Source organism: Alnus glutinosa, chromosome 2 (assembly GCF_958979055.1).
Source record: "Alnus glutinosa chromosome 2, dhAlnGlut1.1, whole genome shotgun sequence".
In the NCBI taxonomy this organism is placed as follows: domain Eukaryota; kingdom Viridiplantae; phylum Streptophyta; class Magnoliopsida; order Fagales; family Betulaceae; genus Alnus; species Alnus glutinosa.
Window position 1 is genome coordinate 12,602,651 of NC_084887.1, and position 72,089 is coordinate 12,674,739.

General features: G+C 39.0%; 2 protein-coding genes and 4 long non-coding RNA genes across 6 annotated transcripts; 3 read left to right on the forward strand and 3 right to left on the reverse strand.

Annotated features, from left to right (window-relative positions):
* The first annotated feature begins 1,354 nt into the window (after nt 1–1,354).
* On the forward strand, nt 1,355–2,880 carry LOC133859417 (uncharacterized). The gene is made up of 3 exons (XR_009898747.1): nt 1,355–1,449; nt 2,120–2,153; nt 2,717–2,880. It is a non-coding gene; the product is annotated as an uncharacterized LOC133859417 (long non-coding RNA).
* A 4,790-nt stretch (nt 2,881–7,670) lies between these two features.
* LOC133859414 (uncharacterized) lies at nt 7,671–9,196 on the forward strand. The gene is made up of 3 exons (XR_009898746.1): nt 7,671–7,765; nt 8,436–8,469; nt 9,033–9,196. It is a non-coding gene; the product is annotated as an uncharacterized LOC133859414 (long non-coding RNA).
* A 19,509-nt stretch (nt 9,197–28,705) lies between these two features.
* On the reverse strand, nt 28,706–30,797 carry LOC133861642 (uncharacterized). Its single transcript, XR_009899049.1, has 3 exons — nt 30,400–30,797; nt 29,595–29,625; nt 28,706–29,026 (listed from the first exon to the last, which is right to left on the reverse strand). It is a non-coding gene; the product is annotated as an uncharacterized LOC133861642 (long non-coding RNA).
* A 4,136-nt stretch (nt 30,798–34,933) lies between these two features.
* On the reverse strand, nt 34,934–37,046 carry LOC133861671 (uncharacterized). The gene is made up of 3 exons (XR_009899061.1): nt 36,688–37,046; nt 35,848–35,878; nt 34,934–35,279 (listed from the first exon to the last, which is right to left on the reverse strand). It is a non-coding gene; the product is annotated as an uncharacterized LOC133861671 (long non-coding RNA).
* Nucleotides 37,047–51,409: 14,363 nt separating this feature from the next.
* Nucleotides 51,410–51,772, reverse strand: LOC133860291 (uncharacterized). The gene has a single exon (XM_062295928.1). It carries the CDS (start codon nt 51,770–51,772, stop codon nt 51,410–51,412), a length of 363 nt encoding a protein of 120 aa, XP_062151912.1.
* An 8,319-nt stretch (nt 51,773–60,091) lies between these two features.
* LOC133861719 (CBS domain-containing protein CBSX1, chloroplastic) lies at nt 60,092–64,783 on the forward strand. Its single transcript, XM_062297514.1, has 8 exons — nt 60,092–60,474; nt 60,754–60,841; nt 60,927–60,991; nt 61,486–61,534; nt 62,555–62,607; nt 64,095–64,210; nt 64,341–64,398; nt 64,477–64,783. Exons 1-8 carry the CDS (start codon nt 60,271–60,273, stop codon nt 64,549–64,551), a joined length of 708 nt encoding a protein of 235 aa, XP_062153498.1. The 5' UTR covers nt 60,092–60,270; the 3' UTR covers nt 64,552–64,783.
* The last annotated feature ends 7,306 nt before the right edge of the window (nt 64,784–72,089 follow it).

Sequence of the window (72,089 nt, forward strand, 5' to 3'; positions counted from 1 at the left end):
TATAACTTGAAGATTCTGAATAAGACCGATAATCTTGTTTAAATAGGAATCGTTACATAAAGTGTTTTTGTCAACCAGAATGTTGCCAATATAAAATACTAACAAACTCTTCCTTTGGCCATTATGGGACAATAAAACACTTGACCAATTTGGAAATATATTCCCGGTCCAAAACAAAAAATACTCCCTCTTTTTGTCACAAAAGGACTGTAGCGCCCCAGATTTTAAGACATAATTTATAATGGTTTAAATTAATTTTAAAACACTTTTAATAAGACAAAAGAATAACTATGATTATTTATGAAAATAAATAATGTATTTCTGTTTTTAGAAACGTTTATAGTTGCAATTTGATAAAAACTCAAAACAGACCTTAAACTTTGGAATAACGGAAACAGGGTCAAACGAACTCCATTTTGGTCGATTCAAAAACTGAGACACTCGTTTTGAAGTCCTCTAGGTCCCCTCCAAATTTCATGATGTTTGGACATCGTTAAGGCCATGAAAACATCCGTCAAAAATACGACCCCTGTTCTGGACGGAAATTCACATTATTCATTAATGGGCTATCTTTGGACTTAACCCAACCCATTCCAATTGCTATCCACAAACCCAACCCATCTATCACATGTTATCTTCCTATGATCATGATGATTACATGAGTCATCACCCAACTCAACATGTGAAAGACCTATTTTTATACCTTAAAGAAATGCCATTAATTAATGTGTGTTAGATGATTAAATATGTTAGTAGAGGATATAATGATTCAACACCTAGTACAACATTCCACTACATTTATTCCCTCCCCCTCTTATGATGAAAGAATAAAGGATGTCTAGAATAGAATCTAGAGTAATCATAAAATGAAAGTAGTCTAAACAATATCTTGGTTTAACTTGTCAAAGTAAACCAGAAACTTTGATTGACCAAAACTAAGTCGTAACGAACTCGGATTGAGTTGAACCAAAAATAGAAAGTGTTCGTCTTGACGTCATGTATCTACCCTCAAAATTTCACAGCGATCGGAGTAGATTTGACCATTGAAACGTTGCTTGGAGTAAGCTGGCCTCTATATGGACGAAAATTCATATATAGCATTACTTAATACTTCTTTTGATTGGACAACTCATCACCCACTTCCTCTAATGTGTGCACTCATCACCTCAAGTGTTGCCCACATCCCACATCTAGAATGCACCACCTTAGTAATGATGAAACCCATGTGCCTTGGAGATAAGGCTAAGATGCACCAATTCCCATCCATTGGATCACAATGTGTCTACTTGATCCTAACCATTCATTCTCTTATAAATAGAACCAAGGTGGAAGATGCAATGCCCATTAAGCTTCACTCACACACACACCTAAGGCCAAGAGAGAGAATTGTAGGATTTGTGTAGTCTTGTGTTGTTCAAGGCTTGAAGTGTATGCTAGGAAGTATTTTGGGTAAGCTTCTAATCATTAGTTTCATTAATTTGATGATATAGGTTATGATTTCATTACTTGTTATTTGAATTGTTTAAAGACCCAATAAGCTTAAGAGATAAAAAGAAAGTAATATAAACTACTTTTATATTTCATTGTCCTCATGACTTCATGAGTTGATCGTATTTATATTTCCTTTTTACATTTCATTGTCCTCATGACTTCATGAGTTGATCGTATTTATATTTACTTTTATATTTCATTGTCCTCATGACTTTCATGAGTTGATCGTATTTATATTTACTTTTATATTTCATTGTCCTCATGACTTTCATGAGTTGATCGTATTTATATTTCCTTTTATATTTCATTGTCCTCATGACTTCCATGAGTTGATCGTATTTATATTTCCTTTTCATTTCATTGTCCTCATGATTCTCATGAGTTGATCGTATTTATTCCTTATTGTCCTTATGATATATTTTAATCCTTCAAGTTCATATTTGGTAGCATTGGTTATATAGCCTCGTCACCAAATCATGAACCAAGGTTTTAAGATTTATTATGAGTGATCGTCTCAAACGTAATGAAGTGATGAATAATAAATATAAAAAGATGAGGGTCTATAAACAATGATTTGTTTGATAGATGATTGATAAATATATTATTGCATGGATGGATTTATATGCAGAAAAGAAGTTTAAAGGAACTACACGAAGAAGAGTGTAAGTATTTCTATACTTACTGAGAACGAAGCTGGTGGATTTTTCCATGATATCGTGTTTATTGTTTTATTTAATTTATTCATTGCATGTGGCCGATCATGCATAGCATGTTGTGTCTAAAATAATATAACGGCTGATGAGATAGCCATCAACAAGCTGATGTAGTAGCTAGGGGAAAGTATGGCTAGTCAGTGGATCCAAGAGGGGTTCATAGTGACCCAAGGATATCCGAAGACCTAATATATAACTAATGCTGGGACCGGTAGGATTCCAGTAAAAACAGGTAAAACTTTAAGTGGGAGGCAACGGACGTGAACGGGTTCAGATAACCTAGAACGAGAGGTCTGAAGAAAGATGATCATAAAATACCAAACTAAATGGTCACTACGATGCATATTCATACAACCCATACATTTGCATTACACGCGTGACTATAAAGTCACATTTGCATGCTAAGGAATTTATTAAGTAAATCAGTATTCACCGTATTATTGGAAACAGTGGACTCACTTTGTTTGTTTTGTGTTTTTGTTTCTATATATATATATATTCTGTTAATGCAGGTTAATAGACAAAGATTTGAGCTCAAGAAATTCTATAGCTAAGGAAGCATAGTTTACATTTTATTTTTATGTTGACAAAATTACTAATAATTTATGTGTATTGTTTTGTGTCTTTATGGACACCTGTTTTCCTTGTATTTGTTATAAGTATTTTCTAATGAAGTCTAGAGGTATTTATTTTTAGAAGCTCTGATGTGTTATTTAATCCAAGCTTATTGGATAATTATATATTCCGCTGCGAGAGTTATCTCTGATGTAGTAACGTCACGTGGAAACCGGAGGTTTCTGCTTACGAATTTGCTGGTTCAAATTCGGGGCGTTACAGAATGGTATCAGAGCAGTTGTTCTGCGGCCTAGTGAACATTCAGTGTCATACTGTAACTTGGGTAAGTTACAGAATGGTATCAGAGCAGTTGGCTCTGAGGACTATCGGACTTGACCATAGAAGTCTAAGTGTTAACACAAGAGCTATAGGAAAATGAACTTTTTATAAACTCCTTAAAAGCTTTTGTATGAAGTTAAGCAACGTAAGAGAATAGTAACTATCATTAATGGTTAGGATTTTTATGCTTGTGTGAATGTATGCATTATATGGTTCCTATGTTTTCATTGCTATGCAACTTAGGAAACATATTGATATGATCTATTAAAAATTGCATGCCAAATAAAGAATGTACTATGAATATGCGTAGGAATAATATTATTAACCACTGCGTACAGTTAGGACTTGTGTAGTATGATGACTTATTCCTCTATAGATATTGGACGATGTATGTTTGTATATGCTACCTATCCTTGATAAAATAGTACACAACACTACCTTCGATAAATCGATCATACCTTTAAATTTATTTACTTAGTTTTTGTGTATGATCTCTAAGTTATCACTAGCTTGATAACACTAAGTGTGAATACTTTAAAGCTATCGATAAATGTTTGAATTATTATTTGTCTAGTGTAGAGTCGAATAGATATGCCTTATTTGAGGTTAACAATTTGGATGTTTTATGTACAGAAGGATTTTACCATGATCATGATCTCAGCATCATGATGATAAGATTCTTAGTTATGGCATTAGGCAGCAGAGTGTCTATGATATACATGAGATTTGAGGTATGGAAGTATAATTGATCTTATGATTAGGCTGGATGATACTTAGTATTATTGTGAGACATAATCTTGAAATGCTCTTTGGAGATATAACTTGCATAATCTTGATACTTGATATCTTTACAGATTTATGAATATTAAGTTAATAGGTTGATATAACACTTTATTGATGTACTTAGAATTGATAGTTGTCCTATGATCATGATAAGGTTAACCTTGGAATCAAAAGAACATATATTGAGATTTTGAGGTACACCTGATTAACCTTAGAGAATAAGGAAAAAATAAATCCTACGGATTAATGATTCATGACTAGTTGTGTAATGAATATTTATAATATCTTTTGAAGATAGGTGCATAAATTATGGATTACTAATTTATATATATATGAGGAAATTAGTTGATCAAATGATTTGATGATTTTTGGAGAGATTATTTTCCCTATGCATCTAACAAACTTTGGAGAATATATTTGAGGTCTTTCTAGAGCTTAAGTTAAATAAAATTTTGATTATGTAATTCTTAGATATCCTTGCTTGGCAGATAAGTTTATAATTAGCAGATCTGAGTATTGATTGACTGCATAACTAAAATGGAGTAATATTAGGGTTTTAATCTATTGAAATTTGAAGATGATAGTAATTATGCAGAAATAGAAAGAAGAACATAGTACCATAAGGATTATACCCGAGTTTAAGATCATAGTTCAAAGAATTACAGACATATTAGACGATAAGGACAGTATGTAGAGAATAATTATTGTCTTACAAGATGAACCACTTTGGATTTAAAGAAAAAGCATAGACTTGCAAATCGGACCTTTTTGCATCATTCCCGGAGAGTTCATACCTGCAGGTATTTCATAGTACTGCAGTTAGTTATTTATTTTTGTTAGTAAAGAATTTCTAGATCAAATAGAATACCTGGCTAAGCCTCTGGGCGGAAAACCCTAAGGTTTTGGACTGCAAGCAAGAGATCCCTATGTTGTTCTCGGAGTCGGTTGGTGTTCTGCTCCAAATCAGCATACCTCTTTCCCAAGTCTTTCTCATACGAATCTACCACCTTCTTCAGCTTTTTATTTTCTTGCTGAAGAACCCGATTCCTTCGCCTAAAGTCCATATACATTCGCTGCAAAGTCGAAATTTGAGCTTTCAGCGTTTGAACTTCATTTCCCCGGACTTGGAGACGCCGAGCCATATTTGAAACCGAAGAGGCGCCCTGAATATTGAAAGCCAAAGAATCATTGATGGCTTGAGCATCAGTCCTATCCGCCAACAACTTTTCGTCTCGAGGAGTTATGATGCCTTCAGCCACGGATGCAGCTACTGCATCATTCAGCATCACAGAGTCATTAGTCAGAAGAGGACCTCTCTGAGATAGGAACAAAGGACGCCAAATTTCTGGTACTACAGGCGCATCATTTAGATCAAAATTATTTTGAGAGGATGAGGAAGCCATTTTTAGAAACTAAGGAAATGATGATACTCCTCAAAGAACCTGAAGGAGAAAAGATAGAAATGAAGGGGTTATTGGAAAAGATCTGAAGAAAAGAGGACTTAATCAGTGAACGAGACGCAATCTAATCAAACGTCATTCTGAGCGTAGCTGCCACTACCACTAGCAGACAGCTCTCGAATCACGAGCTCTCTCATTTATCAACTTTCACCTTTTTCACCTTCTCGAATTCCGAATTCACCCAATGGCTTTTCCGGATTTCTCGCCGCACTTTTCGCACCTTGCAGAGCTGGAAGAGCATCTCGAGATAGAGCTGGATAAGCATTCCGAGAAAAGGAGAGAGCGTTTCACGACCCACTGTCGGCACCACTTGCACCGTCCCCTCTCGAATCTCCTCTATAAATTCACTCATCTTCTCCCTTGCAAAGCACACCTTTGAGCTCTCAACCCTTCACACTTTGAAAGCCAAAATTTTCCTTCTGGTTTAAGCCTATCATCACTTCTTGAGAAGAAAGATGTAGTATCACCACCTCAAACCTAAATCAAGAAAAATGCAGCATCACAACCAGATTCACAAACAACGAAGCAAGATTATTTTTGATCATGTCATCCAGAAGCAAGATTATCCTTGATCATGCTTCTGAGATGAAGTATCTTTCTCTTCCTTCGCATCACCATAAACTTTTCTGGCATCTACTCTCAATCCGGTGATGGCGATCTATGACAGAAGAGAGAGAGCACTACGATATGAGTACCGCACTCATATCCTTTCCTGATTGCTTGCCTAGACTTCTTTGCTTTCTTCACCTTCCCCACCTTCCTCTCCTTCGAGGCTTCCATGTTCTTATTTGGCAAGCTTTCCACCAAGATTATCAGAAAGCATCAACGCAAAAGGGAAATGTTATACAGGAAATTTTTCCTATAATGAGATAAATAAATGCAACCGCTGTAGTAATTTCCATACTAGTTCGATTAGTAAAATAAATGCATTCTCTTCTGCAATCTACACATTAGTTTGATCTGTTATACTTCTTGTTATAATGAGCTTAAAATTCTATATATGATAATTTGTCATACGGTGTTGTATGCTTGTTTATTTTTCATGTTTAATAATTAGATACTTCACATAAAATCTGTATCACTAGACTTAAGATTTAGGAATCTAAATCTTCCCTTAATGTAAACTTTATGCGAAGAATAGTTTACGAATTTCGGGGACGAAATTCTGTTAAGGGGGGAGGAATGTAGCGCCCCAGATTTTAAGACATAATTTATAATGGTTTAAATTAATTTTAAAACACTTTTAATAAGACAAAAGAATAACTATGATTATTTATGAAAATAAATAATGTATTTCTGTTTTTAGAAACGTTTATAGTTGCAATTTGATAAAAACTCAAAACAGACCTTAAACTTTGGAATAACGGAAACAGGGTCAAACGAACTCCATTTTGGTCGATTCAAAAACTGAGACACTCGTTTTGAAGTCCTCTAGGTCCCCTCCAAATTTCATGATGTTTGGACATCGTTAAGGCCATGAAAACATCCGTCAAAAATACGACCCCTGTTCTGGACGGAAATTCACATTATTCATTAATGGGCTATCTTTGGACTTAACCCAACCCATTCCAATTGCTATCCACAAACCCAACCCATCTATCACATGTTATCTTCCTATGATCATGATGATTACATGAGTCATCACCCAACTCAACATGTGAAAGACCTATTTTTATACCTTAAAGAAATGCCATTAATTAATGTGTGTTAGATGATTAAATATGTTAGTAGAGGATATAATGATTCAACACCTAGTACAACATTCCACTACATTTATTCCCTCCCCCTCTTATGATGAAAGAATAAAGGATGTCTAGAATAGAATCTAGAGTAATCATAAAATGAAAGTAGTCTAAACAATATCTTGGTTTAACTTGTCAAAGTAAACCAGAAACTTTGATTGACCAAAACTAAGTCGTAACGAACTCGGATTGAGTTGAACCAAAAATAGAAAGTGTTCGTCTTGACGTCATGTATCTACCCTCAAAATTTCACAGCGATCGGAGTAGATTTGACCATTGAAACGTTGCTTGGAGTAAGCTGGCCTCTATATGGACGAAAATTCATATATAGCATTACTTAATACTTCTTTTGATTGGACAACTCATCACCCACTTCCTCTAATGTGTGCACTCATCACCTCAAGTGTTGCCCACATCCCACATCTAGAATGCACCACCTTAGTAATGATGAAACCCATGTGCCTTGGAGATAAGGCTAAGATGCACCAATTCCCATCCATTGGATCACAATGTGTCTACTTGATCCTAACCATTCATTCTCTTATAAATAGAACCAAGGTGGAAGATGCAATGCCCATTAAGCTTCACTCACACACACACCTAAGGCCAAGAGAGAGAATTGTAGGATTTGTGTAGTCTTGTGTTGTTCAAGGCTTGAAGTGTATGCTAGGAAGTATTTTGGGTAAGCTTCTAATCATTAGTTTCATTAATTTGATGATATAGGTTATGATTTCATTACTTGTTATTTGAATTGTTTAAAGACCCAATAAGCTTAAGAGATAAAAAGAAAGTAATATAAACTACTTTTATATTTCATTGTCCTCATGACTTCATGAGTTGATCGTATTTATATTTCCTTTTTACATTTCATTGTCCTCATGACTTCATGAGTTGATCGTATTTATATTTACTTTTATATTTCATTGTCCTCATGACTTTCATGAGTTGATCGTATTTATATTTACTTTTATATTTCATTGTCCTCATGACTTTCATGAGTTGATCGTATTTATATTTCCTTTTATATTTCATTGTCCTCATGACTTCCATGAGTTGATCGTATTTATATTTCCTTTTCATTTCATTGTCCTCATGATTCTCATGAGTTGATCGTATTTATTCCTTATTGTCCTTATGATATATTTTAATCCTTCAAGTTCATATTTGGTAGCATTGGTTATATAGCCTCGTCACCAAATCATGAACCAAGGTTTTAAGATTTATTATGAGTGATCGTCTCAAACGTAATGAAGTGATGAATAATAAATATAAAAAGATGAGGGTCTATAAACAATGATTTGTTTGATAGATGATTGATAAATATATTATTGCATGGATGGATTTATATGCAGAAAAGAAGTTTAAAGGAACTACACGAAGAAGAGTGTAAGTATTTCTATACTTACTGAGAACGAAGCTGGTGGATTTTTCCATGATATCGTGTTTATTGTTTTATTTAATTTATTCATTGCATGTGGCCGATCATGCATAGCATGTTGTGTCTAAAATAATATAACGGCTGATGAGATAGCCATCAACAAGCTGATGTAGTAGCTAGGGGAAAGTATGGCTAGTCAGTGGATCCAAGAGGGGTTCATAGTGACCCAAGGATATCCGAAGACCTAATATATAACTAATGCTGGGACCGGTAGGATTCCAGTAAAAACAGGTAAAACTTTAAGTGGGAGGCAACGGACGTGAACGGGTTCAGATAACCTAGAACGAGAGGTCTGAAGAAAGATGATCATAAAATACCAAACTAAATGGTCACTACGATGCATATTCATACAACCCATACATTTGCATTACACGCGTGACTATAAAGTCACATTTGCATGCTAAGGAATTTATTAAGTAAATCAGTATTCACCGTATTATTGGAAACAGTGGACTCACTTTGTTTGTTTTGTGTTTTTGTTTCTATATATATATATATTCTGTTAATGCAGGTTAATAGACAAAGATTTGAGCTCAAGAAATTCTATAGCTAAGGAAGCATAGTTTACATTTTATTTTTATGTTGACAAAATTACTAATAATTTATGTGTATTGTTTTGTGTCTTTATGGACACCTGTTTTCCTTGTATTTGTTATAAGTATTTTCTAATGAAGTCTAGAGGTATTTATTTTTAGAAGCTCTGATGTGTTATTTAATCCAAGCTTATTGGATAATTATATATTCCGCTGCGAGAGTTATCTCTGATGTAGTAACGTCACGTGGAAACCGGAGGTTTCTGCTTACGAATTTGCTGGTTCAAATTCGGGGCGTTACAAGGACAAAGGGTAAACAGAGTATAAGAGAAAAACCACTCTGGGTAGCCAAACCCAGGAAATTCACTATCCAAAGATAAAGCAAGTTACAAAGCACTCGTACTCACAAAACCTATTACAGTAGTCATACCTTTAACTATAACACGAAGCCCATCGTGAACGCTTCCCAACCAAGTCTCCTACTTGAAGGGGTCTTTGATGAATTTCTTTACCTTAGGGCTGACCCCTAAGATAGACTTCACACGAACAATGGTAGCACACACCGGCAATGGCTAGAGAGCTAGCGGATCTTCAATTCTCCCTAAACACCCTCCCTAAGTATAATGGAATTCTATATTGAATTCTTACAAATAACAAACTTAGAGCCATCTATTTATAGCCTTCAGAAAACCTAATTCTAGACAAATTCGGACTCTGGCTGTGGAGGGTTCGGACAGAAGATAGCCTTGTCCGGACGGTCTTCTGCGACTGCCTTTCCAGAATAGTGCGATTCTTCCCAAAACAGGACCACGTCCGGACAGCTTGGCCGAGCGTCCAAACAGTCTTCACTGTCACTCCTTTCCGCATTCGTAAAGGAAACCCAGAATATTTTGGAACTCTAGGTAGTGTTCAGACGTGTTGCCAAGTCGTCCAGACATCTTGCAAAAACTTCTCAAATAGTGTCAACTGAAATCCAACTCCGTGTAGAAATTGGAGAAGCTTGACCTAATGTTTGAACGGTGTTACCCTGACGTCTGGACATCTTCAACGCTAAAGCTTCTAGACACTGAGGGGCGTCCGGATGCCTCCAAAGGCCCGTCCGGACAGTTGTACAGGAACCGGCTAGCTGACTTGGAATTTGCATGGAATCTTCATGAACATCTTCTAGAAACTTGTGACAAGGCAAATGGCTTGAAATAAACACTATCCATATAACTTGAAGATTCTGAATAAGACCAATAATCCTGTTAAAATAGCAACCGTTACATAAAGTGTTTTTGTCAACTAGTATGTTGCCAACATAAAATACTAACAGTTTTGATTATGTTCAAATAATATCAATGATGTTAGGAAATGATGCATGAATGAAGGGTGTTGAATTGATTTAAAGTGTTTGAATGCGTGCTACGGTCGGGATTTAAATTATGCGAAGTATAATGATAAAATTGCATGTTGATTGGTTTTATTGTATTCGAAGAAATCATGATTTGCAAGGAATAGGGGTATAGAGTTTGAATTGCAAAGCATAAAGCATGAACATAATAACGAAAGAGAGGGTATGCCTCATAATAACAAAAGAGAAGGTAAGCCTCATAATAACGAAAGAGACGGTAAGCCTTACCAAGAACAATAAGACTATCATGAGCATGCATATCATTGCTTAAATTGTGTGATGTTTTCATGATATAGAATTTGTAGTTTTTATGCTAGACATATTAGTATGCCTAAGAGTTTTAATGGCAAAGAGCTTATGTATATTTCTATCGTCTGGTTGCATGATTTAAGAACATTGAGCTTGGATGTACAAGGGTATTGTAATTGTTCGGGTATGAGTAATACAGTGTCCTGGGAGTAGGTTGTTGGATTGTCATAGACATGAAGTTGTAATGCCTTAGGATTCGGTGTTACCTGTATTTGGGGAATGATAGTATGCTCATACTAAAGAGCAAAATTACATATTTAAAGCTTACTGTGCTTAGATGTGACGCTATTGGTTGGGGTGTCAGAGTGTTTTAGGAGTAAGTAGATAGATTGTCATTGGCACATTAGTAGGACATGCATGGATATTAGAGTTTTACTCTAGTAATCGCATGAACATTGAGCCAAAGACATGAAATTGTAATGCCCTGAGGCATGATGATATCACAGTTAGTAATGTTAGATCTCTGTGCATTTGAGCTACCATCATAAAAGTATTATGGTAGATAGGTGTATTCATAGTTGCTTCCCAGCCATGGGAACTTCTACGTATGGGTCCAACTACATAGTATGTTTTAAATGTTTTCTAATAGTCAGTGTTTGCTATATCAACTATTGGAGGTTTTTCAAACAAAGGTTTATAAAATTGGTAGATGTTATAATGCTTGCAAGACTATAAAGGAAAAGTTGGTTCATTGCCAAAACTCAATTAGTTTAATATCACTGAGGTCTTGATATGTTTTATACTGAGATGGTGGGGTCATAATTCCAACCGTGCGGATGCGGCAACCCCCGCAACTGTGCAGACATTGATGCTTTGGTTGCAGGTTTAGCAGATATAGATGAAGACTGGCATACTTAGCGTATGGGTTGCTATGATTGGAGCATATCGTGACGGTCATAAATAACGGACTCATGGCTAGTCCGCATTTTGGATATTTGGTTTATTAGCTCGTGCCTTACGTGGTATATGTATTTTGTGAGCCTGTACTTTGGGTGTGCAAATTAGGGTTTGATGCTTTGTAAGACTCAACTAAATATACTAGTAAATGGCTCTTGTTGTTGATAACTGTTATGTATTAGATGTTTTTCCTCTTATGACATGTGTTCTGCTAGACATTGTGAATTATATTCCACTGTTAGATGTAACTCTGATTATCTGGTGCATGATATGAGACATGTGCCATATGTTGGTTGAGTGACATGTAGTCATGCCATTGTAAATATCTGTTAGCATTTTTTTTTTTTTAAAAAAAAAAAGGGGTCGTCACAGCAAATGGTATCAGAGCAGTTAGGTTTAGGGTTGGTTAGGAAAGCAGAAAAGCGGAAACCTAGGGTTGTGTCGGAGTTTAGGAATAACAAAAGAGTCATAGGAAATATTAAAAGCTTCAAACAAAGGGGGAGTTTGTTAGTTTGTGATTGGCTACATTCTAATTGGACAAAATCACTTCTATGTAAAGATGCTTTTCAACAGGGATTCCGCTATTCAGAAGTGCTCCAGAAGATTCTGCACTGTTTACAAGTAAGAGATTTCGGTTCCCTGCCAGCCGTCCAAACGACTTGTCATCCTGTTCGGACACTCATCTGTTCATTGTTCCCAGCCATCCAGACGACGTATCATACCGTCTGGATGTCCTTCAGACTAAAGCATCATCCGTCCAGACGAAGTGGTTTTCTGTCTGGACACTCCTCTGTATCAAGAAGCTTTTGTTCAAGCTTGCATCCGTCCGGACGACTCTCAGTGATCGATCAAGCGTCAGATTTTCTTTCCAAAAGTTAATATGGGAAGATTGCTGCAACCGTCCAAACGACGTGGATTCCCGTCCGGACGCGCTACTCCTTAAGGCAAGTTCGCAATTCAAACTCAACTATCCGGACGCCAGCCTACCATGGTCCGGACGCGCATATGACAGATATGAAAATTGTGTGCAGCAGATCACCTATCTGGACGTCCATCCCCATAGTTCGGATGCACGAAGCCTTAGTAAGGAAATTACTTGCAGTGGACGTGCGACCGTCCGAACGACAGTGCCTCACCTTTCGGGACGCAGCTCTCAAACGGGAAAGATTTTTACCGAAAATCTCTGAATTTTGGTCGAACAGTTGTCCATCTGGATGGCGCCCAACTTTATCAAGCCAGACGATCATTTGAGTCCTTAGCCTCTAAATAGAGGCCCCTGTGCTTGAGAACAGCAAGAATTTGGTATTGAATTCCACTAGAGCTTAAAGAGATATTTTGTGAGGTTATTGAGCTGATTTGTTCTCTCTAGAGCCGTTGTTGCACTTAAACTGAAGTCTATCTTAGGGGTTGGCCCTAAGGTAAAGGATTCCATTGAAGACCCCTTCACGTAGGAGAAATAGTTGGGAGGCGTTCGTGTTGGGTTATGAAAATTGAAATTGACTTCTAAAATAAATAGCAAGTGTGTGCACAAAGTGTCAACAAAAATAAGCACAGCGGAAAGTAAATGACACGGAGATTTTTGTTGATGAAGTAGAAACTCAATCAAGAGAAAAACCACTCCGGTGCAGCCAAACCCAAGAATTCCACTATTCAGAAGACAAAGTTAGATACAAGATAGTAACACTCACATATACCCGATGCAGTGGTCGTACTTTGCTCTCTGACGTGTAACCCAACACGAACGCTTCCCAACCAGGTCTCCTACCTGAAGGGGTCTTCAATGGAATCCTTTACCTTATGGCCAATCCTTAAGATAGACTTCAGATGTAGCGCAACAACAATACACTTGCAATGGCATCAGAGGAAAAATCACATCTCCGAGCGGTTGTGGAATTCAATACCGAATTCTTGCAGTTCTCAATGCCTAGGGGCCTCTATTTATAGGCTGGGGGCTCAAATGAACGTCAGGAAAAATATAGCTGGGCGCCAATCGGACGGTGGTCATGGCCGTCTGGACGGACAATTGTGCGATAGGATTTTCCAAAAATTTCACTAAGAAATCTTTCCTGTTTAAGAGCCACGTTCGGACGGGATGGCACATCGTCCGGACGGTCGCACATCCATTGCAAGTAATTTCCTTATAAGGCTTCGCTCGTCCGGACCATGGGGGATGAGCGACCGGACGGCTGAACTTCAACACGCAATTTCCATATCTATCATGCGCGCGTCCGGACCATGAGAGGCAGTTGTCCAGACGGTTGAAGTCAAATCGGCAATTTTCATATTAGCTGCACGTGCGTCCGGACCAAGGCTGACTAACGTCCGGATGGTGATATTTGAATTATGATTCTTGCCTTACGGAGACACGCATCCGGACGGGATACTTCATCGTCCGTACGGTTGATCGATCTTTCCTTTATCGGAACTTGGAAAGAATCTGAGACTGGTCGAGTATCGAGAGGCATCCGAACGTGCTGTTGAGACATCCGGACGGATGCAAGCTGGATAGAAACTTCTCGACATAGTGGAGGGTCAGGACGGAAATGTACGTCATCTAGAAGGATGATGCTTGGTCTGACTGGCGTCCGAACGGTATGGCACATCGTCCGGACGGCTGACAAGGAACCAAAATATTCGATCTTTCACGCAGTGCAAAGTCTTCTAAGAGAGCTCTGAATAGTAGAATCCCTGTTTAAATCATCTTTGTACACACAAGTGATTTTGTCCAGAATGAGGCCAAAATACTAACAGGTTACACGTTAGAGAGCAAGGTACGACCACTGCATCAGGGGTATGTGAGTGTTACTATCTTGTATCTAGTCTTGTCTTCTGAATAGTGGATATCCTGGGTTTGGCTGCCCCGGAGTGGTTTTTCTCATCTCGAGTTTCCACTTCTTCAACAAAAATTCTTGTGTTATTTATTTTCCGCATTATTTTGTTAACACATTATGCACACACACACTTGCCCTTATTTTAGAAGTCAATTTCATTTTTCAAATCCGAACTTTATACTTTTTAATCTAGTGATTGTAATTCATTTCCAGTTTGTTTCTTTACTGTTTTTCTTAGATTACATGTTTAGATTAGTTTTAATTATGCATAACTAAATCCATTCTTAGGGTTTTGATCAATTCTTTTCCAAAAACAATGGTTTGATCTTGATGTTCTTAGGTTTTTCTTGATATGTATGATGATTGCATGGTCTTGAAATTGCAAAATCCTTGCTTTTACGATTGTAAAACGTTTTTGTTATTACTTTTCAATCTATATTGATTCATGAAAAAGAGTCCTTCTTGTCTATGAGAGTTCTTTGATTTCTTGAGTTAAACCAACGTTTCTGATTTCTGTGATTGAGGAAACGATGGCTATGCAATGGTACCGTTTGACATGAGTCGTGTTTTACTTTTTAGGAGATCTTATAGGGCATGCCAAGGGTCATGATTCGTTCACAAATAGATGTTAGGTGAATGGGTTATGCGTAAAATGCCTTATCATTATTTCTTAATTAAAGTACTTCATGCTTTGTGTATACTTATTATGATGTTTTATAGGGCATGCTAGGGAACACTAATCACTACACACCTTTCGTAGTCTAAATGTTTTTCCATTGTAGTGTAACTTTTATGTGGTAGTGATTGGTGTGTAACTAAGATGCCTTATTATTACATCTTAACCGAAGTAATCTTTATGTCGATGTCGTCGTGTGGTTGACACCCATCACGCACTCATATCATGCATGTTAGGAAGATCCATGTTAGACTTTCAGCTTTCCATAGGTATGTGGATTTGATGCGATCATTACCTTAAGATTTTATTTCTCTGAGTCTCTTCATTTTTTTGTTCTTAGCTTGTGTTAACTTAGTTTTTAAAATCAAAACCAAAAATCTTTTTCAAGGAAAAATTGGATAACATCTTAAGTATTCCATTACGCAAAGCAACCCCCAAATCCTTGTGGTTCGATAACCCTTACATGTAGTACAATTAATTCATACTATTGCAAGTGGTTCAATTATAAATTTTAAAATCCACGTAGTCGTTCAAAGCCGATTTAGTTTTCAAAACCAAAATCACTATTTTTAATCATCAGTGAAAATGCTACCACTTTACACAGTGAAAGTTCAATCTAACGTGCAATAGATCCTAATTAGTACTAGTTCGATCAATCATGATAGGATCATAGGATAGATAGTCTGATCGATCCAAGTGTATTACTCCAATCAATCAAACATCCGATCAATCCTTGTGCATTAGTTTGGTCGATCGTGATAGAGTTTGGTCAATCAATCTTGACATAGTGAAAGTTCGATCTAACATGCGGTTGATCCTAAATAGTACTAGTCCGATCGATCATGATAGGATTGATAGAAGAAGAAAATTAAATGACTTCTAATTAACCATGTGTGTGTGCACAATGTGTAACTAAATGATGCAAAAGTGGAATTTAAAAGACACAAGTATTTTGTTAACGAAGTGGAAACTCAATGAAGAGAAAAACCACTCTAGGGCAGCCAAACCCAGAATATCCACTATTCAAAAGACAAAGCCAGTTACAAAATAGTAGCACTCATGTACCCCTGACACAGTGGTCCTACCTTGAACTCTGACACAAAACCCAATGTGAACGCCTCCCAACCAAGTCACCTATTTGCATGGGTCTTCAATGGAATCCTTTAGCTTAGGGCTCCTCCCTAAGATAGACATCAATTGTAGCACAGCAACAACACACAACTGCAACGGCTTGAGAGCGAGCGGATCAGCAAAACAATTCCTAAAATATACTCTCTAAGCTCCAAAGAATTCAATACCAAATTTTGTAAATTGTACATGCCTAGGGGCCTTTATTTATAGGCTATAGAAAACCTAAATTCAGTCTGAATCGATTTTCTCTAGGCGGCATCCAGACGGTAGCTAAGAGCATCCAGACGGCCAACTGTGTAATTGGCTTTCCAAATTCGTTGATATTCATTCCTGAATAGGGCCACGTCTGGACGGTGTTGCCCTAGCGTCCGGACTGTTGCATTTCTGCTACACACACTTTCCATAATAAGGATTGAGCATCCGGACAATGTAGACTAACGTCTGAACGGTTGAGAATCTTCTACACGTTTTACCTTATCAAGGATAGCCTCAAGACGGAATAACCACACTGTCCAGATGGTTGCAGCTGTCTTCCCATATCTGTGTATGGAAAGGAAATCCTTTTACTTGTCGAACACTGAATAGCGTCCAGACGTGTTGCTGAGACGTCTGAACGGGTGCAACCTAGAACAGATCGAAGCTTCTGGGCATGGATGGGAGTTCGAATGAAAAGATCTCGTCGTCTAGACGAATGTTGCTTGACTGATGAACGTCTAGATGGAATACCATGTCGTTCCGAACAGATGCAAGGGACTTGAACTTCAGTGTCTTGAATTCTACACAGAGCCTTCTTGAAGCACTTAACCGAAGTATAGACTCTGAATATAACAATATCCCTGATTAAAAAGCAACATTACACATAAGTGATTTTGTCCAACAGAATGTAGCCAATCACAAACTAACAAACTCCCATTTTGGCCATTTTGGGACAAAAATCACTTGACCAGTTTAAAAATACAATTCCAGTCCAAATCAAAAGATACTCCCCTTTTTGTCTCAAAATGTCAAATGGTAAAACAGAGTAAGAGAAAAACCAGCAAATAAACTTACTCCCCCTTAATGTCTCAGCAGGAAAAGGGTAAACAAAATAAATAAATCCCAGAGTTATAAAGTATTACAAGAAATAAATCAATAAAAGCAAAATGTCTCAAAATAAACAACAAAAGCACCAAAAAAACTCAATCCTCCTTAGCCAGGGTAGGATGATCCTCGTCATCACAAGCTGAATGATGGTGCTAGAGACACTCCTGGATTTCCAGTTGGCACTGTTCCACACGAAGGTTAATAGAATGAACCACCCGCTACATCGAGCTCATACCTCCGTGCAATAACTCTAGAGAGGCTAGAATCTGGGTCAACACCGCATCAAATTAAGGAGGTGAAGAAGCAGTCTATGAAGAAGATGCTACAGCAAGCATCTCAACATTGATAGGAGGAGGATGAGGAGCTTCGTCTTGACTTTCATGCCTTAGCTAGGCATTAGACTCCATCAAGGTCTGATTGCCGAGGGGATCATGTATCTTCATCTTGGGCTGTCCAGAGATGTCTAAGCCAGATTTCAAAATAATATGCGTAATCAAGCAGCCGAAAGGAAGACCTGTAGTGTTCTCATCTCCAGCCTCCAGCATAATGTTGAGGATATTCTTGGACAGATAGAAGGGCAACCTCATGATAATGGCATATAAGAACTGAGCCTTCTTCTGAATCAAATCACTCATACGAAGACTTAGACAAAGATTATACAGGACAATCTTCACGAGCTGGCGGTGCGGGGGTGAAAGGCACCGATTCTGATAGTAGTAGCTCACTCCTCGCCTTGTCGATCAGCATGAAAAAACTCCCTAAGATCATCCAAAAAGGGAGCCACCAAGACCTCATTAAAAGGGCTGGCTGAAATCTGAAGCACTAGTACCACGATGATTTGGCTGATGACCTGAGGATTAACCAGAATCACGTACCCCTCAATAATAGACTGAAGGACAATGCCTCTGTCCTCATCTTGCACAACCTCCAATGAGTATAGAACTCTTTGACCAATTTGGTGAGTACGATGTAGGCGCAATTGTAGAGGTAGCCCCAGTTATACGTCTGAATAATCTCACCGATAACGTCCAAGGGAGCTACCATAACATCAGCCTTTACAAGATTCCTCTCCAAAATAACTGGCATGTTTGCTATTCTTGCTATAGAATTAGCTATGCCTTCCTCTGTCCTCCGGTGAACTCTACGCTATGACTGGGGGCAGGGACAGCTCATAAGTTTGAAGAGATCCCACCAACTCTTCAATCTTCATCTCTTCTAAGTCTTTGCTTTCTTCAATGCTAGTCACCTTGATTCTAAAATGCTCAGGCAAAGATCTTAGAATTTTTTGGATGAGTTTTACATCCAAGACGAACTTCCCAAGACTCACCATCGAGTTTCTTAGGTCGCTCATCTTAGAGTAAAACTCTCTAAATGTCTCATCATCAAGCATCTTAATCTCTTCAAATCTAGAAATCTTAGAGTAAAATTTGAAGTTTGCTATGCTTCTTGAGCTGTTCCACAGATTCAAATTTTAGTAAATTCAGTTGGTGAAAGTGCTTGGCATAGAGCATGGAGGGCTTTGTCATTGGAAAGTCGTGCATTCTTTTCATTTACAAGCTCAATATCTGTATCCGCTGGCTCAGTCCAACTAGTTTTGACAGTTTTCCATAAAAAGAAATGCATACGAGCTTTCCAATAGCCATAGTTCGTACCATCAAAGGTAGGAACGGTCATAAGATTTTGAGACATATTAAAAAAAAAAATAGAAGTCAAAAGGATAACACTCAAGAAATAAATCTAAACAGAGTGTACCAAGCTCTAATACCAATTGAAAATTAAATGACTTCTAATTAACCGTGTGTGTGTGCACAATGTGTAACAAAATGATGTAAAAGCCGAATTGAAATGACACGAGTATTTTATTAAATAAGTGGAAACTCAATGAAAAGAAAAACCATGCCGGGGCAGCCAAACCCAGGATATCCACCATTTAGAACACAAAGCTAGTTACAAAGCAGTAGCACTCATATACCCCTAATGCAGTGGTCGTACCTTGAACTCTGACGCATAATCCAATATAAACGCCTCCAAACCAATTTCCATATATGTAGCTCGCGCATCCAAACCATGAAGACTAGCGTCTGAACGTTTGAATTTTGAATGCGCGACTTGCCTTATGGGTGAGCACGCCCGGATGGTTGCAGCTGTCTTCCCATATCTGTGTTTTGGAAAGAAATCCCATAGCTAGTCGGACACTGAGTGATGTCCGGACGTGCTGCTGAAACGTCAAGACGAATGCAAGCTGGAGCAGTTCGAAGCTGCTCGACACAGAGGAAGGTCCAGACGGAAAGTTCTCGTCCTCCAAACGGATGATGCTTTGGACAATTGGGCATCCGAAAGGTATATCACGTCGTCCAAACGGCTGCAAGGGATCCGATTTCTCTGACTTGTAGACTGTACAGAATCTTCTAGAAGACTTCTGAATAGCTAAATCCTTGTTTAAATGCATCATTACATAGAAGTGATTTTGTCCAACAGAATGCAGCCAATTACAAACAAACAAATTCTCCATTTGGCCATTCTGGGACAAAAATCACCGGTTAAAAATACAATCCCGGTCCAAATCAAAAATTACTCCTCTTTTTTGTCACAAAGGGACAAAGGGTAAAACAAAGTAATGAGAAAAACCACACAACGATTACTCCCCCTAAATGTCTCAGAAGGACCAGGGTAAACAAAGTAATAATATCCAAAAGTTAAAACATGTTTAACAAATTATCCAAAATATTGTCTCAAAAATAAAAATAAAAATAAAAATACACCATAAAAATCTAAAAGCCCCTGCCATAGGCGCATCATCCTCATCATCACTACTGGATGGGTGATGGTACTTGAGACAATCCTGGAAATCTAGTTGGTTATGCTCTACACGGAAGTTAATAGAGTGAACCTCTTGCAGCATGGCAGAGATGGACTGCTACATAGATGACATGGTCAGCTACATGGAACTCATACCCCCTTGTATAGATGCCAAGGCCTCCAAAATCTGAGCATAACTGACATCCTGCTGAGGTGGTAGAGCAGTCTGAAAAGAAGAGGCCATATCAGGTACTGCTATAGGAATAGGAGGGGGTGGTGGCATATCATCATCTAGATCGTCTTGCCGCAATTGGGCATTGGACTTCATTAGAGTCTACTTACTGATGAGACCTGTATTGTCCTCATCACGGGCTTCCAGGATAACCCCCAAAACATGCTTGCACAGGTAGAAAGGCAGGCGAAGGTAGATGTCATAGACAAACTGGGCCCTCTTCAGGATCAGATCAATGCACCTAACAACGGGCCAGAGGTTGTGCTGAACAATCTTGGCAAGCATACGATGTGGAGCAGTCAGGGCACCAATTCGAATAGAAGTGGCACGTTCTTCTTCTTGCGGGATATCATGAAAGAATTCTCTGAGATCAACTAGAGATGGAGGCAAGACTACCTCATTATATGGACTGGCAAAAATCTGGAGTACTGGCACCCCGATGAACTGACTGATGATCTGGGGATCAACAGTGTTAATATATCCGTCCACAGAAGACTGAAGGACTACTCCATGATGATCAGTCTGAATAACCTCGAGGTTTGCATAGATTAATCTAACAAGCCTGGTGTACACAACACAGGCATAGTTGTGCAGATAACCCCAGTGGTAGGTCTGGATAATGTCATGGATACTGTCCAGAGGAGCCACCATGATGTCTGAACGAACCACATTTCTCTCATCAATGACTTCTCTGTCCATAATTTTAGCTCTAAGGGCTGCCCTATCTCCTTCTGTCCTCTGTTGGACTCTTTTGGATTGCCGGCAGACATGATTCTGTAAAAATAACCAACAAGATTTGCCAAAAATAATCCAAAAAAAAATCAGATTCTTGTTAGTTCCAAAAGAAAATCTGGCATTATAACGGTAGTAAAATGGACTTTTCACAAATTACATTCAACAACAACACAATACAGGCCAAAATACCACGGAAACATATGATCCCAACACAGCAAATACTACAAATATGCAGTTTTTATTCTCAAAAACATTCCCCAAAATAATCAATATTCTAACAATTATCGAAATACTGAAAAGAATAAAGATAGCTTGAGAAAGTACCTGGAATGAAGAGAGTAATGCACAAAAGGACAAAAAGAGTCGAGATTTTGCACTAACCCACGAGAAAATCGCACAAAAAGACAAACTTTTAGGAAAAATGAGTGGGGTATGCGGCGGCTATAGTTTTTAAAACCTATGAGGTCCCCGTCCAAAAGTGCGTTGCCACATAAGCATGCGACAGACCGTGTGCGTCCGGACTTGTAACCTTACTCTCCGGCCTTCTGAGCCGTGCGTGTCTGGACATCTAACATTACCGTTTGGCCGTCTGAGCCACACTCGTACAGACGCAAGGAGAGACTGTCCGGACACTTCACACTGAAAAGACAGAAACTTAGGGAAAATTTACAGAAAATATTTTTCCTAAAGTCAGCTTCAGAACATGCATGTATAATCAACTGATAAAGCAATCAAATAGCCTCTCAAAACTATGCAGAGATATAAAAGAGAGTTCAGAGCACAATCAACACAAAATTTTCCTGTAGATATAGAATTTAAATAGATCACTCAACTCATGCAATGCGTGTGTGTATGAAGACTTTCTCAAAGGTATGAATTTCACTGATATGACAAAAAGCAACCAATTTTTCTAGACAAGAGAGAAAATCAATGAAAGATCAGTCAAAAGTCAAACCTTATAAAAGTACTAGGGCCTAGCCACCCTTATCTGATACATTCCCCTTAAGATGCAACACCTAATTGTTTTGCTTGTACCATGAAAGACAAGATAAAATTTTACTTGCACCATGAAGGGCAAGATACATTGCTAATTCAGGACAAAAGTAGTGAATATAAGCATATAGCACAGAGCTCAGAAGAATAACTGCTTGATTCTTTTTGGTGCTGCAACCTAGAGAAAAATGCTAGAATTTTTAGGTTCTAGGTTCAACTAGCATGTTGGTCAATTTGGCCATCTTATCAAAAACATCTCTCTTATTTAGAATTTCCAGAAGCAAAAAGTCAGAGAGGAAAAGATGTACCTTAGGAGAGTCTTAAATAGTACACATTTTCATCACATGAGGAAAGTAACTATCCAGCTTTTACATACACAGGAAAAACTTGGCAGAAATATAGTCATAAACTCTTAATCATATCTGAGCAAAGTTAATTAATGCATAATGAATTGAGATATCAGGCAAAAGCACAAGCAATATCTGACATGCCAAGAAGAGAAACAAAATTTCCTGCATTTTCTCCCAATTATTTATTTATTTTTTTTTTATATATAATACATAAGCATGTTTTATGGAAATAACATCATGAAACAAGCATGCAAAGCAAGATCAAACTTGTGTAAGCTCAATGTCGCCAATACAGAAAAAAACAGTTGCCCGACCTGCTTTTTCTGTCTTCCCCAGATAGTACTTACAATGTTCTATCAAGAGAAATAAGGGGCACAAACATAAAGGTTCCAAGATTGCACAACAAGTATAAGATATAACAAATAAAAGATCACGCAATCAAACCTGATGCCTTAGGATTAGGAACCATATCCTAGGCACGAATACCTTCACTTACTAGGTGAGTCCATTCCCCCTCATGGGGTGAATGTCTTCCTTCTTCTTGACCCAAGCCTGCATTCCTATGGGTGGTCGTTGGCAGAAATTCATCTGCTGATCCATCCATAGCATCATGCTTTGCCTCCAAATAGGTGGCTCCCTGCTGTATAGATCATCTTCCACCTTCTGTGGCCTTTTGGAATGCTTGGATTTGTTGAACTTGGATTTGCCACTATGATTGGCAGGAACAAATCTCTGCTGAGGTAGCTGATGCTGAGGCGCCTGGCGCCTTGGGACATGATGCCTAGGGTCTTGATGCCATGGGGCTTGATAAGGAGCCTGATGCCTAGGAGCTTGATTCCATGGAGCCTGGTAAGGATCCTGATGCCATGGAGTCTGATGCTGGGCCAAAAGTCTTGTGTCGTAATTTGCTTGTTTGGGCACTTCTTTCTTGACTTTTGCTCTCTGAGCTTTGAGGTGGGAGCACTAGGGTCGGACATGCCCACTTAGACCGCAGCGATGGTATATGGGAGATTTTCAAAAGGAAGGGGGCTTCTGAGTGTCCGGAACATCTCCATTAATTTTGTCCTTCCCTTTATCCTTAACAATGGGGGGAGGCTCTGGGACTGCAGGCTTAACAAAGACAGTCCTGGAAGTAGAGGGAATATCAGAAGGAGGAGGTACATACCCGAGACTAGTCTTGTCAGTTGGGATCTTCTGGATTGATAGCATGTGAGTTAGCTTTTCATCGATGACTCTTTCTAATTGGAGTTGTGTCTCTAGTAGGTTCTCCTCTAGCTCCTGTATTTTGCACAGCAATGAACTCTTCTCAGTCTGCAAACTGTCTAGATCATGAATGTCCTGCTTGCGACCTTCCCTCAGCTTTTCGAACTCTACATAGTGGGTTTTATAAGCCTCCCTGAGTTCTTCCCCATCATCACTGTGCTCTGAGTAAGAATCTTCCTCTTCTACATGCGGAGCCACAAAGGCTAGAAATTTCTCTTACTCAGGAGCTTCTTCTTCTTTGGACTCATCACTGAGAGTCGCGTTATATGGCTTCCCCTTACCCTGCTTGAGATTCCCACAATCAGCCCGTATATGCCCAAACCCTGAGCATTCAAAACATCTTGGGCGTCTGGGATCTTTCTTCTCAGCTTCCTCAGGTTCAGCTTCTCTGGGGACCTCCTTCATTTTTTGGAAAACTTCTTGAACCACTCATTTCTCATTAATCTTCTGAAATTTTTGGCCAGCATGGCCACAACTTTTTCTTCATCCTCAAAGTCGTCTCTAGATGAGACTTCGACCTTCTTCTTGGAAGCTTTCAGGGCAATGGTTTTCAGCTTCTTAATTGGGGGCAAGGACAGCTTATAAATTTGAAGAGATCCCACCAACTCTTCAATCTTCATTTCTTCCAGATCTTTTCTTTCTTCAATTGTAGTTACCTTGATTCTGAAATACTCAGGTGAAGATCTTTGAATTTTACGGATGAGTTTTACATCCGAGATGGTTTTCCCAAAACTCACCATTGAGTTTCTTAGGTCGCTCATCTTGGAGTAAAACTCTCCGAATGTTTCATCCTCCAACATCTTAATTTCTTCAAATTTAGAAATCAACATTTTAAGTTTGGCAGATTTAACAAGTTTGGTGCCTTTATATGTTGTTTCAAAAATTTGCCACGCTTCTTTAGCGGATTCACTATTTGAGATTCTTGTGAATTCAGATGGTGAAAGTGCTTGACAAAGAGCATGGAGGGCTTTATCATTGGAAAGTCGTGCGTTTTTCTCAATGACTAGTTTGAGAGTTGCATCCGCTGGCTTAGTCCAACCAGTTTCAACAATACTCCAACAGTCAATAGATTTTAAAAAGAACCGCATATGGCTTTCCAATAGCCATAGTTCGTACCATCAAAGACAGGAACAATATTAAGACTTTGAGACATTTTATCAAATAGAAGTCAAAGAGGAAAGATTAACACTCAAGAATTGAATCTAAATAGAGTGTACCAAGCTCTGATACAAATTGAAAAATCAAATGACTTCTAATATAAACAAGTGTGTGCAAAAATGTGTGCAACAAAATATCAAAATGCGAAATTAAAGGAGACAGATATTTTGTTAACGAAGGGGAATACAGTCAAGAGAAAAACCACTCCAGGGCAGCCAAACCGAGGATATCCACTATTTAGAAGACAAGACTAGTTATAAAGCAGTAGCACTCACATAACCTTATGCAGTGGTCGTACATTGAACTCTGAGGTGTAACCCAACACGAACGCCTCCCAACCAAGTCTCCTACTTAAAGGGGTCTTCAATGGAATCTTTTACCCTAGGGCCAACCCTTAAGATAGACTTCAAATCAGAGCAGCAATAGCACACACATCAATTGCTTAGGAAAGACTAACTCAACACAACAATTCTAAAAAATAACTCTCTAAGCACTAAGGAATTCAATACCGAATTCTTGCAGTTCTCAAGCCTAGGGACCTATATTTATAGGCTGTAGGTTCAATGAGTGTTTGGCTTGAAAAACCTAGGCCCCGTTTGAACGGTAGACATAAGGCATCTAGACGAACAAAATTTTGCTGAAATTCTTTCCTGATTTGAGCCACCTCCGGACAGAGTTGCCTTGTCGTCCGGACGATCGCACCTTCGATGCATGCAATTTCCATATTAAGGTTTCCCACATCCGGACCATAGGAATGATCGTCCAAACGGTTGGTCTGATGCACGCAATTTCCATATATGTAGCTCGTGCGTCCAGACCATGAAGACTGGAGTCCGAACGTTTGAATTTTGAATGCTCGACTTGCCTTATGGATGAGCGCGTCCGAACGGGAATCAACATCGTCTGGACCGTTGCAGCTGTCTTCCCATATCTGTGTTTTGGAAAGAAATCCCATAGCTGGTCGAACACTGAGTGGCGTCTAGATGTGCTGCTGAAATGTCCGAACGGATGCAAGCTGGAGCAGTTCAAAGTTTCTCGACATAGAGGAAGGTTCGGACGGAAAGTTCTCATCGTCCGGACGGATGATGCTTTGGACAATTGGAGGTCTAGACGGTATATCAAGTCGTCCGGACGGTTGCAAGGGATCCAATTTCTCTGACTTGTAGACTGTGCAGAATCTTCTAGAAGACTTCTGAATAACTGAATACCTATTTAAATGCATCATTACATAGAAGTGATTTTGTCAAACATAATGCAGCCAATTACAAACTAACAAATTTAATACCAAATTCTGTAAATTGTACATGCCTAGAGGCCTCTATTTATAAGCTATAGAAGACCTAAATCGAGTCTGAATTGATTTTCTCTAGGCGATGTTTGGAAGGTATCTGGGAGAGTCCAGACGGCCAACTATGCAACTGTCTTTCCAAATTTGCTGATATTCTTTCCTAAATAGGGTCGCATCCAAACGGTGTTGCCCTAGCATCCAGACAGTTGCACTTTCTACTACACAAAATTTCCATAGTAAAGGCTGAGTGTCTGGACAGTGTAGACTGATGTCTGAACGGGTGAGAATCTTCTGCACGTCTTGCCTTATCAAGGATAGCGTCCGGAGGGTTACAGCTATCTTCCCATATCTGTGTTTGGAAAGGGAATCCTTTTATTTGTCGAACACTGAATAGCGTCCAGACGTGTTGCTGAGACGTCCGAACAGATGCAACTTGGAACAGTTCGAAGCTTCTGGACACATATAGGAGTCCGGACGGATGTTGCTTGACTGATTAGCATCTGAACGGAATACCACATCGTCTGGACGGATGCAAGGGACTTGAACTTCAGCGTCTTGAATTCTGCACAGAATCTTCTTGATGCACATAATCAAAGTGTAGACTCTAAACATAACAATATAACTGATTAAAAAGTTACATTACACAGAAGTGATTTTGTCCAACAGAATGCAGCCAATCACAAACTAATAGAAGATCTGATCGATCCAAGTGTATTACTCCAATAGATTAAACAACTGATCGATCCTAGTGCATTAGTCTGATCGATCATGACAGGATCATAGGATCGATAGAAGTTCTGATCGATTTAAGCGTATTACTCCAATCAATCCTAGTGCATTAGTCTAGTCAATCATGGTAGAGTTTGATCAATCAATCTTGACACAGTGAAAGTTCGATCTAACGTGCGGTTGATCTTAATTAGTACTAGTCTGATCAATAATGACAGGATTATAGGATCGATAGAAAACGTGATTGCAGTGTACTACTCTGATCAACTGAACATCCAATCGATCATATATATATAGTTATAGCTATATTCAAATTTTATGTCATGTTTGGGTATCCTTGATTTTTCAAATATTTTTGAAATATTGTTTTTTAGACTTTAAATTCTAATTTAATTTTATCAAACAATGCAGGAGCTTTAACGATACCCGAAGCAGTCATCGTTTGAAATTCAGGCACCACCTCACTCGGTGTCGCAATAGAGGACTTTTTTACCTTCCTTGGGGCCGCACGCCTTGACTGAGACACAGCTAGTGGAGGTTGAAGAGCCTTCTTATTTTTAGAGGCCTTCTCTGGTGCGCTGCCGGATGAACAGTTTCGGATGCATCTTCTCTAGACTTCTTCTTTGATTTGCCTTTTTTATTGAGCAAGTTCTGCCCTTGGGTATCCAATACCCGAGATGCTCCCTCATATAGGCATTGGTCACGATATTGTCAAAATTGATCTGTTTGATATTCGCTCATAGCTAAGAAAACGAGATCACCTTGGCAACTTTGGCTCTCTCTACTCAGTTCAGTTGGGGAGGCTCTTTCCAATCGTTCTCAAGAGGCCTCCACTCTCGGGATATTTTCTGGTCTTCAAGAAGCACCTTGGTGGCGGGAGGCTCCCATTCTCTCGAGACGCAGAAGAACTCCTCCTCCCAATATTTATTGTTGGAGTAGCTCTTACGCAGAAAAATAAAAAGAGGGTTCTAGTGAACCTGAAAGGCTATCGTCCAGTCGTGTTGGACGGACATACGATAAATGATGAAGAACTCCAAGATTTTCATCCGTTGTCCCTTGAGAACCTGATGTGCAAATTTAAATACTCGCACGCGCACGAATCGTTTGCAATATAGTGTATGTGCAAGTGCAAGATCATATCCACAGGGAATTGTGTTGCAAAAATTAATTTCAATTTAAACTAATTCTATTTTAACCTAGCTCCGAATTTCGGGGGTTTTGTGAATAAAAGAAAATTAAAATAAAATAAAACAAAAGAAAATGTACTAAGGTTTTAGAATCCACACCCACCAAATCACAGCAACATATTCTCATGTTTGTTAATACATATACGAAGTTCTCACCGTATAAATCCTATGTATGTTCTACTATGCTTCAAAAATTAATTAAATCATTCAATGAATCCGTTCTTTGCACAAGTCACAAAAGATATCCGGTTTAAATCAAATCATCAAATGTATCCGTTGAACGAAACACAATGGATATCCAATGTTTTAAAAAATCCAAGCAATCAATTAAATAAGACAATCTCAAATCATCACATGTATCCGGAAATCACAATAGATATCCAAGAAATCATCTCAATAGTTCAAAAGTAGTAAAACGTTGAAAATATTAAACCAAATAAAATCGGATAGTATAAACTCTCATGAAAACATTGTTGCTCTTCAAAGGTGAGGTTTCATCCTCAACCTTAGTTGAAAAAAATTAGCTACTCATCACTAAGAAGAAAATACTAAATTTTATTAAGAACATAATGTAACGCCCCGAATTTGAACCAGCAAATTCGTAAGCAGAAACCTCCGGTTCCCACGTGACGCTACTACATCAGAGATAACTCTCGCAGCGGAATATATAATTTATCCAACAGGCTTGGATTAAATAACACATCAGAGCTTTTAAATTAAATACCTCTAGATATTCATTAGAAAATACTTATAACAAATACAAGGAAACAGGTGTCCATAAAGACACAAAAGAATACATAGAAATTATTAGCAATCTTATCAACATGAAATGTTATAAACACAGAAAACTACAAACAAAATATAAACTATGCGTCCTTAGCTATAAAACCTCTTGAGCTCTGGTCTTTGTCTATTAACCTGCATTAACGGAATATATATATATATATAGAAAAAAAAACACAAAACAACCAAAGTGAGTCCACTGTTTCCAATAATAAGGTGAATACTGATTTACTTAATAAATTCCTTAACATGCAGATATGGCTTTATAGCCACGCGTATAATGCAAATGTATGGGTGGTATGAATATGCATCGTAATAACCATTTAGTTTGGTATTTTATGATCATCTTTCTTCAGACTCTCGTACCCAGGGCCATTAAATCCCTGTTCGTTTACGTCCGTTGCCTCCGACTTAAAGTCTTACCTGTTTTTACTGGAATCCTATGGTCCCAGCATTAGTTATATATTAGGCCTTCGGACACCCCTGGGTCACTCTGAACCCCCTGAATCCACTGACTAGCCTTTCTTCCCCTTGCTACTACATCAGCTTGTTGATGGCTATCTCATCAGCCGTTATATTATTATTAGACATAACATGCTATGCATGATCGGCCACATGCAATGAACAAATTAAATAAAACAATAAACACAATATTATGGAAAAATCCACCAGTTTCGTCCTCAGTAAGTATAGAGATACTTACAGCCAATTTATGCAGTCTCTCAAGTCATCATCTGAAAAATTATAGGTATATCCACACAAAGTGTTAACATCATCTACTGCAATTCCTAATTCTATTTATAAAACCCCTTTTACAAATTATTATTATTAGTTCTAACATTTAAACCCATCTTCCGTCAAAAATACTAATATTTCTAATAAAACCAAAATATCAATTTTCCATATTATTCCACTCACCAATATTTAATTAACTTTGACTTAACCAATATACATCTAATACAAGAGACATCAAAACTATAATCGACTAACTTCAAAGCATATCCAAGACTCCTTTTCTTTAATCATAAAAATAATCATCATAACTTAGTTGAAATCTTAAAACATAATAACACACTCAATCAAGTCGTCCAAAACCCCATATCACAACCGATCCATAATCAACAACTAATTCAGTTTAAAACATTAAGCTCTAATAATTATCTCAACTTTAAAAACACTAAATCTGAACAGGGAACACTCAAACAGGAAAATCATCACACAAAATACCCATTTGGCCGAAACTCAAACACGGCTAAACAGAAATCAACCGAATAGAATCAAAACAGGGAAACACAAGCAATCGGCTGCATGGCTAAACAGGGAATCCAAATCTACAATAATCCCCCAATCTATACACAGCCAAATCTATGGAAACCCAAAAACACACACACCCGGCCACAATCGGCAGAACAAGGAGACACAAGCAAAATTTCAATCTAAATCAGCAAATCAACACTCAATTAGTTGTAAATTAACAAGTATAAATCAAATCAATTTATTGAAATTACCTAGGGATTTTCTACAGAAAATCTACTGAAATTACCGGAAGAACACTTCCGGAGTCGTCACTGTGCCGTCGGAAAGATACTGCCGGAAACAGCCCCCCAATCGCCGGAGATCGCGCCGGACTTCACTGGTTAAAGGTCAGTTCATCAGGACGGTCGGATCTCTCTCTGACCCGATCTCCCTCTCGATCTCATCTCTCACTCTCACTCACTCGGACTCTCCGTCTCTGTCTCCCGATTTCTGCTTCTCTCCCTCTCTCAATCTTTGCTTCTCTCTTCTCTCACTCTCTGGCTCCCACTCTCTGTGTCTCACTGAGTGTCTGTGATCGGCGAGAAATAGGAGGATAAAAGAATAAAGAAAGGAAAAGAAGAAGAAGGAAGATGCTCGGTGCAGAAGAAGATAGAAGAAAGGAAAAGAAGGTAATAGAATAATGGAAGGAGGAAGGAAGAGATAATATAATAATATACACCCATAATGTTAAACAGCCGGCCATTACACCTATATATATATATAACTAATAATAGAGAATAATGGGAGAGAATAAGAAGGAAAAGAAGGCTACACTTATAATAAATTATTAACAATAAGGAAATGTTGGAATAGTGCACCGGTGGAAGGATGGAAAGAAATCAAGAATAAGGAAGATGCTGAAGAAAGAGGGTAATAAAATATATAAAAGAAGAGACAAAATGATGAGGGAGGCTTATTAAAATCAAAGTGGAGAATAAGTTGGATTTAAAAATGTGAGGGTGATGAGTGGATGGAATCATTACTACGGTTGAGTGTATGAGTGAGTTGTATTTCAAAGATGGGGATGCCGAATAGATTTGATTAGTTTATGAAAAATAAAGCATTCGGTGTAGATTAAATTATTTAGTAGGTAATTCTTTTACACTAGGTCTTTATCAATTTAATAAATCACTAGAGTAACATTTTAAACCCGTTTTGAGTTCAGTTCGTTTCATAAATATAAAGATATTTTATTACGAACATTAATACACATATTATTATTACACTAGATAATAAAGTATCAAATAATATCTTGTACAATTATAAAATAAAGCTAATTAATCTAATGATTAATTACTTTGTCTATTTATTAACTCAGTAATTTTCGGATATAAAAATAATTATCCGTTTTATTCAAACAAAGTTTCATTAAATCAATTGAAAATATTGATAAAACAATTTATAAGACGAATGATTATTTACTCACATAAATATTCATCTTTATCCTTTAACTTTATTATTCTATAAAAATGTGTTTTAAAATCTGGGGCGCTACATCCCTCCCCCCTTAATGGAATTTCGTCCCCGAAATTTGTAAACTATGCTTCGCATAAAGTTTACATAAAGGAAAGATTTAGATTCCTAAATCTTAAGTCTAGTGATACAGATTTTACGTGAAGCATCTAATTATTAAACATGAAAAATAAACAAGTATACAGCACCGTATGACAAATTATCATATATAGAATTTTAAGCTCATTACAGATTAAACTAGTATGTAGACTGCAGAAAGGAAAGCATTTATTTATTCCATTATAGGGAAAAACAATTTATTGAATAACATTTTCTTTTGTGAAGATGTTTCCAGGTAGTCTTGGTGGAAAGCTTGCCAAATGAGAACATGGAAGCCTCGAAGGAGAGGAAGGTGGGGAAGGTGAAGAAGGCAAAGAAGTCGAGGCAAGCAATCAGGAAAGGATATGAGTGCGGTACTCATATCGTGGTGCTCTCTCTCTTCTGTCACAGATCGCCATCACCGGATTGTGGATGGATGCGAGGAGAGTCCGGGTTGACAAGGAAGAAGAGAAGGTCTTGCATGATCAAGGATAATCTTGCTTCTGGATAGTATGATCAAGAATAGTCTTGCTTTGTTGTTTGTGAATCTGGTTGTGATGCTGCATTTTACCAACTTTTGACTTTGAAATTGGTTATGAAATTACATCTTCTATCTCAGGAAGCGATGATAAGTTTAGACCAGAAGAAACATGTTGGCTTTCAAAGTGTGAAGGGTTGAGAGCTGAAAGGTGTGCTTTGCAATGGAGAAGATGAGTGAATTTATAGAGGAGATTTGAGAGGGGACGGTGCAAGTGGTGCCGACAGTGGGTCACTATTAAATCCATACCTCTCTCGAAACGCTCTTCCACGTCTGCTAGGTGTGAAATGTGCGGTGATGAATCCGGAAAAGTCATCGAGTGAATTCGGAGTTCGAGGAGGTAAAAAGTGAAAGTTGAAAAAAAAGAGGAGACTCGTAATTCGAGAGCTGTCTGCTAGTGGTAGTGGCGGCCAGGCTCAGAATGACTTCTATTAGACCGCATCTTGTCCACTGATTAAGTTCTCTTTCCTTCTCTTCAGATATTTCGAAGAACAGCTTCATTTCTATCTTTTCTCCTTCAGGTTCTTTGAGGAATATCTTCATTTCCTGAGTTTTCCAAAAAAATGGCTTCTTCCTCTTCCCAAAATAATCTTGATCTGAATGCTGTGCCTAAAGTACAACCAAAAATTTGGCGTCCATTATTCCTATCTCAAAAAGGTCGTCTTATGACCAATGACTCTGTGATGCTGAGTGATGCAGTAGCTGCATCCGTGGCTCAAGGTATCATAACTCCTCGAGATGAAAAGTTGTTGGCGGATAGGACTGATGCCCAAGCCATCAATGACTCTCTGGCATTCAGTATTCAGGGTGCTTCTTCGGTTTCAAATATGGCTCGCCGTCTGCAAGTTCGAGGGAATGAAATTCAAGCGTTGAAAGCTCAAATTTTGACTTTGCAGCGAATGTATATGGACTTTAGGCGAAGGAATCGGGTTCTTCAGCAAGAGAATAAAAGGCTGAAGATGGTGGTAGATTCGTATGCGAACGATTTGGGAAAGAGGTATGCTGATTTGGAGCAGAACACCAACCGACTCCGAGAACAGCATAAGGATCTTTTGCTTGCAGTCCAGAACCTTAGGGTTTTCCGCCCAGAAACTTAGCCAGGTATTCTATTTGATCCAGCAATTCTATACTAATAAAAATAATAACTAACTGCAGTACTATGAAATACCTGCAGGTATAAACATACCGAACTCTCCGGGGATGAAGCAGAAAAGGTCCTATTGGCAAGTCTATGTTTTCTTTGAATTTCCAATAGTCTATCTTGTAAGACAGTAATTATTCTTTACGTACTGCTCTTATCATCTAATATGTCTGTAATCTTTTGAACTATGATCTTAAACTAGGATATAATCCTTATATGGTACTACGTTCTTCTTTCTATTTCTGCATAATTACTATCATCCTCAAATATCATTAGATTAAAAATCTTAGTATTACTCTAATTTTAGTTATGCAGTCAATCAATACTTAAATTTGCTAATCATAAACTTATCCGTCAAGCAGGGATATCTAAGAGAATTAATGAATCACATAATCAAATTTTTTTTTTTTTAACTTAAGCTCTAGAAAGCCTTAATAATATATACATTTCCCCAAAGTTCATCAGATGCATAGGGAAAATAATCTCTCCAAAAATCATCAAATCATTTGATCAACTAATTTCCTCAAATATATATAAATCAGTAATTTACGCTTTATACACCTATCTTCAAAAGATACCAGATTTAGAATAATAGATGCATTAATCATAACATATCTTTTCTTACATTCTAGGGTTAATCGGATAAACCTGAAAGCCTCAATATTTATCTTTTGATCCTCAGGTTATCCTTATTATGGTGATAGGAAAGTTGTATCTCTCAAGCACAAGAAAAACCTATAGAGTGCTCTATGAATTTACCAACTTAATATCCATAAATTTTTCAAGGTATTAAGCATCAAAATTGTGTAATCTATATCTCCAAAGAGTATTTCAAGATTATGTCTCACAATAATACTAGGTATCAATCATCCTAATCATGAGATCAATTATACTTTCATACCTCAAATCTTTTGTTTATCATAGGCACGCTGCCGCCCCATGCCAAAACCAAGAATCTTATCATCATAATGCCGAGATCATAGTCATGGTGAAATTCTTCTGTACTTGAAATATCCAGGTTTGTTAATCTCAAATCGGGCATATCTATTCAATTCTATACTAAAAAGATGATAGTTCAAACATTTATCTAATAGCTTTACAGTTAGAGCGAATAAATATTTAGCATTATTAAGCTATCTCAGCGCTCATGCAACAGCTAAAGGCATACATTTGAAGGCATGATTGAATTATTGATAGTAACGCTATGTACTATTTTATCAAGTATATATTACTACCGACATGCATATTTAATAGATCATATTGATATGTTTCCTAAGTTGCATAGCAATGAAAACATGTAATCATATCAACATGTAATGAAAACAGTATATTCACATAGGCGTAAGAATCCTAACTGTAAGTGACGATTACTATTCTTTTATACCATTTAACTTCATACAAAAGCTTTTAAGGAGTTTATAAAAAGCTCATTTTTCCTATAGCTCTTGTGTTAACATTTAGACTTCTATGGTCAAGTCTTAAGGTCCCCAGAGCAAACTGCTCTGATACCATTCTGTAACGCCCCGAATTTGAACCAGCAAATTCGTAAGCAGAAACCTCCGGTTCCCACGTGACGCTACTACATCAGAGATAACTCTCGCAGCGGAATATATAATTTATCCAACAGGCTTGGATTAAATAACACATCAGAGCTTTTAAATTAAATACCTCTAGATATTCATTAGAAAATACTTATAACAAATACAAGGAAACAGGTGTCCATAAAGACACAAAAGAATACATAGAAATTATTAGCAATCTTATCAACATGAAATGTTATAAACACAGAAAACTACAAACAAAATATAAACTATGCGTCCTTAGCTATAAAACCTCTTGAGCTCTGGTCTTTGTCTATTAACCTGCATTAACGGAATATATATATATATATAGAAAAAAAAACACAAAACAACCAAAGTGAGTCCACTGTTTCCAATAATAAGGTGAATACTGATTTACTTAATAAATTCCTTAACATGCAGATATGGCTTTATAGCCACGCGTATAATGCAAATGTATGGGTGGTATGAATATGCATCGTAATAACCATTTAGTTTGGTATTTTATGATCATCTTTCTTCAGACTCTCGTACCCAGGGCCATTAAATCCCTGTTCGTTTACGTCCGTTGCCTCCGACTTAAAGTCTTACCTGTTTTTACTGGAATCCTATGGTCCCAGCATTAGTTATATATTAGGCCTTCGGACACCCCTGGGTCACTCTGAACCCCCTGAATCCACTGACTAGCCTTTCTTCCCCTTGCTACTACATCAGCTTGTTGATGGCTATCTCATCAGCCGTTATATTATTATTAGACATAACATGCTATGCATGATCGGCCACATGCAATGAACAAATTAAATAAAACAATAAACACAATATTATGGAAAAATCCACCAGTTTCGTCCTCAGTAAGTATAGAGATACTTACAGCCAATTTATGCAGTCTCTCAAGTCATCATCTGAAAAATTATAGGTATATCCACACAAAGTGTTAACATCATCTACTGCAATTCCTAATTCTATTTATAAAACCCCTTTTACAAATTATTATTATTAGTTCTAACATTTAAACCCATCTTCCGTCAAAAATACTAATATTTCTAATAAAACCAAAATATCAATTTTCCATATTATTCCACTCACCAATATTTAATTAACTTTGACTTAACCAATATACATCTAATACAAGAGACATCAAAACTATAATCGACTAACTTCAAAGCATATCCAAGACTCCTTTTCTTTAATCATAAAAATAATCATCATAACTTAGTTGAAATCTTAAAACATAATAACACACTCAATCAAGTCGTCCAAAACCCCATATCACAACCGATCCATAATCAACAACTAATTCAGTTTAAAACATTAAGCTCTAATAATTATCTCAACTTTAAAAACACTAAATCTGAACAGGGAACACTCAAACAGGAAAATCATCACACAAAATACCCATTTGGCCGAAACTCAAACACGGCTAAACAGAAATCAACCGAATAGAATCAAAACAGGGAAACACAAGCAATCGGCTGCATGGCTAAACAGGGAATCCAAATCTACAATAATCCCCCAATCTATACACAGCCAAATCTATGGAAACCCAAAAACACACACACCCGGCCACAATCGGCAGAACAAGGAGACACAAGCAAAATTTCAATCTAAATCAGCAAATCAACACTCAATTAGTTGTAAATTAACAAGTATAAATCAAATCAATTTATTGAAATTACCTAGGGATTTTCTACAGAAAATCTACTGAAATTACCGGAAGAACACTTCTGGAGTCGTCACTGTGCCGTCGGAAAGATACTGCCGGAAACAGCCCCCCAATCGCCGGAGATCGCGCCGGACTTCACTGGTTAAAGGTCAGTTCATCAGGACGGTCGGATCTCTCTCTGACCCGATCTCCCTCTCGATCTCATCTCTCACTCTCACTCACTCGGACTCTCCGTCTCTGTCTCCCGATTTCTGCTTCTCTCCCTCTCTCAATCTTTGCTTCTCTCTTCTCTCACTCTCTGGCTCCCACTCTCTGTGTCTCACTGAGTGTCTGTGATCGGCGAGAAATAGGAGGATAAAAGAATAAAGAAAGGAAAAGAAGAAGAAGGAAGATGCTCGGTGCAGAAGAAGATAGAAGAAGGGAAAAGAAGGTAATAGAATAATGGAAGGAGGAAGGAAGAGATAATATAATAATATACACCCATAATGTTAAACAGCCAGCCATTACACCTATATATATATATAACTAATAATAGAGAATAATGGGAGAGAATAAGAAGGAAAAGAAGGCTACACTTATAATAAATTATTAACAATAAGGAAATGTTGGAATAGTGCACCGGTGGAAGGATGGAAAGAAATCAAGAATAAGGAAGATGCTGAAGAAAGAGGGTAATAAAATATTTAAAAGAAGAGACAAAATGATGAGGGAGGCTTATTAAAATCAAAGTGGAGAATAAGTTGGATTTAAAAATGTGAGGGTGATGAGTGGATGGAATCATTACTACGGTTGAGTGTATGAGTGAGTTGTATTTCAAAGATGGGGATGCCGAATAGATTTGATTAGTTTATGAAAAATAAAGCATTCGGTGTAGATTAAATTATTTAGTAGGTAATTCTTTTACACTAGGTCTTTATCAATTTAATAAATCACTAGAGTAACATTTTAAACCCGTTTTGAGTTCAGTTCGTTTCATAAATATAAAGATATTTTATTACGAACATTAATACACATATTATTATTACACTAGATAATAAAGTCTCAAATAATATCTTGTACAATTATAAAATAAAGCTAATTAATCTAATGATTAATTACTTTGTCTATTTATTAACTCAGTAATTTTCGGATATAAAAATAATTATCCGTTTTATTCAAACAAAGTTTCATTAAATCAATTGAAAATATTGATAAAACAATTTATAAGACGAATGATTATTTACTCACATAAATATTCATCTTTATCCTTTAACTTTATTATTCTATAAAAATGTGTTTTAAAATCTGGGGCGCTACACATAAAAATAAAAACTTACAAAGAATAGACGCCAAAGAACCCAGTTGCTGCTGATAAGCATCAAATGTTGCACATTCAAGCCCCTTAACTTATATATGTTAATTCCTTAGCGTTGTTATTTGTTTGATTTTGTGTTGTTTTAATGTTTTCAGATTTTAAATAAAGATGCAATTAATTCCATTGATTTTGGGCTTAAAGCACACTTTGAGAAGACTTAAAAGATATTGGTAAGCTTAACCAATCATAATAGAAGACCTATATGATGTGGTTAAGTTTAATCAAATCAAGTGAAGGATTAAATCGGAATTTCTCCACTAAGAGTCAAAATCGGATTGGATTCAAATTCAAAAACTGCATATGTCTCAGTGTTTGTATCATAACTTTTGCTTCAGATATTGGATTGTAATGAAATTGGTAGAGTTGGAAAGCTAATAAAAAATAAAACAAATATGTGAGAAATATATTTTCCATAATTCGGACGTTTACTATGTCAAAATCGTCCCACAATAAAAGACCGCAATTCTGGACGAATTTGGAATCATTTTCCTACTTGGATTGAAGTTTCAATCTCCTACTTTGACAAGAAGACTCAAGAGACTATTTTTCTGGAATTTCAAGGGCTTCTAGGACTTGTGTGCTCCCTATAAATAGACCCCTAAGCTTCAAGAGAAGGTGTGCTTGGGCTTTTGCTTAATTAGATTTAGACAGAAAATTCTTCTTGGAGGCCTGACAAGTTGAATAGGAGAAGAACATGGCAGGAGGCCATCCCAGCACCACGATGAGCGGCTAAATTCCTAATAGGGTGTTGATGTAGCCCTTTCCAAGTAACAATGGTTTAATTGTATTTTAATTTGGGATTTTCTATATGCATGATGGTTGTATAACTGTGAGAATTGATCTTAATGTTTATATTCAATTATTATGAATTTCTTATCTTGTCTTAGAAAGTCTTTTATATTGATTGAACTCAATCCTTCAAATTTTCTATGATTATGTGAATGATTGTTATACAACGGTTTTAATTGATATATGATCAAGAGGATTAGATAGACCATGCCTAGGGAAGATGGATTGTACTACACCCTAATTTAGTGTAATTTAGGTAGACAGTCCATGCCAACCGAAGATGGGTTATACTATTCCATTGGTTGTGTGTATATCCTATTAAAGACGTAGCTAGTCCATGCCTAGGGAAGACGGGTCGTACCGCATCTTAGTGGTTAGGTGGATGGTCCGTGCCAACCAAAGATGGATTATACTTATTCTTTAGAGGTAATTTCTTGACTACTCGAGTGAGACGAGCCCTTTCTCATGCATAGTATGAATTTTCCTTGTTAATTTATTATTGACCATTGTTATACGGTGAGTGGTGAAATCAATCCCATATTCTTTATCTCATCCCTACTATCTTTAAATTTATGTCTTTTACTTTTATGTATTTATTTTTAAAAAACAAAATCAAATCAAACATATTTTAAATTAAGTTACTTTCAATCTCAAAAAGCTTGATAAAAACACATACGTAGTCCTTGAGGTTCGACACCCTCTCTATAGCCTTATTCTACAAGGATTTGTTCTATTGCGAGTGGTTAATTTTATTATTGATATATTTTGGTAAACAAAAGACCACATCAGCTGCTATGTACAATGTTGGGATCTAAGTGGTGCATAGCATGGGGTATTTATAGCAGAAAATTAGGTTAAACCCAATTTTTACAAAATGACACCTCTACCCCTCAAAACCCTAATAAGAGAAAAGGACGCTAGGGTTTGGAGTGTCTGCAGCCGTCTGGAACAAGGAAATTCGCATTCTTATATTGCGGGGCACTTATGATGTAGCAGAAATTCGAATTAGGAAAATTATATTTCACAATGATTTGTAGCATTTTGAATTAGCTTTCCAACGCCACTAATTTCACTTTAAACCAATACTTGTGATGAAAGTTCTGATCAAATTACTATTACTTGTGTAGAACCTGAAATTTAATCCAATCCGATTTTGATTTCCAAACTTTGCATTTTTTTCATTTTAAAACTACAGTTTTCTCTAGATGATCTGCAAAATACCAAAAATACAAAAACTAACCAAAAACATTAAAAATTAACAAAGCTAAAGGTTTAACAAATGTGAATTAAGGGGTCCAAATATATAATATTTGGCACTCATCAGAACCGTCGGCCATAAGCTATAGGAGGCAAATAGGTACCTCCATCCGTTTGGCATAATTTGGCTCGGGGCTACGTTCAGAAACAGCATTAGCTCCCGAGTAATGGTAGGAAAGGGAAGCCGGAGTCTGGCCATGAACATCTTTTTGTAGAGGGTTACCTCCCCACCATTGATTGTTCTGGTGGCCGGATCTTGGAAATAAAGGGTGACGAAGGACTGGATGTCAAAGTTGTTGTGAATGATATATTCATCCTTCGCGGTTGTTCTTACTGTACAGGGATCTTCGACGAGAACCAAAACCTAGACCTCAGGAGCTTGAGGAGCCCCTACAACATGAACCTCTTTTGCTTGAAGCTCGGGGTGAGCGCTTTCCCAATAAGAACTGCCAGACTCGGAGTCGGAAGAAATTTTGAGAAGGATCAAAAATTTTGAGAAGTAAGAGGACTGAAGATCTTAGAAGAAAGATATTGGAGTGAAAGCGAGAGCAAGAGAATCGTGAAAGTAAGAAATGAAAAGTGAAAGTCAAAAGAGATATTTATAAAGGGGGCGTCATCAATGTGGTAACCGGCAACGCGTGCTTAGGAGTCTAATTGACATCATCAAGACGCCGACTATCAGCACACACTTGAGACTCGAGGAGTCACCTATTAAGTCGTCAGCTGCCAACGTAAACCCGAGAATTGAGGCGTCGTCATTAAAATGACACCTCGAGCGAAGTGGATCCGAGAAACTAGGAAAAATGATTATTACCCTTAAAAAGGGTGGCTGCGTCAGACACATGGTCCAAGGAGGAGATTTGAAATGATTGCAATGATTAAATTCTCTTAAACAAGGTATCTCAAATAAAAGAGAATTGGGAGGTAACTGTTGGGGAAATTATCATTCCCAAAGCCCAAATAAGCCAATGATTAGGCCTGTGTACCATTTTGGTATATCCGACCCGAAGAAAGGCCCATGAATATCCTTGGTTGCCAGAATTGGGGATAAACATAGTTGATAAGTCTCGAACATCACTGTCCCGGGAACACAAGAAGAAAGCATGCAAAACGCCCTTATCCAGTTGGTCTCGAAACGGATTTCTCGAGACTACCACGAAGTGAAATGGATGGAATATGCTGGAACCTTATCCCAGAATCAAAGAATTATAGGAAGATCTGATCAATGATCCCTAGAGAGGCGTAGGAGGACTCTATCCCTGATTTTTCGGGATAACCCTTTATCCCACATGATATGGGATAAAATCCCCGAAATACCAGTATCACCTCTTATCATACATGATATGGGATAAGAGACCTGTTTTAACTCACTTGAAGACTAGTTCTACCTGAGCAGGACTAGTCAGAGGATAAGATCTAACCACACACGGTTTGGGATTAGAATCCTAGTTGAACTATGATCAGAGTATTCCCAATGTAGCAATACTACATGTCTATAAATAGGCCACTACCTAAGGTATCAAAACTCTCTGATCTCTTTGACTTTACTGTGCTCTCATATTCCCTGAAATTTGTCTACAAGAATCTGACTTAGGCATCGAAGTGAGACCCCGTCAACACATTTGACAAGCTTCTGTGTTTAATTTAAAGACAACACGTCACCATACCAGAAATTGTATTAACAAAACCAAAACTGTACTAAAACAATTACAAAGGGTAGAAAATAGGTCAAAATTACAACCTTTTGATTGAACCTATCTACCATGATATGGATATTCCCAAATGTTGAAAATGTGTTATCTAGTGTGCTTTCTTGTCAATGGTCTTCACATTTGTCCAACTTCAACTACATAACCACTAAAAGAGTAATGCTAGAAATCTTTTTTGTCTTTTCAAAATTGATATAACTTTTAAAAGTGTCATTGGATCAAAATGCAATAATAATTTCATAAATCTAATGATGGTTTCCAAAGTCACATCAACTTTAAAAAAACATGAGGGATACGTCTAACATTACTCCCACCAAAATCCTTAAGAGTAAATGTTATACACCACTCTCCACATCTCCCGTCCATCTCCCTGAAGCCTACGTGGCCTGATCATGGAGATTAATTTTTAATTGGAAAGACTAAACCACTAAACTTTAGGGAAAAATACAATTTAGCCCCCCCAAACTACCACAGTTTCTCCGGATGGCCCCCCTGATGCAGCTAAGGGGAAAAGAAAACACAATTGCACGGAAAGAGGGGACCTTGGCATCTCACCAAGGTAGAAAACGGCTCATCTCAAGGTTTAGAATCGGGCTATATTATTGCATGCATGTTATTACATGAGATTATCCTTAAATAGGCTCACATAGGAACCCTAGTAACCCCAACCCTAGTCTAGGTGGGCTCGGGCTTAGCCCCTTTATTGATGCTACTCCGAATGGACTAGGCTGGCCTGGATCCAGTCCCTTTATTACAAATAACAGACATAACTACCTGGGCAAGACCCGAACTCTGTCAATTCCCTCCCCCTGGAAAAGTATTCGACTCCGACAAATGTTGAGCTTGGTAAAACTCGTACAAGTCGAGGTTCAAGCGCTGGACTTCTTTAGTTTGGAGCCAGCAGCAATCGAATAGAGGCCGATTCTTCCACTTGACAAGAAACTTATGATATTTGCCCCTCCTAGTGGACACTAGCTAGTCATCAATCTCATCACGGGGCTTGATGGTGGCAGGTGCAGGAAAACTAGGAGGATCATGCAATTGATTAGCCTTGTGGCCAGGGTATAGAGTGAGATCCTCCACGTTAAAAATGGGGTTGTAGGACACACCAGCTAGTAGATCAAGCAGGTAAGGATTGGGTCCCAAATTTTGAGGACCTTGAAGGGACCAGCTCTCCGAGGGTGGAGTTTATGAATAGAGCCTTTGGAAAATCACTCTGGACGGAGATGGATGAACACCAACTCACCTGGCTGAAATTCAACATGTCGTTTGTGGCTGTCCACCCGAAGCTTGTAACTGTCATTATGGAGAGCAATCTGGCGCCGCACCTCAGCATGGATTGACTGAAGATATGCCACAAAGTCTTTGGCTCCAGCACTAACATGCATGGGAAGTGGTAGTGATAAGAGGTCAACCAGGGTCCGTAGGGCTATGCTCATAATCACATCAAATGGGGAACGCCCCGTGCTGCGGTTGACAGAATTATTATATGCAAACTGAAAGTTGAAATTGACTTCTAAAAGTAAAGTGTGTGCACAAGTGTAAACAAAAATTAAGCACAGTGGAAAATAAAAGACACACAGATTTTTGTTGACAAAGCGGAAACTCAATCAAGAGAAAAACCACTCCGGGGCAGCCAAACCCAGGAATTCCACTATTCAGAAGACAAAGCTAGATACAAGATAGTAACACTCACATTAACCCGATGCAGTGGTCATACCTTGCTCTCTGACATGTAACCCAACACGAATTCTTCCCAACCAGGTCTCCTACCTGAAGGGGTCTTCAATGGAATCCTTTACCTTAGAGCTGACCTCTAAGATAGACTTCAGATGTAGCGCAGCACACTAGTAACGACTTCAGAGGGATCTTTAACTTCTCTTAGCTCTTGTGGAATTCAATACTGAATTCTTGTAGTTCTCAATGCCCAAAGGCCTCTATTTATAGGCTGAGGTGCAGAATGGGCTACTGCTGTAATATGTACGGACGCCGTCCGAACGGTGAACCTAAGCCGTCAGGACGAACAACTGTGCGACAGGATTTTCTGAAAATTTCGCTGAAAATCTTTCCTGTTTAAGAGCCGCGTCCGGACAGTGAGACACTGACGTCCGGACGGACGCACGTCCGCTGTAAGTAATTTCCATATAAGGCTTAGCGCGTCCGGACCAAGGGTGATGAACGTCCGGACGGCAATTCTTCAACACGCAATTTCCATATCTGTTATGCGTGCGTCCGGACCATGAGAGGCAGACGTCCGGACGGTTGAAGTCGAATCAGCAATTTCCATATTAGTTGAACATGCGTCTGGACCAAGGCTGACTGACGTTCGGACGGTGATAATTGAATTGCGATTCTTGCCTTATTTATGAGCGCGTCCGGACGGGAAACCACGACGTCTGGACGGTTTATCAATCTTCCCATATTCTGAACTTGGAAAGAATCTAAAGCTGATCGATCACTGATGGACGCTCGGACAGGCTTCTGAGAGGTCCGAACGGATGCAAGCTGGAATAGAAGCTTCTCGATACAGTGGAAGGTCCGGACGGAAAGATACGTCGTCCGGAATGATGATGCTGGTCTGTCTAGCGTCCGGTCGGGATGAACACGTCATCCGAATGGATGGAACAGTGGACAGATGGACGTCCGAACAGGATGACACGTCGTCCAAACGGCTGACAGGGAATCCGAAATCTTCTATCTTTTTCGCAGTGCAGAGTCTTCTGAAAATGCTCTGACAAGTGGAATCCCTGTTTACAACATCTTTAAACATAAGTGATTTTGTCCAAAACACAGAATGAGGCCAAATTACTAACAAACTCCCCCTTTGGCCATTCTGGGACAAAAATCACATGACTGGTTTGGAAATACATTCCCGGTCCAATAATAAAAATTAATCAAAAATTACTCCCCCTTTTTGTCAGAAAGGGACAAAGGGTAGAACAGAGTAATAAAATGCAACTGTAATAGAAATTACTCCCCCTAACGGTCTCAGAAGGACCCGGGTAAACAGAGTAATATAAGGTTTAAGTGTTTAACAAAAAAATAGAAAATAACAAAAAGTCTCAAAATAACACAAAAATAGACAATAAAACAGAGGGAAATAAAATCAAACATCCTCTGGCATGGGTATAGTCTGAGCTGCATCATCCTCATCATCACTGATGCCAGGATGATGGACTCGAAGGCACTCCTGCAGGTCCAAATGGGTCTACTCCACCCGCTTGTTGGTAAACCGCACCTCTAGGTGCAAGGAGGAGATGGACATTCCTCCATGAATGGCGGCTAAGGCCTCCATGATCTGAGAATAATTTGCCTCTGGCTCAGATGGTGGGACGGTATGAGAGGATGAAGCCACGTCTGGAAAAGCAACATGCATAGCAGCAGGCATATCATCATCAGAATCATCTCGTCGCAGCTGCGCATTCGACTTCATCAATGTCTGTTTGCTAAGGTGCTACTGGATCTTCATTCTAGGCTCTCCATTAACATTGATACCCGAATGAAGGATGATCTGAGTGATTAGGCAGCCAAAGGGGAGACCGGTATTGCTCTCATCATGAGCCTCGAGCATGACTCCCAAAACTGGGCCCTCTTCAGTATCAGATCACTGCGCCTGGCAATTGGCCAGAGATTGTGCTGAACAATTTTGGCCAATATACGATAAGCCGGAGCAAGTGCACCAATCCTGATGTTGGTATGACGCCCCTCACCCTGTGGAACTGCATGGAAGAACTCTCGGAGATCGTCCATAGAGGGAGGAAGCACCACCTCATTGTAAGGACTGGCAGGCAGATCAAGGACTGGTACCTCGATGAACTGACTGATGATCTGGGGATCTACAGTGATGATGTGTCTGTCAACAATGGACTGCAGTACCATCCCACGCTCATCATCCTGAGCCACCTCAAGGTTGGCATAGAAGAGCCTGACTAGCCTGGTGAGGACGATGCAGGCACACGTGTAGAGATACCCCCAATTGTAGGTCTAGATAGTCTCATAAATGCTATCCAATGGAGGCACCATGATGTCAGCACGGACCACGTTCCGCTCAGCGAGGACATTGAGGTCCATGATTTTGGCTTGGAATGCACTCTGTTCTTCCTCTGTCCTCTGGCGAACCCTGCGCTGGGAGCTGATAGCAGACATGATTTTGCAAAAGAACCAACAAGAATTTTTGCCAAAAAATAAAATAATCCACAAAAAAAAATATTCTTGTTAGGGTAACAAAAATTTGGCAGAATAACAGCAGTAAAAAGGACTTTCGTAAAAATAAAGACAAAGAATATCACAATTAAGTCCAAAGAAATTCAGCATGGCAGATATATGCATCCCAAAAACATTCCAAAAAAAAAAATTCTAACAGTTGCAAAATAAACTGAAAGAAATAAGACAAGAAAAAAATACCTGGAATGGAGTGAGAATGCAAACACAAAAAAAAAGGATGAGATCACTCCAAAAAGCACCAAAATGAGTCACTCACAAAATGTCAAAAGAAGGGATTTTGTGGGGTATGGGAGAGAGCGGCGATCTGGGCTATTTATAGCCTCTGTGGGGTCCCTGTCCGGACTATGTTTTGATGACGTCCGGACGCGCTCTGGCTCAAAAAGAAGCAAAACAGTTACGCGCGTCCAGACGAATTAAATTACCCATCCGCCCGAAGGTGATAGCTCACTTCCGGACGTGGAACAGATTCCTTCCGGACTGCAAAACGTCGTCCATTCGGACTCCAAAAAGGGCACCGTCCGAACTGCTGAACTCCACCCGTCCGGACGCCAAGAGAGACCATCCGGACGCTCCACACTGAAACACCAGAAAGGAACTGAGGAAAATTTGACAGAGATCAAATTTTCTCAAGTCAGTGTCAGAACATGCATGTATAATCAACTGATAACACAATCAAAGAGCATCTCAAAATTAAACAGAGATATAAAAGAGAGTTGAGATTTCAATTAGCACAAATATTTTTCCTGGTCATAGAAAATTCAAATAGACAACTCAACTCAATCAATGCATGTGTGTGTGTGTGAAGACTCTTTTTCCACAAGGTATGACTTTTGATGACATGACTTAGAGCAACTAGATTTTCTAGACAGGAGAGAAAATCAGTGACAGAATAGCCAAAAGTCAAACCTTATAATTTGCTAGGGCCTAGCCACCCTCATTTGATACACTCCCCCTGAGATGCAGCACCTAAGTGATTTACTTGTACCATGAAAGACAACGTAAATGTTTTACTTACACGTAGAGGGCAAGGCATAAAGCAAATGTAGCACATAAGCAATGAATATATACTTTAAAGCATAGATTTCATATGATTAACTGCTTGTTTCTTATGGTGCTGCAACCTGTAGGGAGTGCCAGAGTTTTTAGGCTCTAGGTTCAACTAGTATGAGGTCAATTTGGTCATCTTATCAAGAACTTCTTCTCTTATCCAAAATTTCTAAAAGCAAAAAGGTCAGAGAAGGAAAGATGTACCTTTAGGGGAGCCCGGGATAGTGCACTTTTTCATCGCTTAAGGAAAGAAGCTATCCTACTTTTGCAAAAACAGGAAAAACACTTGGCCAATATAGTCATAAACTCTCAATTATATCTAAGCAGAGTAGATTAATGCTTACAGAATTGAGATATCAGGTGAAAGTACATACACTATCTGATAAGCCAAGAGAAAAAAAAATCCTACAAATTCTCCCCATATATATATATATATATATATATATATATATATGTATATATATTTAATTTTAAAAAAAAAACAAAACAAACAAAACATGCAATATGGAAATGACATCATATGCAACGGCAAGATCAAACCTGTGGATGCTCGATGATGCCAATACAGAAAAACAGTCGCTCGTCCTGCTTTTTCTGTCTTCCCCAAAAAAAAATACCAGCAAAGTTCTCTCAAGAGACATAGGGGGCAAACACAACTGGTTCCTAGATTGCATATAAAGATGTATCAAGTTAAGATAAGCAATCAAACCTAATGCCATAGGATTAGGAACCAAATCCTAGGCATGAACACCCGAATCTGCTAGGTGCATCGATTCCCCCTTATGGGGTGACTGTCCTTCTCGACCCAAGCATGTCTTCTAGTGGGTGGTTGCTGGCAGGACTGCATCATCCACTCCATCATGTTCTGCATCCAGATAGGAGGCTCACTGGAGTATTGCTCTTCTTTCATCTTCTGAGGCCTTCTAAACTGCTTGGGTTTGCTCTTGTAGGTGCCACTATGATTGGCTGGTACAAACCGCTGCTGAGGCCGCTGATGCTGAGGAGCATGAGACCAAGGGGCTTGATACTGATGCCTTGGTGCTTGTCCCCATGGTGCTTGGTAAGACGCCTGATGCCATGGAGTTTAATGCTAGACTACAGGTCTAGTGCCATAATGAGCTTGTCTGGGCACTTCTTTCTTGGCTTTGGCCTTTTGTGCTTTCAGGAGGGAGCACTAAGGGCGAACATGCCCACTGAGACCGTAGTGATGGCAAATGGGAGGTCGTCTGATGGAATGAGGCTCCTGAATGCCTGGAACATCATCGTTGACCTTTTCCTTCTTTTTATCCTCAATAGTGGGAGGAGGCTCTAGGATTGTAGGTTTCACAAACACAATCTTTGAGGAAGAAGGAACATCAGAAGAGGGAGCTACATACCCGAGGACAGTCTTGTCATTTGGGCTCTTCTGGATAGACAGCATATGAGTCAACTTCTCATTAGTGACTCTCTCTAGCTGGAGCTGCGTCTCTAGTAGCTTTTCCTCGAGCTCTTGTACTTTGAGCAGCAATGAACTCTTCTCGGTCTGCAAACTATTCAGATCATTAAGGTGCTGCTTTCGGCCTTCCCTTAGCTTCTCATACTCTATGTAGAGTGTCTTGTAGGCCTCCTTGAGCTCTTCCTCATTATCGCTATGCTCCGAGTAATACGAGTCTTCTTCTTCAACATGTGGGGCTACAAAGGCCAGAAATTTTTCAGACTCTGGAGCTTCTTCTTCTGACTCATCACTGAGAGTCACATTGTATGCTTTCCCCTTTCTAAGATTCCCGCAATCGGCCAGGATATGCCCAAAGCCTGAGCATTCAAAACATCAGGGTCCTCTGGGATCTTTCTTATCATTTTCCTCAGGTTCAGCTTCTCTGGGAGATTTCTTTACTCTTTCAGAAAACTTCTTCTTGAACCGATCATCTTTCATCAGTCTTTTGAAATTTTTGGCTATCATAGCCACAGCCTTTTCTTCACCCTCAGAGTCATCTTTAGATGATGCTTCTACCTTCTTCTTGGAAGCCTTTAGAGCAATGGTCTTCAATTTCTTGACCGGGGGCAGAGACAGCTCATATGTTTGAAGAGATCCCACCAGCTCTTCAATCTTCATCTCCTCAAGATCCTTGCTTTCTTCAATGGTGGTCACCTTGATTCTGAAACTCTCAGGCAAAGATCTTAGAATCTTTCGGATGAGTTTTACATCCGAGATAGGTTTCCAAAGACTCACCATGGAGTTCCTCAGTTCACTCATCTTGGAGTAAAACTCTCCAAAGGTCTCTTCTTCCAACATCTTAATTTCTTCAAATCTTGAAATCAACATTTGAAGTTTGGTAGATTTAACAAGTTTCGTGACTTCATATGTTGTTTCCAAGATTTTCCATGCTTCTTTGGTTGAGTCGCAGTTTGAAATTTTGGCGAATTCAGAAGGAGAAAGTGCTTGGCATAGAGCATGGAGGGCTTTATCATTGGAAAGTCGGGTGTTTTTCAAAGGGACTATCTCGAGGGTTGTATCCTCTGGTTTAGTCCAACTAGTTTCAACAATACTCTAACAGTCAATAGATTTTAAAAAGAATCGCATTCGAGCTTTCCAATAGCCATAATTCGTACCATCGAAAGTAGGAACAGAATTAAGAGTTTGAGACATAGTAGCAAATAGAAGTCAAAAATAAATGACACTGAAGAATTTAATCTTCTCAGGGTGTACCAAGCACTGATACCAATTGAAAGTTGAAATTGACTTCTAAAAGTAAAGTGTGTGCACAAGTGCCAACAAAAATTAAGCACATCGGAAAATAAAAGACACACAGATTTTTGTTGACGAAGTGGAAACTCAATCAAGAGAAAAACCACTCTGGGGCAGCCAAACCCAGGAATTCCACTATTCAGAAGACAAAGCTAGATACAAGATAGTAACACTCACATTAACCTAATGCAGTGGTCGTACCTTGCTCTCTGACGTGTAACCCAACACGAATGCTTCCCAACCAGGTCTCCTACCTGAAGGGGTCTTCAATGGAATCCTTTACCTTAGAGCCGACCTCTAAGATAGACTTCAGATGTAGCGCAGCACACTTGAAACGGCTTCAGAGGGATCTTGAACTTCTTTGAGCTCTTGTGGAATTCAATACCGAATTCTTGCAGTTCTCAATGCCCAGGGGCCTTTATTTATAGGCTGAGGTGCAGAATGGACAACTGCTGTAATATGTACGGACGCCGTCCAGACGAACAACTGTGCGACAGGATTTTTCAAAAATTTCGCTAAAAATCTTTCCTGTATAAGAGCCGCGTCTGAACGGTGAGACACTGACGTCCGGATGGTCGCACGTCCACTGCAAGTAATTTCCATATAAGGCTTAGCGCGTCCGGACCAAGGGGGATGAACGTCCGGACGGCAATTCTTCAACACTTAGTTTCCATATCTGCTATGCGTGCGTCCAGACCATGAGAGGCAGATGTCCAGACGGTTGAAGTCGAGGCGGCAATTTCCATATTAGTTGCAGCGCGTCCGAACCAAGGCTGACTAACGTCCAAACGGTGTATCAATCTTCCTATATTCTGAACTTGGAAAGAATCTGAAGCTGATCGATCACTGATGGACATCCGGACGGGCTTCTGAGAGGTCCGAACGGATGCAAGTTCGAACAGAAGCTTCTCGATACAGTGGAGGGTCCGGACAGATGATGCTGGTCTGTCTAGCGTCCGGTCGGGATGAACACGTCGTCCGGATGGATGGAACAGTGGACAGATAGACGTCCGAATGGGATGACACGTCGTCCGGATGGCTGACAGGGAATCTGAAATCTTCTATCTTTTTCGCAGTGCAGAGTCTTCTGAAAATGCTCTGACAAGTGGAATCCTTGTTTACAGCATCTTTACACACAAGTGATTTTGTCCAAAACACAGAATGAGGCCAAAATACTAACACAAACTCAGCTTGTGGGAGGAGGAGATCCCATGTAGGAGTGTGATCTTGGACAAGGCAGCGCAGGAGGTTACCCAAACTCCTGTTGATAGCTTCTGTCTACCCGTTAGTCTGAGGGTGAAATGCACTAGAGAACTTAAGTTGGATCCCCAGCTTTGCCCATAGTGTCTTCCAGAAGTAGCTCACGAATTTCATGTCCTAGTCGAAGACAATTGACTTAGGTATGCCATGCAGTCGGACCACTTCAGTGGAAAACATGGAGGCAACAAACAATGCATCGTAGGTGCGGGAACAGGGTAGAAAATGGGCCATTTTGGAGAAACAGTCCACCACAACAAATATGGAATCATGGCCTCGCACTGTTCGAGGAAGTCACAAGACAAAATCCATGCTCACATCTTCCCATTGACCTTCTGGGATCGGGAGGGGACTATATAACCCCGCATTATGTTTGGTGCCCTTGGCTAGTTGACAAATACGGCAATGTTACACCACAGTGTTGACATCACGCCTCAGTCCTAGCCAATAAAACCAATCCTCCACCAAGTGAATTGTCTTGTCCCTGCCCAAATGACCTGCTATACCTCCAGCATGAAGCTCAATTATGACAAATTCCCAAATGGAGGTCCTGGGCAAGAATAACCGGTTGTTGTAGAAGAGGTACCTGTCGACAAGAGTGAACTTGGCCGATGTGGGTGACACTCTAATGGATAGGTGCTCGAAAGGCTGACCAAAATTAGGATCATTTTGGTACTGCTTTTTAATTTTAGTGAAGGCGGTAACCTCCACAGTAAGAGTAGTAAGCAATTGCTGCTTCCTGCTAAGGGAATCCGTTACTCTATTTTCCATCCCCACCTTGTGATTGAGCATAAAGGAAAATTGCTGCAGGAAATCAACCCAGCGGGCATGGCGTACGTTGAGGTGCTTCTGAGAGTTAATGTCGCCAAGAGAATCATGATCAATGTAGAGCACAAATTCCCTATGGATAAGGTAGTGCCACCAGTGCTTGAGGGATTGCACAAGGGCATAAAATTCTAGATCATAGGTTGAGTACCGACGCCGGGTATCGTTGAGCTTTTCAATGTAAAACGCTATTGGGTGCCCCTGTTGGCTAAGGACCCTATCGATGCCTACGTGGGAGGCATTACACGCAACTTCGAAAGTGAAAATAATTATTGACTTCTAATTTTAACAAAGTGTGTGTGTTTGTGTGCAAACAAATATCTTAAATATGGAATTTAAATAAGACAAGATATTTGTTACGAAGTGGAAACTCTGCAAAGAGAAAAAAGCCACTCCGGGGCAGCCAAACCTAGGAAATCCATTATCCAAAAACAAAGCTAGTTACAAGACACCCGTACTCACATACCCTTATGCAGTAGTCATACCTTTAACTCTAACACGAAGCCCATCATGAACGCTTCCCAACCAGATCTTCCACCTGAAAGAGTTTTTTATGGATTCCTTTACCTTAGGGCCGACCCCTAAGATTGACTTCACATGAATAGTTGAGCACACACCGGCAACGGCTTGAGAGCTAGCAGATCTTCAATTCTTCCTAAACACCCTCTCTAAGTACTACGGAAATCACTGTCAAATTCTGTACAAAACACAAGCCTAGGCCCTCTATTTATAGGCTTATAGGAAACCTAAAATTGCTGAGATTCAGGCTCTGACTGGCGAGCGTCTGGACAGAAGTTAGCCTTGTCCGGACGGTTTTATGCGATATCCTTTCAGAAACAACACAATTCTATCTTTATCAAGATCACGTCCGGACGGCTTGACCGAGTGTCCGGACGGTCTTTGCTAAAATCCTTTTCAGGTTCGAACAGAACTCTGGAATATTTTGAAATATTGGACATCGTCCGGACGTGTTGCCATGTCGCCCGGACGGATTGCAGAGACTTCCTAAACAGTGTCGACTTCTGAAATCCAACTCCTTGTTGAATACTGATTGACCTAGCATCCGGACGGTGTTGCTCTGACGTTCGAACATCTTCATCGTTATCTGTTGGACACTAAGGGGCGTCCAGACGCCTTCAAAGGCCCTTCCGGACGGTTGCACAGGAACCAGCCGTTTTTATCTTGGATTTTGCAAGGACTCTTCATGGACATCTTTAAGAAGCTTGTGATTAGTTATTGTATTTGATTTGATCATTGTCTGAATACATGAAGATTCTGAATTGATTGTTAAAATGCAACCATTACATAAAGTGTTTTTGTTTTATCCAGAATGTAGCCAATTAAAAAACTAACAAAAAGGTTGTTCAAAGTTGGGCAGGCATAATACTGGAGCCTAAATGAGCTTCTTCTTGACATTCTCAAACGCTCGCTGAGCTGCAGAAGTCCATATGAAGAGGCCATTCTTGGTGCATTCCATAATGGGTGCCATGATGGAGCTGAAATTCTTGATGAAACGCCTATAGAAAAAGGTGAGGTCGTGGAGACTACGAACCTCATGCATGTTGGATGGTGGAGGCCAATCCGTCATGGCTTGGACTTTTGAGGGATCAATTGAAATACCCTGCACAGAGACTATAAAGCCAAGAAAAATAACAGAGAATTGGGCAAAAACACACTTTTTTTCAAGTGTATAAAAAATTTATCAAACCGCAAAGTGAGGAACACTTGTCGAAGGTGTTCCACATGCTCACTATAGATGAGTATGTCATCGAAATAAACGACTACAAATTTGCCAATGAATGGCTTGAGTGCTTGGTTCATCACCCGCATAAAAGTGCTCGGCACATTAGTGAGGCCGAACGGCATGACGAGCCACTCGAACAATTCGTCTCGAGTCTTGAAGGCCGTCTTCCACTCATCGTCGAGGCGGATTCGGATTTGGTGATAACCACTCCGGAGGTCAATTTTGGAGAAGATCGTTGCCCCATGTAACTCGTCCAACATATCATCGAGTCAGGGAATTAGGAAACGGTATTTAACCGTGATCTTATTAATAGCTCTGCTGTCAATGCACATACACCAAGTGTCGTCTTTCTTAGGGGTTAACAGAGCTGGTACGGCGCAGGGGCTGAGGCTCTCCGTAATAAACCCCTTATCCAGAGGTCCTGGACTTGTCGTTGTAACTCCATGTGTTCCTCAAGGCTCATCCGGTATGCAGGCAAATTAGGAAGGGATGCGCCTAGCACCAAATCAATGGCATGTTGGATGTCCCTCTGGGGTGGCAGGAACTTTGGAAGCTCCTCTGTTGTAAGGTCTGCAAATTCTTACAAGAGTTCTTGTATTCCTTGGGAACACTTGGTAGCTTCAGTGGGTTGGGTGGGCTTGCTTACTAGGACAAAAACATGTCCTACTTCCTAGCAAGCTTGAGAGAAGCCCCTCATGGTCAGTACCTTGCTTTCCTTCTTCGGTGGGTCAAACTCTTGGATTCGCAGGGGTCGTAGCACAATTTTCTTGCCATCAAATAAGAAGGAGTAGGTATTCGTATAACCGTCATACTTTACCTTCCTGTCATACAACCATGGACGTCCCAGCAATATGTGACACGCCATCATGGGGATCACGTCACACCAAATAGCGTCTTGGTAATGCTGGCCCAATGAAAACGTGACCAAGCAGCGTTGCCGCATAGGTATTGACGTGTCGTCCACCCAGCTCAACTTGTAAGGACTCGAGTGTGCTTCTATGGGCAGTTGCATCTTGCGGATCACTTCCTACGACACAATGTTCATTCCACTCCCATTATCTATGATAAGGTTCAGGGCCTTACGTTTGTGTTCCACTCGGGTATGGAATATGTTGCTCCTTAGCCAATCTTCTTGCTCACGCTCCTCCGTCCATTTTCGTGTCAAGGCGCGCCGGATCACGCACACAGGTAATTGGGAGCCCTCCAACACTTCTTCAACCACTTCCTCATCACTGTCGCTGTTCTCGGATGGTGGCTCTTTGTCTTCCAGCTTTGGAGCAGTGTCACCACGCCCCATGTTGGGTGTTCATTGAGGTGAAATATGGTCCACTCCAGCAGGCGGAGCGTGACTGCCCCCTGTAGAGTTTCCCTTCAGGGTGCTCCCTCCCTAGTATTGCACATTCCTCCACACGTGGCTTCCCTGAGACTGTTGCTCCAACCACAGAGCCAACTGGTAGGCCTCTTCTACGCTGACAAGCCTAACCGTGAGGAGGTCCTTATGGATATCCTCCCGGAGTCTGGCCTGATACCTAGCGATAGTCTGCCGCTCTGTCTCGGACACATGACTTCGTATGCTGAGCTAGTGGAATTTATTGGTGTAATCTTCCACCATTGAGGATCCTTGTCACAAGAAGAGAAGCTCCTCAAAGAGCAATTCTTCATAGTTAACCGGCAGGTAATTATCTTGGAGCTTAAGCCGCATCTCCTCCCAGTCAGTGATGGCTGGTTGGCGGAGACGGTACAACTGGTCCTCCTCACTCTTCCACCAAACACGGGCCTGGCCCTTTAGTTTCATTTTCACGAACCGCACCTTACATTCCGCAGCCTATCCGAACCATTCAAAATAGTCCTCCAAGGATGTAAGCCAGTCCTGAAAAGTGTACAGATTGAGCTTACCATGAAAATCTGGGATGTCAACACTGACTCGCTTGGTGGCTTCATCAAAACGGTGTTCTGCGTTCTCCTCGCGTCTCATGGGCGGGGGCTGATAACAACCTCTAGTAGGAGGAGGTTGGTGAGGGTCCCGTTCCTTTCCTCCCAGCGATGGCTCTTCCACTTCGGTACCACCCTCTATTTCGCCCTCCTTGTTATGGTTGCTTGAGCCTTCTGGCCTATCAAAACCACGGCCATACAGGAAATCAATCTTCTTGTTCATGGCAGACATCTGTTGAATAAGTTCTAGGATGCGGTCGTCTTGCAAAGTTTTGTTTGACCGACCAATGCCATAGGGACGTCCACTCCGAGTAAACATCTCCCCAGTATTGGTAGAACGTCAAATCTGCGGTTGTTGGGTTGTGAACTGGTGGGAAAAAAAAAGGTAGTGTTTGGGGTGCAATGGAGAACACGGGTTTATAGGGTTACTAGTACGTGAGGGTCGTCGATCGCTTAAGAAAACAATCAGAACTGAGCTCTGATACCACTTTGACACAGCTGAGGGGAAGAGAAAACACAATTGCACGAAAAGAGGGGACCTTGGCATCTCACCAAGGTAGAAAACGGCTCATCTCAAGGTTTAGAATAAGGCTATATTATTGCATGCATGTTATTACATGAGATTATCCCTAAATAGGCTCACATAGGAACCTTAGAACCCTAACCCTAGTCTAGGTGGGCTCGAGCTTAGCCCCTTTATTGATGCTACTCCGAATGGACGGGGCTGGCCTGGATCCAATCCCTTTATTAGAAATAACAGACATAACTACCTGGGCAAGACCTGGACATCGTCACCCCCAAACTACAAAGGCTTGCACTCTGGCTCCCCAAACTACAAAAACCTTTGAAAAATGCCCCTTTTGGCGAAATATCCCTATAATACCCCTCCAACATGTCATTTTTCAATTAAAAAATTCAAAAAAAACTCAAAAAACTTAAAAAAAAATTTAAAAATTTAAAAAATTAAAAAGAAATTAAAAACTAAAAAAATGAAAATTTTATTCTTTATTTTTTTTGTTTTTTAAAAAAATATTGTGATCGACCAGAAGATGTATTGCTTCTTTCCAACATCGTCATTGGGCACGATGCACGCCTGCAGCTCGGCGAATTCGTCCCCGCCTCTCCGAATGCGGACAGGGCTAATTTCCTATCATTCGATGTCTATGATATTATTGATCTTTCGAAGGTTATGAATAATTCCAATTTGAATTTTATTTTGTTACAAACGACGAGCAAGTCTATCATCTTTGTGGAAGACCTCGATCGATTTTTAACAGAGAAATCAACGGCTGTGAGCTTGTTCGTTGATGTTCATATTGATAAGTCTTGAAATATTCTATTCAAGACTCCTTAATTCACAAATGTTATACCTAGTTTGAGTTGTAAATATAATGTTTTATTGTACTTTTGTGGTTTGTCTTATTTGCAAGTCTTAATTGAAAACTAATTCAAAACATCCGACTTAGACCTGAAAATACATCAAGGATGATTTTCATCATTTCCAGAGTTCAAGTTTGCTCCTGCCAACTGGAAAATCGGCCAAGGCAAATCAATCGATCGACTTAATAATCGATTGATCAAAATTCATTAGTTGAAGAAAAATTGATCTTGCAACATGTGATCGAGTGACATAGGGCAACAGTAAAAATCGATCGAGCGACATTTGATCGAGCGACTTCTATGGTCGATCGAGCGATTTCAAATCTTATGGATAAAGTTGCAGATATCACCCAATCTTTATGTGATTCAAAATTCAAACCCATGTGGTGCGGTTGATAGAGGATGTCAACATCTATTTTGTGCGGCCAAAAATCGATCCTTGATGATAGTTTGTTAGATTAAAATCTCTATAAATTTGAGATGATAAATTAGGGTTTAGATATGCATTTTATTGGGTTTGATTTTCCAAGTGCATCTTAGATTAAATTTCCACATCTTTTAGTTTCCTTTGATGCCACTCTCTGGGCCAAAATCTAGAGAACTTGTTTTCTTTGTTTTTTCTTATTGTCTTTTCATTTATAGCTTAGTTTGTATTTCCTTTTATTTTCTTTTTTGTAATCCGAATTCTCTAAGCTTTAATATAGTTTTGTTCTTCATTTTCTTCTTGTATTCTTTACTGGTTCTTTACTAGTTTGATAGATTTAATGCTTAGATTTAGTTTTATCATGTGTAGCTAAGCCCGTTCTTAGGGTTTGATCAAATCTTTTCCAAAAACCATGGATTGTTCTTAATGTTCTTAGGTTTTTCTTGAGATGTATGATGATTGTGTAGACTTGAGGATTACAGAACCCTTGTTGTTACGATTGCAAACGGTTTTGTTTTTAATATTCCAATCCATATTTGTTCATGAAAAAAAGTTATTATTGTCTATGAGATTTCTTGAGTAAAATCGACATTCCCAATTTCTGTGATTGAGGAACGATGTCTATGCAATGATGCCATTTGACATGATGAATGTTTATTTATTAGAGTCGTTTTATAGGATATGCCAGGAAATATTGATCACTCCACACCTTTCGTAGTTTAAAATGCTTTTCAATTATAGTTTAATATTTACGTGGAGTGATTGGTGTGAAATTGAGATATCTTATCATTATGTCTTTAGTATGGTATTCATAAATCATGTATGCTTACTTTTAAGTAATTTCATGTCAAGGTCGTCGTATGGTTGACACCTATTACGCACGCATATCATACATGTTAAGAAGATCCACATGAGTCTTTAAGCTTTTCATTGGTATGCGGATTAGATAAAGATCAACACCCTAAGTTTATTTTTCATTTGTTTCATTGTCCACTGTTCATCAATTTACTTGTTGTAGCTTCAATTCTATAACCCTTGCCTTTTCTTTTTAAAGGTTAAGTTAGATACATCTTAGATATTCAGCTACGCAAAACAACCCCTCAATCCTTGTGGTTCGATAACCCTTGCTATAGTACAACTTATTCGAACTATTGCGAGTGGTTCAATTATAAATATTAAAATCCATGTAGTCGTTCAAAAGCCGATTTAGTTTTCAAAACCAAAATTACTATTTTTAATCATCGGTGAAAACGCTACCAATTTTACACTACCACATATCCATTTTCCTCTTTGTGATTTTTTAGCATTCAAAATGTTGACCAATAGCTACCTGGGGTTCAAGGATCACAAGCATTTTTCTCAGGTGGATGATATTTTCCAGAGCGGGGAGAGATCGAGCTCGACCGAGATCAGCGAGCTGATGATTACGAATCGAAACTCACTGAGCCAGGCTATAAAATCGATTATCACGGCGTTGCAAACGGACGGTGACTGGATGGATGTTGAGAAAATCGGGTCGCGGTTGGGAAATAACACCACCACAAACACCCATGTATGCTTACTTTTAAGTAATTTCATGTCGAGGTCGTCGTATGGTTAACACCTATTACGCGCTCATATCATACATGTTAATAAGATCCACATGAGTCTTTAAGCTTTCCATTGGTATGCAGATTAGATAAAGATCAATATACCCTAAGTTTACTTTTCATTTGTTGCATTGTCCACTGTTCATCAATTTACTTGTTATAGCTTCAATTCTACAACCCTTATCATTTCTTTTTAAATGTTAAGTTAGATACGTCTTAGATATTCCGCTACGCAAAACAACCCCTCAATTCTTGTGGTTCGATAACCCTTACTATAGTACAACTGATTCGTACTATTGCGAGTGGTTCAATTATAAATATTAAAATCTACGTAGTCGTTCAAAGCCAATTTAGTTTTCAAAACCAAAATTACTATTTTTAATCATCGGTGAAAACGCTACCAATTTTACGCTACCACATATCCATTTTCCTCTCTGTAATTTTTTTGCATTCAAAACGTTCGCCAATAACTACCTGGAGTTCAAGGATACAAGCATTTTTCTCAGGTAGATGATATTTTCCAGAGTGGGGCGAGCTTGAGCTTGGCTGAGATCAGCGAGCTAATGATTGCGAATCGGAACTCGCCGAACCAGGCTATAAAATCGGTTATCACGGCGTTGCAAACGGACGGTGACCGGAGGGGTGTTGGGAAAATCGGATCGCGGTTGGAAAATAATGCCACCCAAAACACCCATCTTTTTTAAAAAAATAATAATAATAAGAAATAAAATTTTAGTTTTTTTTTTTTAAACTTTTTTTCAGTTTTTAATTTTCAATTTTTTTTGAATTTTTTTAATTGAAAAATGACGTGGTAAGGGTATTACGTCAGAATGGGCCTTTTTCAAAGGTTTTGATAGTTCAAGGAACCGGAATACAAGCCTTGGTAATTTAAGATGCCATTCAAAAAAAAAAAAATAATAGCTTGAAGAACTAAATTATGTTTTTTCCTGAATTTTAAGAGAATGTAAAAGTGCGTATTAAATGTAAAAGTGCCTTAATAGGCTTCCCATTGATATGAGTAAAAATTTAGACCATCAATGCCCGTGCCCATTTTTACCGAAGTACAGAAACGAAAATGACGGAAGAAACAAGAGAGGGCAAGACATCGCACAGGTCTTTTATATTACACCGATTAAAGGTCGATCCGATGACGCAATCCCCACCGCCAGATCTTTATCTGGCTCTTCACCTGAAGTTTCCCCGCGACGTATAAAAACCGCTGAGCATTCTCAAGTTAAATTAGTTAATCTATAACAGCCAATTAGCGCGGTCTCTCTCAGTGGCTATTATATCTTTAGCCACACTGAAACTTTCTCGCACTTTCCCAAACACGTAGCCTCATTTTCCGAGTCCAGGGTTCGTCAATTACAAAGACATGGACTCGATTCTTCTTCCGGAGCCTCTCGCCGTCGCTAACCACCGAGCCAGCGCTGGCGTCGCTCACCGTTCGTTCAGTTTCCAGCTGCCGTGCCTGCTCGTCTCCCGTCCCAGGCGGGGATTTGGTTTGTATCGCTCGTCGGGGCTCCGGAGGTCCTTGGCTATCGCCGCCACCGGCACCTTGATGGCCAATTCTGTACCGGTACGTTATCTTCTTCGTTGTTTGGCTTTCAATTTTGTTTTTGTGTTTGTTAATGGAATAGTAATCGCCTTGGGAACTCTATTTTCAAAAATATATATATTAATCGCCTCCTTTTTCTTTTTTTTTTTGCATATAATTATGGCGAGTAGGCTAATCGTATAATTCAAATATTTAAACAAGTTTACGTTTAGGGATTTTCATTCGAGCATACTTGTAGTGGATGAGTATATTGTGATTTCCATACCGTATGGTTCTTGTACATTGACATGTGAAATGCAGCCAAGAAGTGGAGTATACACCGTTGGTGATTTTATGACAAGAAGAGAAGAGTTGCATGTGGTGAAGCCTACGACAACCGTGGATGAGGGTAGTTGTTAAACTTAGATTACGTCTCGGGCAATATCTCATATATTTTTCCAATTTCTTAATGCATAAGCCTTTTATGCCAACAGCGCTGGAAATTCTTGTGGAGAACAGAATCACTGGTTTTCCCGTCATTGATGATGAATGGAAATTGGTAAGATTTGCTTACCCCTTCTTGTAGGATAACCCTGTTTTTGGTTGATGTATGTGTTTTACGAACTGGTATCAGACTTTGTAACTGCTTACTATATCAATTTCTTCGAATTATAGAGGATATTGTTGGTTAAGTAGAAGAAATAGGTACTCAAATTGTTCCCAATGGGTCCCATATCTGAGGGTCACTTGACGGCTCGTGTCTTTGAAAGTGAAAATGACAGTGTTCCCGCTGTTATTGAAGTGTCGAAATTAGTAGCTTGTACATACTTCACTAAGATTGAGAATTTTTCTTCAATTAGTTCAGCATAATGTCATAAACTTGCTAGCTGCACTAAAGCAAACATCCTGTTTTCACTCTATCTGCATAGTTAATTTCAGTTTCTTGACTTCTCTCTGTTTGCTTTGTGGAATAGGTGTCGGATGAATGACCTGATTTAGGGGTTAGTGTAATATGTCCTGGGAATGATTTTTGAGGATTCTCTTAAAATGCAGGTTGGTCTTGTTTCAGATTATGACTTATTGGCATTGGACTCCATATCAGGTAAATCAAAATTTTCAATCTATATCTTATCTTTTCATTATTGCTTTTAAAATAACAAAGGGACTCATATATTGGTGTTATTCATTTTTCGAAAAAGCGTACTTGTGAAATTTATAGTTTCTAGCACTAGATTAATTATCCTATATGAGGGAAAATATTTGGTAGAATTAAAGGCCTCTTTCTTAAATACACTTTACTATTGGACAGCTGCCTTTGACTACATTATATTTCTAACTTTCATGATTTTCTTGATCTTTTTTCTTTTTTAGCTTAGGTGTTTATCTTGTATACCTCATGTCTACTTGGGTTGAATCTTCACGCTTTTTAACGAATTTCGATTACTTATTAAAAAAAAAAAAAAGGAAAAAATTGATATAAAGTCATATCCAATTCTTTTTGGAACAATAAATAGAAATTTCTAAAGTAATTTGTAATAATATATATTTATTTTGTAAATAAGAGACAAATTTGAGCTGTTTTATGATGTTTAAAGGATTAGTGGTCTTTGGAAGTGACATCTCCTTCCACCATAAACAAGGAGTCGAGGGTGAGGTCATGTATTCAAACTAGTACCAAAAGACGTGACTTAATATTGCCTATATATGGATGCTTATAAAAAGTATTCTCATAACTTTTCTTCTTCCTTTTTTTGTTTTTCTTTGCTTTATTCTTGTGTTTTCATATCGTCTCACTAATCAAATCCGGAAAAGCATTAAGAATCTTGATATTATTGCTTTGGTGGCTGAAACTTTTTTTAGACAAGAATAATTTGAACTTCTTACTAATAGATGCTAGTTCGTATTGTGCAAGTAGAAAATGGAGTGTGCTAGAGGTTGCCTGTCAATTTATATATATATATATATATATATATATTTGGATTATTAGTGGAGTTTGTATAAATGTGTTAAATCTTCTCCATAATTTAAGGTGTCTCAGAAATCCTTCTGAAACTGAAAAGTTTGAATGTGCACAGTTACTATTATTGTTTTCTTACACAATGCAATTGAATATCTTAATTAGGTGGTGCACGAAATGATTCCAACATGTTTCCTGAAGTTGACAGCACTTGGAAAGTATGTGCAAACATTCTCTCTCTTTAAAATAAATTTGTCTTCTATTCATGGTTGTCCATGTCGTCTACACTTATTTTATATTCATGAATTGATGAAGATCTGGTTTCCTAAGCCATTATTGTTTATATCATATCCTTATAGAGGCAATTAAAGATTAGGGTTTTTATAAGTACTCCATTAGATAAAAGAAAATTCCCAAGAATTACATGTCTTAAATAGAATGCCAACTACAGGAGAGTCTAGGGGCAAAATGAAAATTGACTTGCAGCAGAGTTTGAGAGTACTTCAGCTACCTGAAGGCTGTAGTGCCTCAGACTTGCAATCAGGTCCGTAGAGTACTGTCCAAAGGGGGATTTTGTGGGGTTGATACCATGGTTGATTAAAAACTGGCATCCCTTACCTCCACCATGTGTAGCTGGGCATACCTATACAGTTGCCTTCTCTTGAGGAGGATTGTTCCAGATATCAGTTAGTCACAACGATCATGTACTTGTTGAACTATGCCTGAAGGCTTTCATGGCCCCATGATGTTCATTTTGTTGGGCATAGGATATTCCCCCTTCTTTATGTTCTTTTGTTTTTTACTTTTAAAGTCTTTAGCCCCAAAGTTTGAAAGTGGTTTTGTTTTGAGGTTCCTTTTTGGTCTTCATTCCATCACTTTTTGTTTTTAACTTGTAGAGAAAGGGGCTTCTCTAGTGTTTCACTCATGTGGAACTTACCTTATAAACAAAAAAAGAAGAAGAAAAATCAGTAATTCAACTCAATAGTGTTATTGTAACTATTTAGGGTTAATTAGCTACATGATCCCTGACTTTCATTTATCAGTCTCATTGAAGTGTTTCATGACCTTGCTGACCACCTTACTTTTGTGTTTCCTAAGAGTTTTGGGGGCGTTCGAGTTAATTGAAATCATTCTCCTTACTGCTGCATCATTTGATTTTTTGTGCATGAATTCCATCGCAAACAATTTTCCCTCAACTTGTCCTCATTGTTCAATTTTTTTCATGCTTAAAACACTCTTATCATCTTTTGAATTCAATATTTTCCATGAAGCTCTCTAAGCAAATCAACTTCAGATCTTTCTGTGCCTACTTTGTTTAGAGCCTTTCCTGCTGGAAGTCCCCCAGTCCATGTTTTAAACATGTGATTCTGTAACGTTCTTTGTAATGCTGTCAGACATCAGAAATTATCAAGGAAACAAAATGAATATATCTACTCCAAAGAGTTTTGTATTGTATGAGGAGTTTCTTGAAGAAACTATATAAGTTGAGAGCTGTATCTCAGTTTTGTGAAGGCATTATGAACCTGTGACCTTATTAAGAAAATTTTGGTAAGGCAGCACGCTTGGTTATGTATTGTTTCTTATTGCTAAGTGGCTACTAGAGCACACCCTTGAGAATCCGGATTAAAAGTTTGTTTTTCCTGTTTTCTTTGCAATAGTTATATTGTCCAACCCAGTACTTCTCTAATTGCATATAGTACTGCAGACTTTTAATGAGGTACAGAAATTGCTCAGTAAAACCAATGGGAAGTTGGTTGGGGATTTGATGACGCCAGCCCCAGTCGTCGTTCGTGAAACCACTAATCTTGAGGACGCTGCTAGGTTCTTTCATCCTTTTTCTTTTTCCTGTTTATCCTTTCTTTATTTTCATTCTTTATTACTATTTCTTCCATCTTTCCGAGTATAGCTGCAGCTAAACAGTGACAATTCTGAATTGCTCTATCAAATATAGGTTGTTGCTTGAAACAAAATATCGTCGACTTCCAGTTGTTGATGCTGATGGCAAGCTGGTAAGTAATTTCCCTTTCATTATCTTTCTTTATCATGCCTCTTCCGGTTCTTAGTTGGTGGTTGTTTATAACCTGAAGGTTGGGATAATTACAAGAGGAAATGTCGTCAGAGCTGCCCTTCAGATAAAACATGCTAATGAAATCAAAGCATAATACTTGGATATTGCCGTATGGATTAGAGGCACTCCAATTTGGCAAGCAGGGATCAATCGTTTGTTCCTCCAAGTGCTGTGAGTTTATCAACGAGGAGGTCCGACACAGAGGATCTCAGCTTTCTCTCTATGTACAATTTTGGCTTATGTATGTAAAAAGACCGATTTGATTGTTATACATAATTACCAAGACAAAGGGAGTTAGGTACCAATGATACTACTCAATTTCTCCATTCCAACCTCCACATACTCTGCAAAACAAAGACCTACAGTTTTACCTACTAAAATGACATGTTATGCGAATCTGCTATGCTCTGACACAGTATAATGGAGGCTACGATGGTGGACCACTCATTGTCGGATGGCGTGGAATTATGCCATTAAATTCTGGAGCTAACATTTGACTAGTTGTGGAACCTACCGGGTATTCAAACCGGTAATCTACGAGCATCAATGTGTCCTTGAAATGTCATTTTATGAGGGTGGTAGAGTTGAAGGGGGCTGCTTTGGTTCTTTATTGACATGCCGATTGTTGGACGAAATGGTTGAGGAGATGGACTGAGGATATGAACATGTGGGGTTTACTGGGCCAATAATTTTTGACACGATTCGCGAATTTGATATGAATTCAACATAAAATTAGCTAGTTAAGATTAAGGAATCTTACCTGTTTAATTAAATGGATCGGGTCGGTTTGGGTTGGCATTTATAATTGAGATTGACACAACTCAAGTCTTTTGTGCTTTCCAATAGGAGACTGACACATTGGTTTATCTCACCAAATTAGATTAAAATGAAAACATATGATTTTTTCCAATTCCTCTAATCAATCGTGAAAACAAACCCATGCAAGAATGTTGCCCATCACACCTTGAAGTATAGCCCACTCCTCTTCTTCGCCGAGTGCTGCTGACGGTTCCTCCGCCGTTGCTCTACCACCGATAAGTTCTTAGATTTTTGTCTTTATATTTGTTCCACCATTCAAAAATCCCTTTCCCCTTTCAAGAGATGAACACTAGATTATGAAATATTTGATGAAAATTCGAATTTTCCCCACCCTTGTGTATCACGACCGATTCTATGTAGGTTAGGGTGTCTTAAATTTTTTTTATTTTTTTTGGATACCCATATAGGTCTGCCAACCAGTCCATAACGACTTTTGCTATTTACATGCAATAGGCTTCCAATTGTACATATCTATAGCTCCCTTTGGCATATTTAATTTTTTTGATTGGGCATACAGTTGGCTCGATTTTGTAAGGATGCAACCTATAGGGAATAATCCCACTTGACCTGGCTCATTCTCAAGATTATGATCCCCTGAGTCTACATTTGGCTCACTTGCGATTGCAGGCTTGAAATCCGATAAGTACGAGCCCACGGGTACAAATTTGGATATCATGGAGCCCCAGGAACTGGCATAGCTAAATAGTTTGGCGGCAATATGTGATCCCAAGAAATCCGGATTGCACCTAGTTCCTGGAAATCTGAGACCAAATGTAATCCTGGATTTGCCACCTGAAATCTTGCTTTGAAATAAGTAAGGAAAGAGTCCCAGTTTCGGGAAGGTGAGGATTCTGAGTCCAGGCCAAACTCTGATGGCGCTCCAACGTCAAGAGAGGAGCATAGAACCCTAGTGCAGTTCGACCTCCACCTCTCAGCCTATAAACCCAAGAATAAATTATCGTGCTTGAGCATTATTTTCCCTCCGAAACTTACTTAGGCATCAGAGTGAAATCTCCCAGCGACCCCAGTGCTTTCTCTTGACGGTGTTAATTTTTTGTAGTGAAACAGGGATTCCTAGGACGTGAAGAATATCGGTGATCACCAGCTCACGCCATACCAGAAACTATACCAATAGTTTAGCACCGTCTGTAGGAACATTTTTCCATTCTCATTAAATATATCTATTATGGCAATAACTACCCGCTCTAACGGGAGAGTCACCCAGCCAAGAAGACAGATACCGAAGCTAGTGGCTCAGCCGAATCTGCCCCTAGAAGGCCAGAATGATCCACAAACTCCTCCGATGTTCCCTCCCCCTGGCACTGGAGAACATAACCAAATGGCAGCGTTGGAACCCCAAATACCAGTCTTGATGAAACAAAAAGCAAAGTTGCTGCTCTGAATCCCCGAACAATCTCATTTTGAGATTAACCGAGAAGAGCATAGGGAGGAATAGTATAACAACATGGCAAACAGCCGAGACCATCACAAGGACAATTTTTATGAGGAGGACCGTTAGGAAGGTGAGCCCCCAGGTATACATGATGACGGGGTCAATTTCAGGATGAATCAGGGAGGAGATGTTGGGTATTTGGACAGAAAGGTTATTGATCTAGAGAAGAAGTGCGCCAACATGGCTCAAGAGATGGAGAGAAAAGATAAGGGCAAGGCTGGCATGGTGGACAGACTCTTGATGGGTACCAGGACACCATTCACTCGGCAAGTGGCTGACTATCATTGGCTTGAGAAGTTCAAAGTCCCTCAGATCCAAAGTTATACAAGGCTACGAGATCCCATTGAACATTTGGAAAATTTCAGGGTCCATCTCGATATTCATGGAACCCCGAACGTAGTTGCTTGTCGGGCTTTCCCTTTGATGTTAACAAGGAATGCCCGATACTGGTTCAAAAGGTTACCCTCAAGATCTGTTGATAAATTTCAAGGGTTGGTCAAGGAGTTCTTGGGCTAATCTATGGCTGCGCGAACACGTAAGAAGAGATACTTGTTGACACAACAACAAGGTAGCAACAAGACTCTCAAGGACTTTATGGCTCGGTTCAACTCTGAAAAGATGACAATGGAAGATCCACCTGATGAAATGATTTTCTTAGCTCTTTACCAAGGATTGTCACCAGAGGGACGGTTAATGAAGAAGTGATAAGTGCTAAATGTTACACATTCAAACCTCTTAATTTACATATGTTAAGCTCTTAGTTTTGTTATAATTTGATGTTTTGTGTTGTTTTTGTGTTTTCTTGTATTTTACAGGTTTTAGAAGTAAATCCATCAAATTCCAAGATTATAACGAAGTTGGCAAACTCACTTTTGGATAGATTCAACTCCAAATCAATTTTGAATTTAAGGAAAGAGAAGTCGGCAAAAATTCGTTATTTTAGAAAGAATCCAAAATGAGTACCTCTCAGTAATTTAATCATAACTTTCGGCTCAAGCATCAGATTGCAACGAAATTCATGTCGTTGAAAAGATAAGAGAAAATTCAACAAATATGTCAGAAATAGATTTTTCCTAATTCGGATTTTTACCATGCCAAAATCGTCTCGCAATAAAAAACCGCAAATCTATACGGATTTTGGAATCCTTTTCCTACTTGGATGGAAATTTCAGAAAAGAAAAAGACTTGTAATTATTCTATTTGGACTAGAAGTCCTATTTATAATTGTTCTAGGATTTCTAGAGCATCTAGAGCTTATATAATCCCTATAAATATGTCTCTAGCCTTTGAAGAAAAAGACACATAAGCTTTGATGAAAAATCAAAGGCTACATCAGGAAGGAGGTTCTTTTTAGTTTTTATTTTCTTTCTTCCTTTATTTATTTTCTGTATGTATATAATTTTAGTTTATATTAGTTGTAACTGATACTTTAGTTAGGGCTCGATTGAAGCCCTAATTATGTCTTGTTAAGGTTTCCAATTGGCGCCTTTGCTACAATTCATATATTGATGCTTAACTTGATTATTTCCTATTTTCTTGAATTCCTCTCATGTTTATGCTTGATCATCATATGCATGTGGTATGGATTTGTTATTTATGTCAATTTGGATAACCGAGTTCTGGGTATAATAAAGTAACAAAAGAACTTCATCACAGGTCCTTGGATTAATCAACATAAAGACAACTGGAATAGATACCATGTTCCAATTTGAGTGTGTTTGCCGATTTCCATAGATTTATGCTTTCTTGAAGAACAACTTAGTAGATACCATGCTAAATCCTTCAATGAAGAAAAGAGTTAGAGTAGATACCATGCCTAACTCATTGCTCATGGAAATCAATAACTTTAGGAGAAGATACCATTCCTTTGTGGCTGGTAAGCATTAAGTATCATGTTATGATGGTAGTATTGGCATTATGAATCTTATTTGAGTATGATTAGTGGTGGATATTGAAGCCTTACCTTAATTCTATTATATTTTTGCAATATTTTTGTCTCTTTTCTTTTATTAGATCTTATTAATATTTTTGTTTCTTTTCACTCATCTTAATTATTTTGGAAATCTTTTGAGCATAATTTACCAATCCTTGTGGGAATGATCTCGTATTTGCCTACTATACTATCGTTTTGATCTTGTGCACTTGCAAGTAAAACGTACAAATATTTATCTATTTATTTAGGTAGATATTTGCACAACAAGAAGCTGGCTAGGAAACAACCAAGTACCCTACAAGGGCTAATGGATAAGGCGAAAGAGTTCATCAACCAGGAAGAAACTCTTAAGGCAATGGTTAGTTCGAAGAGGCCCCAAGAAACAGCCCTGGGGAAGGAGTTCAAGTAGACGGGCAAGAAGGAGCCAAAGTTTGTTAAAAAGTTCCAAGATTACAACTTCACACCTCTCAACACTAGGGCAGCAAAAGTCCTCATGAAAATAAAGGACCTGGAGTTTCATCGACCTCTGAAGTTATCAGGTAATCCTCCTTCCCATAAGAAAGACAAGAATTGTGACTTTCATGAGGCAGCAGGCCACCATACCGAGAAGTGCATAGCTTTAAGATTATTAATCGAAAAGTTCATCAAAAACGGCTAGCTTGTCCGGTTCCTAGGGAAACAGAAATATTAACCAGGGAATGACCAGCTGCAGGACCATTGGGACAACAAACCCCAGACCACCATCCTTAAAACTATCGAATAAAGGAATATCAACCAAGGATTGTCAACCTCAGAATTATCACCCGCGGGGCCTTCCATGGCATGATCACAGGGGACGGGGGATAACATCCACCGGGACAATGAAGGAAGAAGCGATGACTGAAGGCAAGAAAGGAGCAGGAGTCAGCGACGCCGAGAGCCGGACAATCAGGAGGTTATAGCCAAGATCCAAACTATATCCAAAGGGTTTACAGAAGGAGGGGAATCCAACTTGGCCAAAAAGACGTACGCCCGGCAAGTCAAAAATCAGGAAGTATATGCATTAGAGAGGCCTGCAAAATTTTAGAAGAAATAATCCCTAGTGATAGGATTCTTGAATCACGATTATGTGGGGATTTCTTGGCCCCACAGCGATGCCTTGGTGGTCGCCTTGACAATAGCAAACCATAATGTCTACCAAATCTTGGTAGATGACGAGAGTTTGGCATATATACTATATTGGTCGGCGTCGAGAATTTGAGGCTGAGTAGGGATAAGATATTCCCGATTCATTTCACGTTGATGGGATTCACGGGCAAGTAGGTGCAATTGTTGGGGTCAATTGAGCTCCCACTAACGGCCGAAGCAGTCTCGAGGTAGGTAACTATCATGGTAAAATTTCTGCTAATAGACTGCCCTTTAGCATATAATGCTATCGTCGAAAGAACGGTCCTAAATCAACTAAGGGTTGTAACCTTGACCCCACATCTGAAAATGAAGTTCCCCACCAAGAGTTGACTAAGGGAAGTTGGGGGTGACCAGTGAATGGCTCGTCAATGTTATAACGTGACTCTGAAGGATGTCCTTGAAAAGGCAAGCCCTAGGGTAGGGTGTAAGGAAAAAAAAAATAACAGTTACAAGGCGGGGAGCCAGTAGAGGAATTTGAGGAGTTTCCGATCGGCAACTCTGACAGGAAGGTGAGGGTCGATTCACAACTGGCTGGGGAATTGAAAGCACTACTAGTGGCTTTCTCTGAGACAACAGCGATGTTTTTGCATGGAGCCACGAGGATATACCAGGAATAGACCTCTCGGTTATGGTCCACAAACTGAATGTGGATCTTGATCATCGGCCGGTAAAGCAAAAAAGGAGTTACACACCCGAGAGAAACAAAGTAGCTGCGGAGGAAGTGGAAAAACTGCTTCACACCGGGTTCATCTGAGAAGTGTACTATTTGGATTAGCTAGCTAATGTTGTGATGGTAAAGAAGTCCAACGGAAAATGGAGGATGTGTGTGGACTTCACTAATCTCAATAAGGCATGTCCAAAAGATAGCTTCCCCCTTACCCTGATAGACTTACTGGTGGGTTCAACTTCGGGCCATGAACTCAGTTTCATGGATGCATTCTCGGGCTATTGATGAGTACCAAATATTGTATATTTGGACCCCTTGATTTACATTAGTTAGACCTTTAGCCTTGCTATTTTCTGATGTTTTTGTTAGTTTTTGTGTTTTATAGGTCAATAAGAGAGGGATGGCAAAATTTCATGTGGAAATGCTTGGAAATTTGGAAGTCCCGGAAAGTCGATCGATCGAATTTTGCCCGAAGTCGATCGATTGAATTATTTTTCCCAGAACTGACTGTTGCAGAAGGGCGCCAGAACGCCCAATTAGGAGCTTCTCCATGACAAAAAGCAGTCCTCCCTCTGATTTTCGCAGCAGAACATGCTAGTTTCGTGACCTTGGTTGTCTCTAGCAAGAGAGGAACCCTAGAGAGGGTTAGAGGAGTAATTTTACATGGGTTTCTAACCCTAATTTCCTTCTATAAAGCCATAGCCATGCCTCCTTGTTGGAGGGGATTCTGAGAGCAGTAGCTAGGTTTAATTTCATGTATTTTGTAGTTTGTTTCAGTAGCTCTTTTCTTTAGATACTTCTCTTTGTAAAGCTTTTCTTCTATTTTCATGTTTGTTCTTCAAGTTTTTGTGGTGTTCTTAGTCATGGGAGGCTAGAACTCTCAACTAAGGTTGAGGATGAAACCTCTCCGTTGATGACACTCACACTCTTGTAGTACTACTTCCACATTTAATGCTATATCATGATGTTGTTCAAGTTCCATTCATTTAATGCTTTTATCTTTTCAATGAATGTGGTTGGTGGTAGAAATAGGACATTTAATGTGTTTCAACCGATGGATACATTGTTTTATCGGTTTGAAAGATGATATCCATTATGATTTATTCTTTGAATGGATACAATGGATGATTTAATTTCAAATGGGTACTCTTTGTGATTTATCTATGAGTTGGATTCATTTAATGGTTCTAAGGTTTATGGTTGAGAAACTTGAATGACACCCTAAGCTTAATGTTCTTTGGGTGTTCAAGTGGAAACCAAGAGTGTGAGTTGTTGGATTTGGTTTGGTGAATTCCTTAGCCTTAGTCCATTTTACATATTTCATTTCTTCCTCTTTAACTTAGCATTTTTGGTGCATGTTTAACCCTCGAACTCTTAGAACTAGGTTAGAATGAGGTTGATTAAACAAGACACTGATTTTTGACCATTTCTCTGTGGATTCGACCTCGCACTTGCACACACTATATTGCAAACGATTCGTGCACTTGCGAGTATTCTTTTAAACTCACAACAGCTATAATCAGATATGCATGCACGAAGTGGGCCAAGAAAAGACGGCCTTCATAATCGACTGGGGACTGTACTGCTACAAGG

Excerpts from the sequence above, each read along its gene's own strand:
- LOC133860291 (XM_062295928.1), bottom strand. The coding sequence starts at position 51,772 with ATGGAAAATAGAGTAACGGATTCCCTTAGCAGGAAGCAGCAATTGCTT.
- LOC133861719 (XM_062297514.1), top strand. The coding sequence starts at position 60,271 with ATGGACTCGATTCTTCTTCCGGAGCCTCTCGCCGTCGCTAACCACCGA. Across the intron at positions 60,475-60,753 it reads TGATGGCCAATTCTGTACCG|CCAAGAAGTGGAGTATACAC; the intron begins GTACGTTATCTT and ends TGTGAAATGCAG. Across the intron at positions 64,399-64,476 it reads TTGATGCTGATGGCAAGCTG|GTTGGGATAATTACAAGAGG; the intron begins GTAAGTAATTTC and ends TATAACCTGAAG.